Here is a 51,241-nt window from a genome sequence, read left to right as displayed (position 1 = left end):
CTGGTTTGAATGAGGTAAGATTATCAGATGTGGTAACGGTAGTTCTTGATGTCGAGATTAAATTCAAGTTGCTTCTAAACAAAAATCTACTTGCAACCTAGTACGAATTGATATGTGTTTTGGAATTTCATCTGGCTAAATTTTTAAAACGAGTTCTATACTGTATTTTGCTTGAGGACAAGCAAAGGTCTAAGTATGGGGGAGTTTGATAACATGAAATAATATCACATTCTAGGACTCGACTTAATTAAATTATATTATTATTTACTTCAATTTGCTTCATTTTATTCGATATTACTCGGTATTTTCTTTCTATTTATCTCAGGTAGCTTATTTGAAGCACAAGTGAAAAAGTAAGAAAAGGAGGTGCAAAAAGAAATGAAAAGAAGCAAATTCCACCAAGCCAAAGCCCAGCCCAAAAGCACAGGCGATGCGCCTGTGACGAGCGTCACACAAGCTGTGACGAGCGTCACGCCATGTCTACTTGTGTTACGAGCGTAACACATGGTGTGACGGACGTCACATCATTCCCCTATATTTTTGGCTTCAGAAGCGCAACAAAGACGTTGAGGCCTATTGTTACGCTTGACCATTTGCAACGTGAAGACTCTTTACACGGAAGACCTTTGGAAACAGTTACAACGAGTGACCAATATAAATAGTAGTGTTTTGGCAAACCCTACCTCTCTCTTCTTCGCCGTTTTTCTTTTTCGCGCTTTTTCTCTTCCAGCAGTGCAAGCATATTTTACAGCATTATTTTTACAGTCTTTATATTTTTTCCTTGGCAATTTCTATTTTCTTTTCCAGCAATTAATTAATTTTTCGCACAATAATTTCTACACCGGAAACTATTGTGTACCTTTCACTAGATCTAACCTTACGTTAGACCCTAGATTTTTATTCCTTCATTTTTATTTTTCTGTCTGATTGAAGAATTCAAGAACAAATCCAACCAGTCTGTGGTGGATGTTCAAGACTGCTATTAATTACTCAGGTTCTTTAATTATTATTTGAATTTATATATGCCCTGCTTTATTGTTGATTTATATTATTTGCCTGAGATGAATTTGTTTATGCATGATAATTATTTAGATCTGTTTAGCATGTCTGGCTAATTTATTTAGGTATCGGTATGTAGAGTAAGCGGAATGAAGGAATCAAAACTAAGTTGGTTTAATTAAGTTTAAAATTAAAATCACTCTTTTCACGGTCTCAACTTACAGGTTTAATAACAAGGTTTTGTACGAAAGTAAAAGACATAAAGAAGTTAAAATCAATAGAACGAGAGTTTGAGTTTTTGACTGGACAGTGTAAATTGGACATTAATTCTAGATCAGGGCGAGAGCAATTTTTAGAGTTAATTAAATTCTAATCTTTTTCAAAAAGTATTTTTAAAGGTTGAATGTGAGGACGAGAGTTAAGCATTTGAATTTAATTATATAACCTAAGTCAACAGAGCGAGAGTTTGAGACAAGGGTGTTTAAACGATTAGTGTTTTCTTAAAAAGAGTTTCTATGGATTCTATTGTTTTCAAAAAGTGGTTTTTGACTTAACTAATAAGTGACAGCTACGTTAATATAAAATCATAGTTTATTCAACAAAGCGAGAGTTTGAGATAAGACTTTTAATCAATAGTGTCAACTGAAAAGATTTATTTTAAAACCAAGAAACCAACAAAGAATTGATTCCCTAATTACGACGAACTGCATACCGATATCCGTTTAGTTGATATTTAATTTAGATCCTATTTTTAGTTTTAACTTTTCCCCAAACAATCAAAGTATTACCCGCCTTAGCTTTACGAAGTAACCTTAGAAAACGGTATATCGATTCATAAGTCCCTGTGGGATCGATATCTTTTAAAACTACGCGATAGAACTGTGCACTTGCAGTTTGTACCCCAAATTCGACTCATAAAGTCGCGATCATATGCGCCAATTCATCTGGCGCATACACCTCTTATAAATTTTTTTAAATTTTTTTAAATTTTAATTTTGTTTATTTAATAAATAAAAAATAGTAATGGAAAAAAATAAACTTATTGATGATGTAATAATTGGTTACATTGGACTGACAATAAACTAATGACCGACCCGATTATAACGTCCCCTTGTTCCACATTCAGGTGCGTTAGTTTGTCTCCGAGGTCTTCCACGATTTTCTTGAGGTGTTTGAGGTCTTTGTATGCTGACCTGATCGAGCGATGGCTGGTGGGAAGGTCCGGCGGAAATTCCAGCGGTATTTGACAAATGTGTCATCCTTTGTTCCCAATATTCGAAGGGGCTCTGGCCAACGGCGCTTCCGTAATGGAGTTCGGTGCCCATGTCATCGTAGTTAGATCGTTGGGGTTGGGTGAATTAAGGACGGTATAGTTGCCAAAATTGGGTCATTGAGTCATTTTGGAAACGAAGCAATGGTTCATGGGGCGTACTATAGTTAAATAATGGTTAGGTGTTATCTTGATGGGATGTTTGGATGGTCATTGGTGGGGGGCTACGATGAAGTGACCCATATGAATCATCTGGGCTATAGACGGTTGTGGTTGCGAGGTTTGATTCTTGGTATTGTGTTTGGGTGGGTGGTATGAATGGATTGCGACGCTGGATGGTTGGTTGTTGGGTGGATGACATGAATGGGTTGCAAGGTTGGGTGTTTGGTTGTTGTGTGTATGTGGTAGGTTGATGGTGTGTGGTTGGTTGTTGGGTTTGGGTGGGTTCACATTGGTGTTGGGTGGGGAATTATTGTGGGACGTACGATGACGAAGCAAGTTGGCGTGGATCCATCAAATACCGCGGCTCAGATACAAATTGTTGAGTTGTTACCGACCTAAACCATGCCATATATTGTTGAGTCGGTCTTGCACCATGGATGACTAGTTCGTTTAAGATGTGTTGTCGTCGATTCCTCCATTGACGACACATCTCTTTTGCAAAGTCTCTCCAGTCAGAATAATCCCATTGTGCATCAACCTTTTTTTGATGCCAATTCCTCAAACGCGTGGGAGATTCTGGAATCTGTTGTAGCATGCCGAACTGCAGTTTGACCCGGTCACTCTGGTGCATTTCCACCGTAGTGAATCGGATAATCGGTGTTTTCATTGTCCAAACTGCAACATCGTCATGGTTCACATCATGATCCAGACCCAGATATGGCCTCTAGATAAACTATAAAATAATACGAAACGATTAGATGGAAAATAATTTGATAAGTATTTTTAAATTAAAATATAGTTGTGTAGGATTATTACATCGTCATGTCCAATGTGGTCCAATAGATTGCGATAGACTACAATAGCGTGTTTCGGACACCTATTGTAGTTCATCCCCCTTACTGACCACCTTAGATAAAAAAAAGTGAAAAATATTATTTACTGTTAATTATAATATAAAATATAATTAACTAAATGGTAAAGTGTTAGACTTACTTCGTTGCAAACGGGAACACGAATGGGCACTTGTTTATCGGGGCGAGCGACAACATTCTTGACCAACCCCAAGTTTGAAGCAAATACGCACATGAAAAAAAAGTACAGGTATTCTTTTTTGCAGTTTTACACATTGCACTATATAGATGGGTCAACACAGTTGAACCTCAACTATAAGTGTTTACCTTATTAATGTTGCGTAATAAAGGTAAATACATTATATTTACAGAATTACCTGTACTTTCTAGAAACAAAAAATTACCAAATAAAATCATAATATAACACCGAACTTTTATTATTTTCTCCTACTCGGTTGAATCTTCAGACAATACTATATTGGCATAATATTGTTTAAGGTATTTTAAATTTATATCTTGCCCCCTTGCTTGACCAGATGTCTCTCCCTCAGATTCGTCGTCTAACAAAGGGGCACCCAATAATTCATTGCAGATAGAGTTGTCTTGGTTAACTCTACCATTCACGGCCTTTCCATTTATACGGAGATCCAACAACATATACACGTCCTCAAGTGTGACGGTACACTCACCAATCGGAAGGTGAAATGTGTGGGTCTCGGGTCTCCACCTCTCCAACAAAGCAAGAATGAACTTGTAGTCCACCGAGTACGAAACAATGTTGAGTAGATTTCCAAATCCACATCCTCTAATATATGGTTCTATTAAAGGATCGTGGGGTACATATTCATGTACACGACATCTAAAACGCTTCGGATCCTAATAAAAAAAAAGCAAGAAATGCAATAAGAAGAAGAAATAAATAATCAACAAAGACAACTCTATAAGAAGTAAGAAAAACATAGATAACAAAGGTATAAGACTAAAAATAGAATAAGTAAAAAGAGAGAGATAACATACAAATGTCGAGATATTCTCGAGTGTGCCTCTATGTTCATCGCCCATAGTCAACAAAGACATGATTTGATGTTGCAAAGCTTGAGTGTGGTAGAGAACTAGTGTGACAAAGAAGAATATAGATGAGTATTGATGAAGATGAATTGATATTGTTGATATGAAAGGCTATTTATAGATGAATGAGTGAGTAGGTTTGCAACCTAAGAAGAATGAGATTGGTTGCATGCAATGGCAAAAGAAGACAATGGAATGAATAAATGCAGAATCCACATGTGAAGAATCCTTTGTCTTTGTCCTAGGAGCATGTGAAGAATCCACATGCAAAGGAAGAGGCACCCTTCCTCTTGGCACCTGCATGTGATTCTTCACATGAAAGGAAGAGGCGCCCTTCCTCTTGGTGCCTTAGTGTAGGGCATGGGAAGGGGTGCCCTTCCTAGTGGCGCCTTAGCTTATTTGATGTGAAGGGGCGCCCTTCCTCTTGGCGCCCAAGTTGCTTTATGGCGTCTAGGGAATGGGCTCCTGTTAGGAATATTAGGGCTCAGAGATTCCTTCCTTTAGAGATTCCTGGATTCCCTAGGCGCATGTGTGTTCTTGTCACTCTTGTCACTGCATGTGGATTCTTTTTACTGCATGCATGGTCAAGTCTGTACAGACAAACCAAGTGATCAATGCAACACTGTTTATGTTGTGCAGATGAACAACTTAGCAATGCATTCAATTCCAGTAAAGAAACTTACATTTTTAATATTTGAACAAAATGTCTTCCACACAACATTACATGATCAGTGCCCATGTCGAAGGTGAAATATTTGATCATCAGTTGTTCGATTTTTGTTTTCGAAACACAGAGGTAACTCGGTTTACAATAAATCGAAGATCAAATTTTTCACATCTGAAACAAAGAATAGAAAAGAAATTGCAGTGCATTAATGTGGGTCAAATCATCTATAAAAATCCGATTTGGTTTGGAGAAAACCAGGTAAAATTTTATCAGAAGAAGATTTGAGATGATGACGATGTTCAACATATGTTTGTCAGTCACGAACAATCCGGTTACAACGATATAAAGTTATATATATTACCACATCAACAACAGGTGTCTCAGTTCATTGATCAGTCACAAGTGTTTTGTGAGACTAATGACGAACAAGCTGAGGTGAATGTTCCAGATGACGAAGAAGAAGAAGTTGAGATCATGGTTGATTCAATGGTGAACGCTGATGAGGAAGAGGAGCCAATACCAGCAAGTCATGTATACTGCCCACCCCAACACATGACAAGGTTGAATTTGGGTTCATATGAACCTTCATCAGATGTATGGTACAATCCTTACGTCCAGATGCAAGGATCTTTGAAACAAGGAGACACATTTCGCACAAAAGAGGAATGTGTAAAAGCCATTAAGAAATTCCACATGCAACTATCAACTGATTTCAGAGTTGACAGAATTGACGCATCGAGGTATAAAGTTTATTGTCCGAATGAGCACTGCCTTTTTAGGTTATCAGCTTCGTACCGGAAGAGGAGCGAGTCTTGGGAGATTGGATCAATGGGTCCAGATTAGGGGTGTTCGTGGTTTATGAACTGCACTGAACCAAACCACATTTATAGTTAGTTCAGTTTATAATAACCATTTTAAAAAAAAAATGCACTTAATTGCTAAAATGGTTTCAATTCAGTTTAAAACTAGTTTATAACCGGTTTGTATTTATAAACTAGTTTATAATCAGTTTGCAATTATAAACCAATTTTATAATTTAAACTCTTTTAAAATCAATTTTTTTAATTTCATAAAAAATAATTAATTTAAAAAAAAAATATTTGAAAATATTTATTTTTTTAAAAAAACTAGTTAAAATTTTTATTTTTTTGAAAAAAGAATCTGAATGGATAATTTTAAAATTTCATGCAAAAAAAAATGTTTTTAAAAATATTTTAATTTTAATTTTTCGGGGAAAAAAATCCAGAATAAATTTTTTTTGAATTTTATTTTCAGAAAAATAAAAAAATATATATTTTATTTTTATATTTCAAAAATTTTACTACAAAAATTATTTTATTATGAAATTTTTATTTTTCAAAAAAAAAATTCAGAATTTTTTTATTTCAAAAAACAATAATTTTTTATTTTTCTTAAAAAACATTTTTTTTATTTTAAATTAAATTATATTTTTTTAATGAATAAAAAAATTCAGAAAAAAATTATATTTTATTTTATGGAATACAAAATATTTTATTTTCAGATCTTTTTCTAAAAAAAACTATATTCTTTTTATAATTTTATTTTTAATTTTCAATAAAATATTTTTTACTTTTCATAATTATAAATATTTTTAATTTCTATTTTTTTTCACTCTCAATAATTCTTCTTTTTTTTTATTAAAAAAAATTATAACTAAAACAGTTTATAAAAGAAAACTGGTTATGAACCGGTTTTAAACTGAATTATAATTGATTAATTTAAATGGTTCAGTTCATTAACCATTCAAGTGATTTAGTTATTTTATGGTGCAATGCAATTCAGTTTAGTCATATAGTTTGGTTAACCATATTTTTGCACACCCCTAGTCCAGATCACACATGCATGCTGACAAACCAATGCAGGATCATCGGAAATTAAGCTCTCAGCTAATATGCGATGAAATATTGTGTGTCATTGGCGATAATCCGTCGTTAAAGGTGAGTACAATAATCTCGCATATTAGGGCAGAGTACGAGTACACTCCATCATATATGAAGGCATGGATAGCTAGGACAAAGACTATTGAAAAAGTGTTTGACAATTGGGAGGAGTCTTACAAACAACTTCCAAAATACATGTTGGCTCTAAAACAATATGCTCTCGGGACAATTGTCAAGTTGGAAACATTGCGTGTATACACCAGATGGTACGTGTGCTGTTGGAAATGGAATATTTCGCCGTCTCTTCTGGGCGTATCAACCATGCATCATAGGTTTTTCTTTCTGTAAACCAATTATACAAATTGATGGTACATGGTTGTACGGACAATACAAAGGAACGTTACTGATGGCAGTGGCACAAGATGGGAACAACAACATTTTTCCAATCGCCTTTGCCCTAGTTGAAGGGGAGACTGCTGAGGGATGGAGTTTTTCCTAAGAAATCTCCGATTGCACGTTGCACCTCATCCTAACTTATGTTTGATCTCCGACAGACACCCTTCAATCATCAGTGCACATGATAACATTGATAACGGCTGGCAAAATCCTCCTTCGACGCATGTGTTCTGTATTAGACATATTGCTCAGAATTTCATGCGGGAATTCAAAGATAAGACGTTGCGGAAGAAGATTGTCAATGCAGGTTATGCATTATCAGAACCTTCTTTCAAACACTACCGCAAGGAAATAAAATTGTCAAACGAAGATGCAGTATGGTGGATAGATAGTATTCCATTGAAGAAGGGGACTAGGGCATACGACAACGGTTAACGTTGGGGCCACATGACAACAAATCTTATGGAATCAATGAACTTTGTCTTCAAAGGCATCCGTAACCTACCTATAACCGCTTTGGTGCAGGCAACATATTTCAGACTAGGGGCACTGTTTGAAACCAGACGCTCAAAATGGAGTTCAGTGTTGCAATCTGGACAGTTGTTCAGTGATGCTTCAATGAAATTCATCAGACATGAAGTTGCCAAAGCAAACACACATATGATTACGTTCTTTGATCGAACTAAAGGTTGGTATAGTGTTACCGAGTCCATGGATCACAATGAGGGCATGCCAATGGGACAATACAGAGTCGAACTAGATAGAGGTTGGTGCAACTGCGGAAAGTTCCAAGCCTTTCGTACCCCCTGCTCCCATGTAATTGCGGCATGCTAAAAGGTTCGAAGAGATCCATCCTACTTGCTATTTGAAGTTTACAAAGTCGTCAGCCTTTCAAATGTTTATAAAATTAGTTTTTCCGTAATGGCAAAAGAGGATTATTGGCCAGAATATCAAGGGGACATCATCTGGCACAATGAAGTTATGCGAAGGAAGAAAAAAGGTCGCCCAAACAGCACCCGGATTCGAACCGAAATGGATACGGCGAACAAAATGGTTAGACTATGTAGTTCATGCCGTCATCCAGGTCACAATCGTAATAATTGTCCTAGTGTTGGAACGAACACAACCAGATAAATTCACATGTACCTCTATTGCAATATATGAAAAACTAAATTTATTTCATATTATACGTCTGTGACGAAAGTACCATTACATAAACAGTAACACAAATAATTATAACAAATACAATACAAGAACTATGCGATTACAACCATCAAAATAATTTTGAACATGTAATGCATCATCCTACTAGTGTCTTGGTCGGTCTTAATATCCACTCATTCGCGCACTTCTTCGTTTTGGTTGAACGTGGACACAAGTCATTGTATTCCTAATCCTTTCACCCTCTCCAATTTCTCCCTCTAACCAACTGTACAACGTCCGATTAAGATGTTCAAACATATATGTGTTCCAAAGTCGAATATGTATCGGATCCGCAACGGTGGAAAATATTACATCAGCATTTCGTTTCTGAATGTATGCAGACATTGTTAAAATAGAGAAACTTGAATGTGGCGGTGGTTGAACTAGAGAAATTATGGTATTATGAGATGATTTTGAGTGAAAAATATTGCATCCAAGGCGTGGTATTTATAGAGACTGAACATCAATCATACATGACATGCAGGCGCCTGGGGGAGTGGCGCCCACATGAAAGAACATGCAGGCGCCAGATAAATTAGCGCCCACACTTCAAAAAACACTTAGGCGTCAGGAGCATTGGCGCCTCCTCATGAGGGCCAATAGCATTGACGTCTCCTCATAAGGAGCCAATGCATGTGTCAATGTTATTGGCGCTTCCTCTTAATGCATTGGAGGTACGCCAATTCATCTGGCGCATCCTCTTCAAAACCTGATTATTCTGGTTTTTTTTTTTTGAATTATTGGTTATTTTTGATTTTTTTTTTTAAATGGTTATTTTAAAATTTCTCTTCCACTCTTAACTTTATCCTTTCTCTTTCTTAGAAACCGTATCATTTTCTTGTAATTTTTTTCTTCCTTTTTTTTCAAATTTCTTTCTTCAAACTCTTCTTCTACATTTTGTTTCTCTCATTCCTATTTTTTCACATCTTTCTTCTCTTAATCACTAAATTATTTCCTATTTATTTTCTCTGTTCCAAATTATAACTCACTTTACCAAAAATATTAATTCCAAATTTTATACATTTTATAATTCAATACAATATTAATGATTTTTTTCTCAACATACATTCTATCAATTATTACTATATTTTATTATAATTCTTAAATTTCTCTTTCATCTATAATAAAGTAAGGATACTATTATAAAGTCATACATAATTTATTTTTCTCATATAATAATCATTATATTTCTTAGTATTTCTTAATTTGCATAAAATGCGCAAAACATCTAATTTATTTCACTTCTATCTCATTTTCTTTCTCTCATTCTCGATTTCTCATTCAATGAAAGATAATGAGAAAGAAAAGGCAGCATTAAACAAATTAAATTGAGAGAAGCATTAAGAATAATGGATAAAAGGGTTTACTAGTTTAGTTTTATGGGTGTGGGTGTGATTTTCCTATCTTAAGTTTAATCTTTGCGGAAACAATGGCGAGACAAGAAATTTTACACCTATTTTTGTGATTTGGTGAGTTTTTCTCATCATTTTATTTTCTTATTAAAACATATTTTGATATTTGAACTTGGTTATTTTGCAATACAATTTATGTCTCTTTTCCTTATATCTATTTTGCTTTTAAATGTGTAAACAAGAGAAATAAATATGTGATATTTTGATTTGAACCTTCTTTTGTGTTCTAAGAAATTTCGATAAGGTTTGTTTTCTTCCCATTCTAATTTTATAGTTCTTAAGTTGAAAATGGATACATAGAGAAAGTAGGTGAGTTATGTACAATTATATATCTTTCTTGCAATATCACTAGATGGTTCATTTGTTGATTGAATTTTGACATAAATTTTTATTTGTGTATAAGCAACTAATGAATATGAGTTTGGATGGAACTTTGGCGACTGAGTTTGAGAACTTATCCCCATTTGAAAATGTTGTAAGTTGCGACTGCATTGAGTTTCATCAATAATATTGACATTATAAGCATATTTCTGTTATCTTTTTACTCTAATATGTAATTTCAAAGGGAATTTACATGGAACAACATAAGCAGGAATAATCCAAAGGAAATTGGTAATACCATAACTTTAAGGAATTACTAGTAAGCACATTCATTTTTTATATAAAAAATCATGATTTTCACGAATCGTCTGGAATGTGTTAAAATATTACATGAATCGATAATAAAATAGTTGAAGTTTATTCATTGTAATAGTACACGTGGTTCTTTCTTGATAGTTAAAATTATTCATTTTTTAAAATAATTTTTTATATTGTATTCAACAATAAATAATAAATTATTTACATAAAATAATTTTGTCTATAATATTCAATTTTAATTAATAGTTTACTATCTTAATTTAATTGATACTTACAAATTTTAATTATTTTTAAAATAGGGTAATTTTAACTTTTACCATTGACATTCTAGATGATTGGATCACTAAGTTTATTTTTTCAAATACTTTGTTCAAATATCATATGATGAAATATAAGATAATATATACATGTTTCAAAGACAAATATCATTCTAGATGATTGTGTGTATTAATATTTTCACTCATCGCCTTCATGTGAAAATTATATCTTAATACATTTATATTAGTTATTAAATCATTTAGGGTAATGTCTCGTGTGTAACAAACATAATTATTTTAATATATCTTATGAAGGACACAAAACATAATTAGTTAGATAAAAAAAAAATTTATATATATATTATTTTCATCAATGATAAAAGGTAAATGATTGAAAAACTGAATCATTCTCATTATCATGATAATTTATTGTTATTTAGTAGATGTTAAGTTATCATTTATTTTATTTGTCTGTAATATTTAAAATATGATCAAAATATTTCATGAAGGAGTACGAAACACAACAAATTAGATTTAGGGGTGACAAAATAGATGAATTTGATGAATATATATTAAATTGTTAATGGATGAATCAAAATAATTCATTAATTTATTAAAAATCTACTAAAATTTTCATTAAAATATTCAATCCAATATTGTTCATCCATTAAGAAAAAGAGATTAATTACTATACACTGTCAGTGTAAAAAGTTTTACACAATCGATTCATCACCATCATCCGCTTGCATTACTTTATAAATTTTTAAAATAAAAGTCAAACTTATATCAACATCCAACGACTATGATTAACTGACGGTGTAAAATCATTTTACACTGTCAGTGTATTTCAATTAAATCCTAAGAAGAATATACATTCAATTCATCCATTAACATATCTTTAATGGATGAAATCCATCCAAAAAATTGTTTTTTTATTTTCGAAAAAAAAATGATTTTTTAATTGAAAAAATTGATTTTTTTTTATATTTTAAAAAAATGATTTTTGTATTTTCTAAAGAAAAAAAATCAATTTTTATATTTTATGAAAAACAAACAATATTTTTTATTTTTCAAAAAAATGGTTTTTTAATTTAAAAAATTGGGATTTTTTTCGAAAAAAATATATTTTTTTGTATTTTTGGAAAAAAAAATATTTTTTATTTTCCAAAAAAACAAATTTTAATTTTTCGGAAAATATCGATCTTTTTGTATTTTCGAAATAATTGTATTTTTATTAATAAGTCAACTTTTTTTTGAAAAATAAAACAACTTTTTGTTTATACTAAAAAAATGGTTTTTTAATTTTTATAAAAATCGTAACTTTTTCAAAAAAATTATTTTATTATTATTTTTTAAAATAAAAGTAATCTATTATGATGATCAATACATATAAATGGATGAATTTACTTAAATCTACTATTTTAATTTTTATATGATATGGGTTTCATAGATTTTTTAATAAATGAATTTTGTTTTAATGAATTTATTTATTTTAATGTATAAACAGTTTTACATTAATTCTAAATATAAATATACATGTAATTTAATGTCATGTATTTTTGGCTTTAATTTCACCGTAACTTATTGTATTCGTACATAAGCATTTTATACTTAATAAATTTGTGAATATAGTGGACTATGATATATTAGTTGCACATATGTCATATCATTAAATATATATCTCGAAGCTTGCGTACAAATATTGTGAGGAAGATTAAAATTGAATGAATTTGAAATAGAAGATTAGTTTCAAGAGTTAAATACATACTAATTAATTTAAATTTTAGTGTTACGTTTGTGCCCATGTTTAGTAAAAAAATTGTAAATGCTAGTCGGGAATTCTTTACTCAAATAATTTAGTTTTTCAAAAAAAAAAATTAAAATAATCAATTTTTTAGATTAACTCCCTAACTACCCAACTTTAAAGAGGTCGTGTCAGATGAATTTGTGTTTGCTCTCTAAATTAAAGAGGTGACGTCAATTTGATTGACTTATGCATCTAGTGTTGTCAATCTGATTGGCGCATGTATATTAGGTTTAAAACGAGACGCCAATTGGTCTGACACCTATGTGTGTTGTGTAATTTTTTTTGAAAAACAATATATATTTTAGATCAAAGTAGAAATCGGACCAATTGTTATCAATATTAATATGCATTTACATACATATAAAAAAAGACTAATGTCGTTGACCGGGATGACCTAACTGACCTCCGGTACCACATCTCCTAGCTACTCGAACGCGTGACCATAATCTATGTTGATGATTCATCCCAAGTGTTTGAGGATTTGAGGGCACAGGAACATCACAACCACCTGCAGAAGATTGCCTAAGATATTCAGACAAATCTGCGTAGTCTTGTGTATGCAATGAAGCGCTACCACCATAGCTGAGTTCATGACCCATTCCAGAGTAGTTGGGTTGTGTTTGAGTTATTGGAGGGTGACCAGGACGATTGAAGGGCGACATTGGTATGAATGATGCATCAAAGGTTTTGCATTCTGCAAACCTATTATTCAAATTGATGGAACATGGTTATTCGGAAAATATAAGGGCACTTTGCTTATGGGTGTTGCACAAGATGACAACAATAATGTCTTTCCCATTGTCTTTTCTCTGGTTGAAGATGAAATAGATGGTGGTTAGGGTTTCTTCTTTAGTCATTTCAGAACATATGTCGCTCCACAAGTCAATCTCTGTTTGATTTCAGATAGACATGTTGCTATTGAGAGTGCTTACAATAACCATGATAATAGATGACATAATCCTTCTTCTACCAATGTTTATTGTATTAGACATATCGTACAAAACTTCATGCGTGCAATCAAAGACAAGAACCTTCACAAAAAAGTGGTGAATGCAGCGTATGCTCTAACTCAGTCGTCATTTCAACATTACCGTGACGAAATTAGATTGTCAAATGCAGATGCGGGAAGGTGGTGGAAAACATACCATTAGAGAAATGGACAATGGCATTTGGCAGAGGATGTCGATGGGGCCACATAACAACAAACCTTGTGGAATGCATGAACGACGTCTTCAAAGGCATTAGAAATCTACCAATAACCACATTGGTCAGAACAACCTGTTTTAGGTTGGCATCGACCTTCGCAACCAGAGGCGAAAGATGGAGTGTAGTGTTAATGTCGGGTCAATTATTCAGTAAATGTTGTATGAAAGTGATGAAAGAGGAAACTATCAAAGCTACCAAACACGTGGTTACAATCTTTGATCGTCATAGACAAAATTTTAGAGTACAGAAAACAATGGACTACAATGAGGGGAGCCCAAATTTATTATATGCTGTCAGACTAAGCAGAAGTTGGTGTGACTGTGGCAAGTTTCAGGCCTTCTGTATTCCTTGCTCCCATATCATTGCGGCATGCACACATATTCGCCAGGACGTTTACAGTCATCTATTTGATGTTCACAAGACCATTACCGTCATGAATGTCTTTAACGAAAGCTTATCAGTGCTAGCAATGGAGGAATATAGGCCTCCACATCAAGGGGACGTAGTTTGGCACAACAATGAGATACGAAGAAAAAAATAAAGGACGGTCAAACAGCACGCGTATTAGAACATAAATGGATACGGTTGATAAAATGATAAAATTATGTAGTATATGTCGTCAACCCGGACACGATAAGAAAAAATGTCTCAATCTCGGAGCAACATTTGTATCATAATTTAGTACCTCCTTTCAATTTTTATAACCTTTGATTTTGATATTAATAACTTTTTGTTACAACAAGGTTAACAACAAACATCACTCCAACTTAAACACACCTAAAACTGAACAGGTCTGAATAAAACACAAACAATAGATATCAAAACAGATAAAATAATTAACCACAATATTTCTAACTGATTACAACAATCAACTTGATATCATTTATTCCAAACATCACTTCCATAGCATTCTTATCATTTTTTACTCGCAATCATCCACGTACGACATCAAGTCTCTCAATACTTCTAATTTTTTCGTCTTTAGGTATGCTTTCGTCTAAACAACAAACCAACTCCTTCTATAGTAGCTCGAAACGACAGATGTTCCAGAAGAGCATCTCCATCGGAGACTTGTCTCTCGAATAAATCACTTTTCCATAGCGGCGACGAAGACAAACCATGTTTGTAATATAATGAAAAGAGATGTGGAAAAATGAATCACACAACACATCTATTTATACAAAAAAAATTACACAATACACGGAGTCAGACCAATTGACGCCTCCTTTCATTTTTTACACATAGGCGCAATTGGATTAGCAGCACCATGTGTCGTAGCCAATTCAATTGAGATATCCTCTTTAAAATTAAGGGTAGGCGTCAATTCATCTGACACCTACGTGTTAACGTTTTTTTTTAAAGTGAAGTAGTTTGACAATTCATCTGAAAAGTGGATTATTTTGATATTTTTTTTAAAAATCGAGTTATTTTAACAAAATTTCGCTAGTCAAAAAACTACTCGCTATTAATTTAATAAGATTGTTAACTATGAGATTAAATAGCAAAATGAAAGAATAATTATAAATCTATTAGTCAATTTTAATGTTTAGAAACTAAATTAGTGAGAAAATAATACCACCTCACTTTCTCTCTCTCTCTCTAAATATAATTAGAGTAAATCGTCTAAATTAAAAAATTGATTGAAGTATTAGTTTTGTTGATTATTTTTATAATTTATCAATTTTATATTAATAAAATAAAAAATTTACTTAACTTTTTGCAAATTGTAGAAAAATAAGTAACATAACTAAAGGTATATAAATAAAAAAATTAATAAACATTAAAATTTAAAGAGAATATTATATAAATATATAAAAGGACAGAAAAATATAAGAGCTCTATACTGTTTAAAAATAGAGTGGCATCACGCACTTAACAAGTCAACTCTAATATAGAGTCAAATTATAATTCTACATTCTCACACGCAACACTATTAAATTAAGTGTGAATATAAATGGTAGATAAATAATTCGTGATTCAATCAATAACTCTAATATTATATTAAAATTTGAGTTAGAACTTAAAGAATCTAGCTCTTAAAGTGAAGGGTGTGACTATTTTCATATTTTGTTTTAGAAGGAAAAGACACGGCTAATTAGAAAACTTTCATTTTTAATGGAAACAGATTCTCTGCAGTGACATTTTGCTAGCAGTGGAATCTCAACCATTCATTTTTTTCCCACAAACAGGCAAAGTCAATTGTGAGAAATTTGAAAGATCCAGATGTTAACTGGACTCTCTCCAGTTATAAGATACTTTATATAATTTATGCCAGCTAAGTATTCGATATAATATTTTATTAAAAATAGTTAACAAATCTATGTTTCTACCATTACCTTCTTCGTATTCAAGACAATGACCGCGCATTCCCAACTCTATTATACCAACAAAACAAAACAAAACAAAATCTTCTTAACCTTACTGAAGTATTTACCAAAACGAGTCACCGGAATTGTAGTCATGATTATCGCGCTAATTACATGGTCGGAAAAGATTCTAAGGAAACAAAATTTTCTGTTACAATGAAGAGCCTTGGGGCCTGCCCTGCTCATAAAACACTCAACAAGGACTTTCTCCTCTATACATAATATATGTATATAACCTATGTAATTGAAAATCAATTGATTGATGATGTATATTTGTACAACAAAAATGGCAGACCAACCTTAAAGTTGATTCCGCAATTGCAGTAACAAACCTTGCATAGTCTCGATTTTTTGACTCAGTTTGACGATGGTAAGGTGTTGAAAGGAAGAAGACTCAGAAGTACCAATGTCACTGATTAAGTCATTGATTTTAGTCTGTGAATCCATAACCGCTTCCTCAAGCAAAGCTAATGTCTGTTCCGGAGTTTTGTTTGGTTCTTCATATATCAGGCTTGGTAATGGAGAACGTCCTCTACTACCAATGCTACCGTCTCTACTTACCTTTTCACCAGAGAAAAATTTGTCAATGCCTTCGCTTCCTGCAAGTGATCATGCTATTAATTAGATGATGATATGATGATGATGATAGTTGACAAAAGAAATATACAAGAGAGTATCAGCATACAAAATCCAACTTCCGCGCAATGATCCAAAGACAAAATAGTCCCATTAATTCCTAACTTTTAGGTAAGGAAAAATGTTCTACCGATTTTATGAGTAAAAAATAATTTAATGAATAAGAAACTTTGAAAACATACCTAGGTTCCCTAGTTGATCAATTACAGACTGACCAACAGAGCCTTCTAACTTAAGCAACCTTATAATTCCAGCAGTTATTCGGCCAATTGAATCAATTTCAGATTTGCACAAAAAAGTAAGGTGCTGAAGCTCATCCTTTGTTACAACTGCCTCAACCTGCATGGCAAAACAAACGTTACACAACCATCTAATAAAAGAGAGACAATGACCCATACTTAAATCTATAATTCTCATTACCGGCTGTCTAACAGAGAATTTTAGATTTTCCACTTCCCAGTTAGTGGTTTCATCGTCAACATTCTCCTCACATAATACTAAGCGAACTTCAAGACCAACCCCTCCAACTATGTCAGTAAGTTCCTTAACCCCGTTTCCAATTACCACTGATGAAGGAATGTTTTGTTGGATATGAGGCTTCAGGATTTGCAGCCCTTGAACTCCAACCTGCATGTTCAGGCTCAGTATTTAAGATTGTATGATAAACAACAGAAAGACTGGGTTGATTCCGGAGGTATTTTTTTGATAACATAGTGGTTGATTAAAAAAAAGATAGACAACAGAAATGAGAAGCCAAAAAAAACATCTTAATAAGGATATTTAGTTTTAACATGTTCAAACCAAAAGCAAAAGCAAATAAATCATATATAATCCAAAAAGATTACATGTAACATTTCCCGAGTATATACCAAATGCATTTTGATCATTATGCACAGTAATATATCAAAAATCACTTTTATTTTAATCTATAACAAACACGTCCTAAATCTTTGATTCAGTGGTACTTTGGAACATAAATTTACAAACCCAAACATTAAATCTTGAAAAATCAGAAAGAAGCATTAAATTACCGTAACCATTTCTACTGGATGATGCCGTAATTTTTGTATTTGACCTTTCCCACCAGAAACATTATTCGGGCTACCTTTTGCATTTACTTGTAAGCTATGGAAAGATGTGTGCCAACACCTATCTTCTCTTCCTTCGTCTTCGTGACTGGAGAACCACCACTTTTCAGCCATATCCTCTGCCCCTTCAAGAGCAAATAACCAGTCTCTCAATTCTATAGTTACATCCACATCATCTGGCTTCTTCAAGTGGGGAAAACCTGTTTCTTTCCCCTCCCCTATGCTCTCAACTGGTAAAAAAGTTATTAACTTAGACAACTGAATTTAAATTAAACATGTGGATATATGAACATAAGGAATATGAACTCAGAATAAATATATCATGTACTCCCTCTGTCCCTTTTCATAAGCACGCATTGACATTTTTCACATATATTAAGAAAAGTTGGTCTTGTAATTTATATGTGCATAGTGTATAACTATTACTAAATTACCTTTTGCGTATAGATGCATTTAACATTGTTTTTTTATATTCTAAAACAAAGCAGAAGTATTAATTAGAGTTATATTTTGAAAAAAATATTAAGTGTATCTAGTAACTTGAAAGAGGGCTTATATTTAGAGACATTTTTTTCTCTCAATAGGTGCTAATAATTAGAGACAGAGGGAGTATTAATCAAAATGACCAAGTAGAGAAAATCAGATGGCATTGTTTGTTTCATACCATCTTCTGTATCATCAATCAGAGGAGTTGACTTAAAAAGTTTTGATAAAGGTCCCTTTTGTAAGTTTTCCAACCCTTTACAAAGACCCTTTCCAGGAGCTCCGTCAGGCTCAAGTATTCCAAATCTATGCAGGAGGGCTTCAGTATAGTTCATCCCCCCACCAAGACGAACACCAGATACAAAAGCTGAGACATTCAAACTATGAGACTCCAAGTCTTGTTCATGTAATGGTATGACATGAACTGTGCTTATGTCCAAAAAAGGGAAAGATTGAGCATTTGCATTCAATAGATGTCCTTCATTCTTATGCACCCAGAATACAGGTCTTAGTTGAGGATATCTATTATCACTCAGTGAAGGAGCATTTATGCTAGAACTCAACGAAGAGACACTTTCACATGCCAATTTCCCATCAGCATCCACACAACTTATCTCAATACTCTCCCAGCGTAGAGAAGATGAAACAACAATAGCCCCACCAAGGGTTCTATGAGTAGCACTGGTAAACAGATCATCTCCAACAAACTGCACTAATGGCAGTCCCTCAACATTCATTGATGAAGACTCCAGGAATCGAAGTTGGAGGTTTTTCACTGCTAAACTCACAGCAGTGTCGCTAGGAACCTTGTCCATAAGCTTTCCACTAAAAGATTTGTTCCCAATGTCCTCCAGTTGTTTCCCTTTTCCAGCCATTGCCATCATTTCACTAACTTTTCCGAAATAACCATAGAGATCTAGGACGAAAAATAATTGCTCAACAGAAGTGTTGGACAAATATTGTTCGCAAGCCACTCCAACCCTAACAATACCCCCTGGGGGAGGAATTTTCAACAACGGGCTTCCATCAACTGTTGCCATGGCTACTTCAATGCAAGCTTCTGTCAGATCAACACATCTCCACAATCCTGAGGTCTGGTGTCCAGTTGTACCTATGCATGCTTCCAGAGACAAAGTAAGCTGGGATGCTCTGGCAGTCCACTTCTTCTGGGTAGTATCTATTGGTTGACCTTCCCAAAGACAGAAGCAAGCAGGATCCTTCTCAAGGTTCAGCATTCTTAGTTTCAGTGAAGGTGAATCTAAAAATAAGAGGCTTTCAATATGAAGCCTTGCTCCCGTAAAGGAGTTATGGATTGTATCGTCCATGTCACTTCGAGAAATATCCAATTTGGTCTTGTCAAAAGGAACGGTAAGATCCAGTCCCTTGAGAGTAAAAATAAAAGATTTCACTGAGAAGTCTGGTAAAATGTCACCAGAACTGAGAACAATACCATCAGCTAGAAAAGAGGAAATCCTCAGGCATGATTCTTCTTGGAGATGAATCTGGAAGAAGAAAAAAAATACTTAAAATAATATGATTGGCAAAAATATATAAATACGGTGCACTAAGTCCAAAACAGAGCATTTATTGTGAAAACCTGCACATACCATTAGTGGCTGACAGTCAATAACAGTTTGAGAAGCAAAGGATGGTGGAAGTGGAGAAGGTATGATCTGGAGAGCATGGAGGCATATTAGAGGGCTACCCTCGGTCAACTGCCATTGTTGTTCTCCTAGAGGATATATCGGAGGGCAAAAGCTTTTGGCTGTCAAAAGAAAGGATAGAAACAAATAATTAACAAATGATACATCTGGTTAAAGAAAATACATAATAGTTGCTTAAGTGCGTTAATAACTTAATACCAAATTCTGGCACATGAAAAGCATCTCCGGTGACAGCTTGCATTGATGGTTGCACTAATGTACATGGAGGGGAAGAAAAGGTGTCCCTGCATTCCAATAAACACAAACTATAATTTTGTTTCGTTGAAGTGATGGAATATGAAGATTGTGTCATTTCAATTGTCAAGAGCTGCCGAAACTATTAATCACGCGAGGATATTGCCACTTCTTAAGAATATAAGCAATTCATGTTCTTTTATTTTCCCCCTTTTCGGTTGTATTAGTTTCTCCCATTCCTGTCCAGAATATCTAACCAAAAAAGCAGTGGTTCATAACCTTTTACCAATATGTTCAGATAAGTTGGCTCCTGGTTTCCATTTAAATCTATGAGCACAAAATACATTGACACAAACTTGGATCCTTGTTTCCATATACACTGACACAAATACCCACAACCATGCATACACACACAGATCACTTAAACTTTTTTAATAGTTATAGTTCAAACAGAGCTGAAAGACACAAACCTCAAAAATAATCCACCAATCGTGATCTTGGTCAAGTTCTTGTCGCTCTCTACTTCAGAAAGACTGGCCTACAGGGATAGTCAATCAAACAGTATGAGTCTACTGCCACTAAAAACCTAATTATTGAAAGAAAAAGACTATATATATTCATATTCAAGTTGGTATCCAGAGTATGGTTTTAAAACCCTAATTTTTTATAACCCTAGTTTAAAAAATATCTAAAAAAAACCCTAATTCTTTTTTCCCCACGCGCGCCGTCAGTTTGTTTCTGGCGGCAATTGTTGCTACAGACTCTGTTTTTTACTCTGCCATTGGGACCACTTTCAGTGTGTGGGTCTCACGTTTAAAGTGTGTTTCGGCTGGTTCTTTGTTTCCGACGTATTTATTGTTTTTGCGATCTAGACTTCTTTAAATAGTGATATCTTACTCCTTGCTAAAGCATCATGACTGAAACTCCAAGGCCAAAGGATGATGGTGTTAAGGAGAATCCATCCAAAGAGCCTTATTTCGTTTGCGTCACCCGTTATTACCACCGAAAAATTGAATGATAATAAGAACTGTTTGAATTGGTATGCTTCGGTTGAATTATGGTTGGATCAACTCTGTCAGACCATCTTACTAAGAAGGTTTCAGAAATTAATGCAGCGATTAAAGATGATTGGGAATCCACAGATTATCAACGTGTATCATGGTTATAGAATTGTATTGAACCAAAGTTGATGGCACACTTTCGTCCGTATAGGACGTGTTATGAGGTTTGACATCAGGCTAAAAACCTCTATGCTAACAATATTCAAAGATTGTATGAATCAGTCCGCAACTTGACTGCTCTTCAGATGAATGATCAAGACTTATCAGAATATTTGGCTGGTGCTCAGTCTATTATTGATGGCCTCAAACTTATGTTGGTTAGTGATGATATTACGAAGGTATTGGGCAAGTTTGGCAATATGTTCATGGTGTTTGTTCTTCATGGTCTCTCTAAAGAATATAGTTCGGTTAAAGACCAGGCGTTAACATATACTACCATCCCTACGGTAGGAGAGCTAATAGATCGCTCTGTTCGAGTTTCCTTACCAAGTGATGACACTCATACTGCTGCTTTTGTTTCTAACTTTAGTTGTCGAGGACGTAGTGGACGGGGCCGTGGTCGAGGATGTGGTAGAGGATGTGGTGGAGGGGGTAGACTACGATGCATAGGTACAGGTATGGTACCCGGTGTTGGTACTAGTATCGGTACGGGATATGGCAATTATTTTAAAAAAATCAAGGTACGGGTACGTTATTAAAAAATAAGAGTTTTCTATAAAATGTTTGAGTAGATAAATAAATTGTTAGGCTCACAAAAAAATATCATTATAAAAATTTTAAAAAATTAAAAAATAATGTTAAGATATAATAATAAAAAGTTAAAATACATAAATATGATGTTTGAGAAAATCACAAATTTCAATTAAAATTGAATAATGAAAAAAAATAAAGTACCATAAGTACCGTACGTGTACCAGGTACAGGTGCGTACCTAATACCGATACTTCACCATTTTAGAAGTACCCATGTTTCGGACGGGGTAGAGGTAACTTTTATTGTACTCATTGTAAGAAAGATGGGCTCCCTCAAGATCGGTGTTTTAACTTACATGGCTTCCCCAACAAAACTATTAATGTTGCTCAAACCTCTACAAACCTTGAGTCAAAGGGTGAACTCGAAACCACTTTTTCTACCGGTGAGTATAAGGTGTATTTGAAGTTGAAGGCAGCACATCACGCCACCTTATATCATTGCTCAGACTGGTAATTCTACGGTTTGTCTCTCTCACTCTACACCTACGGGATGAGTTATGGATTCTAGTGCTTCAGACCATGTGATCGATAATGCCGCACTTTTCTCTAAATTATCACCACCAAAACATCTACATTATGATTACTGTTGCGGATGGATCTAGAATTGAGGCAACTGGTGTTGGACAAGTGTTACCTATTCCCTCTCTCTTTGAGCTCTGTTTTATCGATTCCTAATTGTCCTTTCAATTTGATTTCTATAAGCAAATTAACTAGCTCTTTAAATTGTGCCATAACCTTTACTTCTAATTCCTTTCTGATAAAGGACTAGAGTACGGGACAAAAGATTGGAGTCAAAACCGAACCTAGTGGTCTTTACTTTTCAACCTCCCACTTCCATTATATGTGCAACTACCGGATCCCCTGATCTTCTGCATCGTCGCTTAGGTCATCTGAGTTGATCAAAATTGAAGAAAATTGTGTCCGGTCTTCCTCATTTAAAGTCCTTATAGTGTGAGTCTTGTCAGTTTGGAAAACATGTTAGAGTTTCTTTTTCCAGTCGTATTAATAACAAAGTCATGCTTTTATTTGATGTTCATTCCGATGTTTGGGGCCTTAGTCAGATTCCTTTTATCTTAAGGAATAGATATTATGTTACCCTTATTGATGATTTCTCAAGATGTATTTGGGTGTTTTTAATGAAAGACAGTTTTGGGTTGTTTAACATTTTTAAGAATTTATGTTCTGAAATCACGACACAGATTCGCATTTTACACGGTGACAATGCAAAAGAATGTTTCTCTGATTACTGTAACTCTTTTATGCACTCCAAAGACATCGTCCATCAATCCAGTTGTCCTCATACACCTCAACAAAATGATGTTGTTGAAAGAAAACATAGACACATTATTGACACTACTCATACCCTGTTGCTAAATGCCAATGTGCCTCTGAAGTTTTGGGGTGATGTTGTTCTTACTGCCGGATATTTAATTTATCGAATGCCATCCTCTGTGTTGAATGATCAGGGTCCTCATTCCCTGTTGCATCCTACAGATCCCTTATATGTTTTTTCCCCTCATATCTTTGGGTGTATTTATTTTGTTCATGATTTGTCCCCAGGTCGTGATAAGATGATTGTTCTTGCTATCAAATGTGTTTTCCTAGGCTACTTCCGCGCTCAAAAGGGATATCGGTGTTACTCTCCTTCTACACGTCACTTTTACACGTCAACAAATGTTACACTCTTTGAGCACATACCATAGTTTCCCAACTCAGATGTTCTTGAAATTGATTTAGATCAAGTCTTGCTTATTCCGTATTTTGAGTTTGTTGAATCCACTCCTTTATCCTCTAGTCCACCCGTTGTGATAGATGAGTCTCTACCACCGTTAAATCGGTATGGCATTACCTATGAGAGAAGGTTTGGACCACGTGATTCAACTCTTATTCCCTATGAGACCCATCCTTCGGCTCCGTCTCTTGATTTGCCCATTGTCATCTGAAAGGTAATCGTTCAACCCATAGCCCTTAGCATACTTATAATTATGTGTCTTACTATCGGTTATCACCAACCCATTGTGTTTTTGTTACTGCACTTGCATCTCTTCTACTCCTAAAACTATTCAGGAAGGACTATCACATCCAACAGACAATACTTAATGAAATGTCATCTCTAGAATCTAATCATATTCGGGAGTTTGTTCCTCTCCCTTCTGGGAAATCTATTGTTGGTTATAGGTGGATATTTCATGTTAAGGTGGGCTTTGATGGACAGGTAGATCGATTGAAAGCTCGCATAGTGGCAAATGGACATACTCAAGTTCCTGGTCAAGATTATAATGATACTTTTTCTGCAATTGCAAAGATAGCATTTGTCCGTCTCTTTCTGTCCATGGCTGCCATGAAACAACGGCCTATATTTCAATTAAATATCAAGAATGCATTCTTGCATGGTGACTTGGAAAAGGAGATTTACATGGAGCAATTGTTCCTCAGGGGAGTGTAATTAGGTATGTAAATTGCACAAGTCTTTGTATGGGTTGAAACAACCACCTCGGGCATGGTTTGAAAGATTTAGTAGAGTGTTGCAACAATTTGGAATGAACCGTTGTGAATTAGATCACTTGGTTTTACCAAATGCTCCTCAAATGAATATATTTATCTCAATCAAAGTCAAGTATTGTTTTATCTCAAAGGAAGTATGCACTTGATATTCTGAAAGAAACAGGTTTACAGATTGAGTTAAAATCCTACAAAACCGACTTATAGGGTGAGGATTGCCCCCACATCAGACAATATATGGTGTGAACATGTCCTTATAAATGGGGGCATTCCTCACCCTATAAATCAATTTTATAGGATTAAGTTAGGTCTAACCACATTTCTTAACATGGTATCAGAGCTTTTACTTCATCCTCCATGTTTGGAAAGTTATCCACATTCTTTTCTTCAATCTATAACTTTAGTGGCCTCTAACCTAATTCTTCTAAACTTCTTTTCCATGGCAATTGATAAAGTCAAATGTAACGTAGAGTATGTTGTGTTAATTAAAGTCCTTTCACCGAGTCCAGCAGTATACTTGTAGATCTCAATAAGCTTTTCATCATCGAACATGTTTTTACATCCTAGCAGTGTCACAAACACCATCTAGTACCAACATAATAACTGATGCACCAGACAATCCATGACGTTTTTTATTCCAAAACTACCGGATGGTGTTTGCGACACTGCTGGGATGCACAAAAGCATGTCCTTGATGATGAGAAGTTTATTGTGATCTACAAGTATTGTCGGACTCGGTGAAAGAACTTTAATAAACGCAAAGTCTGCATTAGATTTGACTTTATCAATTGGCAAGGAAAAGAATTTCAGAAGAATTAGATTAGAGGCCACTACTGAAGTTATCGAGCAGATTGAAGAAAAGAACTGTGGATAACTTTCCAGACATGAAGGAAGAAATAAAAGCTCGGATACCATGTTAAGAAATATGGTTGGACCTAACTCAACTCTACAAAGTCGTCTTACAGCAGTTACTCCTCCGTTGAGACCTACATTGTGCGTTTTGCAGCGTCTCTCTGTGATGATATTGGATTGGCGGGTGCATCAGTTACTATATTGGCACAAAAGTATGATGTTTTCATTCCAAAACTACCAGATGATGTTTATGACCCTCCTAGGATGCAAAAGCATGTCCCTAGTGATGAAAATTTTATTGAAATATACAAGTATATTGTAGGAATTTATGAAATGGCTTTAATTAACGCAAAATACTTTGCGTTAGATTTGACTTTATCAATTGTCATGGAAAAGAAGTCCATAAGACTTAAGTTAGAGGTCACTACTGAAGTTATCGAGCAGATTGAAGAAAAGAACAGGAATAACTTTCCAGACATGAAGGAAGAAATAAAAGCTCTGATACCATGTGAAGAAATGTGGTTGGACCTAACTCAATACTAAAAAATCGACTTATAGGGTGAGGATTGCCCCCACATATAAAGACATATTCATGCCATATATTATCCGATGTAGAACTCTTAACAGATCCTAATGTAAAGTTTCTTCCTAATCAAGGGAGTCATATACTGATCCAGGTAGATATTATCTAACCTTGACTAGACCCGATATATCTTTTTCAGTCAATGTAGCAAGTCAGTTCCTGAACTCTCCTTATGACAACTATTGGGATGCAGTTATTCGAATCCTTAAGTATATCAAAGGATCACCTGAAAAAGGACTTGTTATTTGTGATATAGACAATACTTATATCATTGAATATTCAGATGTTGATTGAGCAGGAGATACAAGTGATAGACGTTTTACATAAGATTATTATGTTTTTATAGGTGGAAATTTGATCTCATGGAAGAGCAAAAAGCAAACAATATGTTACCTTCTTCGAGTCTGTTCCATATTTTGCGTCTAACTACGTAACTCCGGAACCCCTTCAAGAAAGTACTCTCACACTCCTTCTGGAAGTTATTAATGTCTGACTACCATTGTTCCCCATCAGCCTAAAGATCCTTATCCACTTGATAGGCTTGGTGATCCTGTGAAGGCAAAAACTCGGACTTAGGTAGGAACGGTGCGATCGCATTGCAAAAACGGTTGGAGCGGTAGGATCGAAGTTCTTTCTGTTTCAGTTCTGAAACTTTTGAAATAGGCTTTCTTTTTGGCTCTAACCTTTGTAGCATTTATTTCTCACATTTAATTCCAATTAACTTCTTAACTTTTCCAATACTTTTTTTTTAATCTTCACAATATAGCAACTAAACCTATTAATTATTTGAACCACCTAGTCTATTCAATACGATCAGATATTTTGTATTCCCTATTCCTTCTCACGTAAGAGTACTTTAATATTTTTAAAGTTTAAATATACCCTTTTTCACTCTTTTTAAACTTTTTCCCTTTAATTTGGGTGTGATTTGAATATTTTTTACTAAATTATGTTTTTTATATGAATATATATGCAATATATATCAGTTTGTGAAATTGGTAGGATCTTATGATCCGTGTTACAATACTCCGATTCACGATCTTGTGACCCCTCTCCGATCCCGCACATGATCTCGATTTTGACTACCTTGCTTGAAAGGGAGTGTTGAGATATGATATTGTTTTTATTATTAGTATTTATTGTTTTATTGTTTTTTAATTCTTAGTATTATCTTTACCCTAATTAATGGGATTGGTTAGGAAGCTTAAATATAGTATATATTTTCCCTAATAATAGGATTAGTTAGGAGACTTAGATATATATGTCTCCTCTCTACATAATAGAATAAGAAATTCAGATTCAAGTTCAAGTCACATAAATGATCATTCATATGGATTATATGCTAGCAACACGCACCAAGTACACACAGGTAAGAGAGGGTTTATATATGAACAATGATCCAAGAAAAGAATGAGTTGAAGAATTTATGGCGTCAGCTGAGAAAATATCTACAAACTTACCCTAGAGAAAAAGAGGGACTGCATCAAAAATTCAAGCTGGAATTCTGCAAGTTGGTACCAATTGTTTGATCATTTTGTAACAGACATGATACATAGCACTAGTAACCCTAGGATATTCAATAACAATTGAAGGAGATATAGATAAACATAAAAAGAATTATGCGCAGGCCAAAGACAAACCAGCATCTTTAATGCAAAGAAATATATGATCTACGACAATTGATACAAGAGAACACCCGGCTGCTTCAGTGGACCGCTGTCAGAATTCAATCACAGATAGACTCAGAGAAAGCCATAATGAAACATGATGTTGTACAAAAATGAAAGAAACTATTGAGACTTGGTGTGCTCAAAAGAAATAGAAAGGTAAGGCAATAAGAAACCTGCTGAGCCTTTAAATCAACATCACCCCTGTTTAGACAGACATATACTCCAGTCATGAAGCGAAGAAGTGCACGAAGTCCTGCTCACATACGTTGTATCAACCTCATGCTATATACATGCATTGTATTCTATTGAATATAAATACAATAGAAACAAAGAGAGCCCTTTTACTTACCTGGTTCACTTAACGCAGGGCAAACAGCTTCATTGATGTGCAGTTGAACCTCAAGTCCAAGAGGACTGTTCAATTCAGTTCTCTGAATTGTGATCTGGTAATCATACATCCAACCTATATTTCATGACTCATAACATTCTATAATAAAACAGAATATTTATAAAATAGCTTGGAGGAACTGTATGTATTACATATGCTTCTCCTGATATTCCTTCTATAAAACGCTCTCCTCCAAAGAATACTCTTTTTGCACCATCATCATCCCTCAGGTTTGACCCCTCTTCAACATCTGTGAACATATCTGGATGCGGCAAAAGATCAATAGACAAAGATTGCCATTCCAATTTCTGGATAGGAAAAAAAAGTGAGAACTAACAGATAGTAATGCACAAAAAGCAACATTATCCTCATCATTAAGAACAGAAAATAATTTTTATTAAAGAAACTTATAAGTTATAAGAGCAATTTACACACATGAAAATTAGTAAAGTAGGATATATTACTTTGAAGACATATATGTGCTTTTTGTTACTGGAGAACTCCCGCGCTTCCTTAAGATTTACAACCTGGTAAAAAAAACTCAATAATATACTACACTGGACAAGATTAAGAAATTGCAGAACCCAGAGTTTCAAAGTAAATTACCTGCCAGTTTTCATTTGTAGTATACAGCATAAGGTTGCGTATGGTCATAGATGCCATAGGTGGTGCCCTGCAACCAGAGACAATGAATGGGGATGCTTATATATAAGGTTTGAGATAAAACTTATAGCATATCTTTTAGACAAAACCAGAGTAAAACTCATCAGTCCTCGTATTTATGCTTAAAGTTACCCCACATAATCACCTACTGTATCTTAACTCCATTACAAGTTGTAGTTAGATACTGCAATTCCAGCAGAGAACCATATACTAAAATCAATTTCAATTTGAAGAGATTCATAATACTTGGCAGTGTTGGATAGACCATTAAAAAAATTGAAAAAAACAAATTTAGAGAGCTGGTGATATATGTAGAGAATTTGAGAGAATTGCATAAAATCAGAAATTATGTAATTCATTATATGCTTATACATTTTTTAGTCCCTCATAATGTTTTAATTGTTTTTTTGGTGCCTTTAAAAATATGGTTTCTCTTTTCTGAAAATGATCACAATTTATCCCTCTCAGCCAAAAAAACAGGGACCATAAGAGTTCAGAGAGGAACCAATTGTAATCATTTTCAGAAAAGAGGTACTAAAAGCTGACGAATTTTGTTTTAGGGACCAAAAGCAACAGTTATCTTATTTTGGGGGACTAAAAGTATATTTAAGTATTCATTATACATGATAGAATAGTACAGAACTCTGTATGTATTTATAGAATACAGAGAAGAGGAACAGTTATGAACTACTTACAAACAGCTCTAACAGAATGCATACAGCTAGCACAATTAAGTGGAAATCTAATCATGTGCTATTGCATATGCATGATACATGACCATACAAAGTGCTCTATCAACTGGTAACTGGAGCTTACCATGTTGCTCCCCCTTGACGACGAGAACTACCGCGAGTTTCAAGTAATAGATTAACTGTATGAATGTTTATAGTCATGCCATCTGCAATCTAATGAATGCCTACAATCAGTATGATCAAATAACATCCAAATAAGATATTTGTGTCTGTGGACAAGTGATTGGCATTTGCTAGGAACTATCAACAACACTAAATGAAATGAATGAGTTAGGCTGAAACTTGAAAGGCATTGCAACAACCATCTTTCCACGGGGAATGAGATAACCTTTACCCTGTTTTCCCTTTCCCCTATTAAATATCAGCATTCTCTATGTTAGTCATTAATTTGAGTGAGGTTTTATCTTTTAACTGGAAGGATGTGAAAAGGGGCAGGCAAAGGAGACATGTGATTTATTTCCACATAGAGATTTGTAAAAAAAACTGGTTAACAGAATGATTTGATTTACAAAAGTCTATTTTACATCCTATATACAAGGTATCAAAGGAATAGGGATACAAACTTAACTACACATGACAATGTTTGTAACTCGTGACTGACTAACTGGTCACTTAACCAACTAACAAAAGTTAGGAATTATCCTACGATTCCCGTTGGCATTCACTAAATCCTTATCATCCTGTTCCGCTAAATATCTGTCACAGATCCAATTATCTCACCCAATAGTCAACAAATTTGTCTTTGCCTACATCTTTATCTATGTCACTTGGAACGTAACCGCTCAAATTCAAATCCCTAAGTCATGTCCACAACTAACTACAAAAACAACCATGGTACGGTGTTATTAGAATATCACACTGCATCATGCACATCAACTCTGATAGAGAGTGATTTATATTAAAATTGCTAATTAAAATACCTAATCAATTAAATATAAATCACTCTCTATCAAACTCTGCCTTAGAAAACATCAGATCCAAACTCAAACCTTGTCAGCAAAACCATAACCGCTACCCTTGGCAGGCGCAGATGAAGAGGTGGAACTGCACGTAAACAAAAGAAAACAACAAAGAAAAATCAATAAACCAATAGCAAAAGGATTTACTTGTTTGGATTGATTTACTTGAGATTATCTACTAGCATAACATAAGAGCGTACGAGACTGTTTAGGAGAACTTGTAAAAACAGCCGATGACATTTCATAAACTGTCCACAGCTTACTTTTATAAGCTAAGTGCTAAAACTTATATGAAAACAGTTTGAAATTGTTTTATTGAAATATTAAATATGTATAAGCACTTATATGATAAACAATAATGCTATAATCACTTAATTAAATTGTTTATCCAAACCGTGTCATAAGTTACAGTCCCCCTTGTTTTTTATTACTTAGGTCACTTTGAAAAAAGTTTGCACCAAATTCTAAGTCGTTTTACAATACCAATAAATCATTAATGCTACTCTTGTGATTACACCCGTTAGTATTTATTATTCTCTCTTCTTTCTATTCTTTTAATTTGTCTTACTCTTACTTTAATGAAAGCTAATTTCGTAAACCTTTCATAATTTATCTTATTCATACAAAATTAACTACATTTCGTGGAAGTGTCAATACATATGTGTTATAAATGCAAAATTAAGTTGTTTGTCCAAAATGTATCATAGCTTATTCATAAACACTTAAATAAGTTTTTTTTATCCAAACACGCCTTGAATATCATTTCAAGCAAAGTTCCGTCCGTTTCATTTCTACCTGTTTGGATTCGAAGATGCATCAAAATCAGAATTCTCCTCAAGAACAAGATCGAGTCTATCAATCTGCACAATGATCGGTTCTGTTTGCACATAACTCACCGAAGGAAGCTACACAAAAACAACAGATTAATCAATCAACAGTAGAGCAAAAAGAAGTTGAAAAAAGTAAGTTAACTTAGTCAAGGTAATTCAACCGTTATCTCAAGTTTGCCAACTTTAGCGGATGCAACATTCAACGCCGCCGGTAATCCAACACTGGAATGCAAGGCATCACCGTCGATATCTGAAATCAAGATTCATCATCATAGTGAGTTAAATCAATACGAAACGAAACTAAATTCGAATTTGGATTCGGAGATTTACCTAAATTTGAGAGGTGAACGGTGTGGCCTTGCAATTTGAACTGATCTCTGGTGAAGGATTTGAGCCAATATTTGAGAGTGTATTCGAGAGCCCGACCCAGTATCGACTCCATTACCTGATGGATAGATCAGGTTTGGATCGATGGATTCGGGTCGGGTAAGCGGTGAAGTGATGTGTAGACTGTGTAAGGAATGAACGGAAGCTTTTTCTTCTTTCTGTCTTAGTTGTGACAATCATGACTGAGTGAGAGAGGAGGAAAGGATATAAAGGGAAAATGGAATCTCGATTGCGGCGACAGTGCTTCTGGCACGTGCCAGACAACTTTAAATGGATCTATGTGCTTCTATGCTTCATTTTCTTTTATTTTTTTAATTTTAAAAAATATCTCATTTAAATTATAAAATAAAAAAGGTTTAGACACAAGGAATAAACCCATAACTTTTGCAATTACAAATAAACATATTTCCACTTGTCCAATCATTTCATTTATTAAAAGAGATTAATTGTTATAAACGGTCCGCGTAAAAAGTTTTACGTGGTCAATCCATCACAATCAATGGTTTGTATTATTTTTTAAATATTTAAAAAAAAAGTCAAATATGTTAAATAAATCAATAGTTGTGATTAACTAACCGTGTAAAAAAAATTTACCCTGTCAGTATATATCAATTAAATTCTTATTAATAACATCGCAACAAGAATATATATTTCATAAATGATTATGTATTTAATAAGTTACTTAATATTTTAATTATTAATGATTTATTTATTTATTCTACTAAGTACATTAATATTAAATTAAATAATTTACTTATAACTGAAATATTAAATAATATTAATATTTAATATTATTTAATAAATTAATTTTTATTTCTTATTAATATTTATGATTGAGATAACTACTTATTCCCTCCGTCCCACTATCCCAGGTTAAATTACTCATTTCAATTTTCAATACATCTTTTTCGATTTTATCCTCTAACTAATATTATTTTTATAATTTTCAATGGGTACTTTAGTAAAAATATGATTTTTTCTCTTTCAAATATTTCTTTTTTTAATATGTGTGAAATGATCAACTAGGTCATTCATTACGGGACGGAGGAAGTAACTAACTACTTTTTATTTCATATACTATTTAATAATTATTTAATATTTTTATTTTATTTTATTTTATTGACATTATCAAATAATATTAATACTATTAAATAGTTTATTAAATATTTCAACTATTATATATTAAATAATTATGTCATATTATTTCAACTATTTAGTATTTTAACTATTAATATTTCAGTTACTAATATTTTAACTATTTCATTTACTAAATATTTATTTTATTAAATATTTATTTTATTAAATATTTATTTTATTAAATATTAAATATTTAGTCTATAAAATATTTAGTTTATTACTAATTATTTTATTAAATATTAAATAGTTAGTCAATTGAATATTTAGTCTATTAATAATTATTTTATTAAATATTAAATATTTATTATATTAAATATTTAGTATATTAATAATTATTTTATTAAATATTAAATATTTAATCTATTTCATCTATTTAGTTTATTAAATATTTTAACTATTTAATATTTTAACTACTTAATATTTCAATCATAAATATAGTATTAAAGATTTAATTATAATTGAAATATTTTAGGTATTTTAACTATTTAATATTTCAACCATCAATACATTATTTAAATTTTCAAATATATTTAATATTTATTTAATATTTATTTGATATTTAGTAATTACTTAATATTTACTATTGAATATTATTTCTTAATACTAATAAAAAATATTTCAAAAATGGATATAATTCTTTACAATAATGTTTTTAATTATATATATATATATATATATATATATATATAATATATATATATATATATATTATATTATATATTATATATATATTATATATATATATATATATATATATATATATATATATATATATATTTGTTTATTTATTTACTGCAAACTAAGTATAAATGGATTGGTTAATCGGGTGGTTAAGGATCACTTTAGAAATATTAAGGTTATGAACCAAAATTTTAAAACTTTTTCTTTTAATATTAACACCAAAAAAAATATTTAAAAAAGATGGCATGGAAATATTGATTAATTAAAAAATTGAAGAAAAAAAAGGTTTGTTACGTGTGCGTCGTTAGCCAAGTCAGTCTCATCTAACGTCAACACAAAAGTGAGATATAAAGACTCAAAGCAAAAAAAATAATACAGAGACCAAAATTAAAAACTCATTAACTTTGTGAATAAAAAATTATGATAAGGTCTCTCTTACTAATTATAGCAACGTGGCGGAGTGGATTTAAGTTTTACCAACTTCGCCTCTACTTTTGCCTCCGATCAGGATTAACAAATGATCATTTGTCTCTGCTGTTAATAGGGAGCGGATTTTTCCGCACTCACCCGCTAAAATTATAATTTTTTAAATAATATTTTTTGCATAATAATAAAAATAAAAAAAACTAAATTAAATATTTGATAATTTTAATAACAATAATAATACTTAGTCATTTTGAATTAACTTATATTTTAAAAAAAATGAATAATAATTTTAATAAATCTTCTATTTTAATATTAAGAAAAATAAATATATAATAAAATTACTAAAAATAAAAATAAAAAATAAATTTAATAAGTTGAGACGGGTGCAGGGTGGGTGTGGGGCAAGTATCAGCATCCCTCGCCCTCGCCCCTAGTTAAAATCGGATTTTCCTCTTTAGATTTGAGGCAGGGCGCATGAATTCGATCGGAGACGGAATTTTTTGCCATACTTATCGGTTAATAAAGAGTTGGCTCACATACTAAAAGATCGTGGGTTCAACTTCCGAAGTGGTGCCTTTGAATCCTAACTCACCTAAATTTTTTGTAAACAAAAATATAAAATAAAATAAAATAAACATTAATCAAAATGGTATATCCAAATTTTTAGAAAGTAAAATATATTTTATATGACTTTTTCATAAGTCAAATATATATAAAATGATAATAAAAAATACTTGACATAAATTAAACCTACTCAAACTACTAAACCAGCCAAAAGGGTATCCAACAGTTCAAATACAGCAAAAGTGGTTTAAAATAAACTAAAGCAAACACACACGATATACATTATCCAGCGAACACACGTACGGCGCGCGAAATCAAATAGAAAAAAAAAGTCTTGTGTAAACCTTCATTTTTCAAGACGGCGAATGAACCAACCGCCAACACAGACTGACTCACGAACCAATAACTTCTGAAAAAACAACCAGCAAGCAAGACGACTCTTTCGAGCAAAACAATTCAACATTAAACATATAGAATGATACAAATATTAAATCAATACGACAACAATTACGAAGAATGATACAAATGTTAAGTCAGCGTAAAGGAGACCAACCTTAAATCTTGAAATATGTAAGTTTCAACATATTTGAAGACACTAAATTAAATAAACTAATATAAATACAATTAAAATTAGATAACTAAACTTAGGGTGTTACAACTCTCCCCCATTTAAAACAATTTTCGCTCTCGAAAATCTCTTACTAAAACATCTTTAGCTAAGACTCGCACAACTGACTTTCTAACTCCCATATTACGCTACCCTTAACGGTGATTGCAACAAAAGAGATATCAATATGAAACACATACATTTAGGATCCTTTGTTTTGACTTTTTTTTAAATGATATTTATAGTGTTACATATTTTAGTTTTAAAAAATTTACATAGAAACTTTTCATAAAAGCTTCAAATGAAAATTTGGTTTGAATAGTTATTCTTAAAATGTTACTTTAGGTATTTCATGATTTTATCGAAACATTTTTTTTATATCAAAATTTCAAAAAATCACTTCATTTTGAAGTTATTTCAAATAGCTTTTCATAAATATCAGTTTTTAGAAACATTTTTTTTAAATTGTGATTTTGAATATGTTTTGATCTTCAATAATGTATGTGTATGTTATAGAATGACAAATTTAGTCTTTTAATTTATAATAAATAAATTTAGAAAAACTTATAATATTTTGAAAAATGTTTTTGTAGAATCCATTTTTAAAAATACAAATAAAAAATTCATTTTTTTAAAGCTAAAACAAACTGACCCTTAATCACATCATCATATCAAAGCAAAAAACTTTTTCATTTGATTAAGTTTGCTTCGATTTTCGGCACTGAGTACATATATGATATTGCTTTCAACGGTTAAAACATGTCACAGTTGCACTCTTGCATTCATTAACAGGATGTCCTTATCTCCCAATATTTGAAACACTTAATAGGAGTAGGAGCACCTCCGCCACATGTTCCATTCTTGTCTATGGTCTTGTGCTAAGACTTCTGGTTCTCCTTAGAAACTAGAGTTGCATAAGGTTTTCCACGATATTGATTTCCATTTTTCTTTTCATTAGAAATCTTATAGTAAGTATATGTGGCCATATTATCTTCATTGTAGATCCTACACTTATTAACCAACACAGAGAAAAGACAAATCTCTTGGTAGCTAATTAATTTCTTGATTTCTGGATGTACCCCGCTCTTAAGCTTGAAGACTAGGTGGAGATATTGAGGGCAAGGTGGGGATTAGAGAGAAAAGTAAGGGTAAAATATGAATAGTTTAATGATAAGACTAGGTTTTTGGTGTGAAAAGAGAATTAGAAGTATATAGTTGAGTGGTATGTAGAATTTTTTGGAGAAAAGAGGACAAGGAGGTTAGGAAAAGAGAAAGAGCAAGAGAAGGCATGTAGAGAGCATCCATTGATAGAGATTGGAAGAATTTTGCTGGAAATATGTAAGATAAGGTGGGAGAATAGCTTTCAATTGGGCTTATGCATGAGGGGTAGAGTAGAGGAGTTCTTAACCTTCAATAGGGAATTGTGGTTGGTGGTTAGACATTGGCTCCTCTCATCATGTCTGTTATGATTGTGCAATATTTAAAACATACACGTCTAAAATTGTTGTTTCACGGTTTTGAAAATTAGCCACAGAAGAAATTATCGGGTCGAGTCGTGTATTAGGTCTCTCTCTTTAAGATATTTCACGGCACAGTCCAAAGCTATGCAAAGCAGTCGAACTACCACGTTGCCTCTAGGATAAAACAACTCAGTTCTATATTGTACGATTACTACTTGCACGGTAGATAATCAATCTAGAAATACACCCTCTAATGGTACAAAGGTCATTCGAATATGGTATAAATATCACTCGTAGTATCTAGTATGACAACCAGTCATAATAATTTCTCAAACCAAGAGAAATTCAAATAATTCTTCAAAGAGAATTCAAAAATTAATACTTGTAATTTCTCAACTCAAACGAGGAGAAATTAACATAATTCTCTAAAGAGAATAAAAGAAAATACTCGGAAAATTCAACAAGTAGAAAAAAATGGGGAAAAGTTGACACTTTGACAATTCGAAAGACACAAAGTTATGAGAGTGATGAAGAAAAAACTCAAAATAAGTTTTTGATGTGTTTTGAAATGAAACAAGGAATTTTCTTATATATTGAAGTGGGGAATAAAATATATTTCACCTAAGCAATGTGGGACTAAGGAAAATTTTCAACTAACACACAATGTGGGACTTTACATAAGGAACTTTTTCAAATTCATCTCCCTAAATTTGAATATCTGTTAGATGCCCAAAAATGCTTATTTGAGCTATCAAATGTGGGCATTTTTCACTCCTTTTTGTTGCTAAAGCGTTCGAAACCGCCTTTGTTTTAGATGAATCACAATACAATGTTAAACGATCTTGGTACCTTTGATTTGTGCGTTATTGTGCAGGAATTAGGCATGAAATAATAGAAAATGAAGGCACAAGAAAATGGCAAGGGACCAAGAAAAAGAATGCATTCATCAGCTCGCTCGCTAGGCGAGTGCTGTGGCGAAGTGCTCGCTAGGCGAGCACCCAGCGAGCATCCAGCGAACATCTCCAGTATTTTACAATAGCAAACATCAACAAACTCGCTAGGCGAGCAGCCAGCGAAGGTGGTAGCGAACACGCCCAGACTTGGTCAAAAGAGCAGCCAGCACTCACTCGCTAGGCGAGCCATTAGCGAGCTCCCAGCGAGCAATTCCAGTAGCAAAACCTCCTAAACTCGCTGGAGCGAAGGTTGAAGTGTGGGCTTCGCCTAGCGAAGGTTTTGTTCACCTAGCGAACATGCAAATCTGGTAAAGGATATTTCTCTGGGCGCAGGTTCCTCTGGTGCCTATTTTAGGGGCTCACTAGGCGAGCCATTCTGCTCGCCTAGCGAGCATGATAGCTCAGACCATAGTATTATAAGTAGCAAGGGCTAATTTTTGGACAACAACTTAGATTTTCTTAGATATTTTCCTGCATTGCTTTTTGGATCATTTTGTGACCTAGAAACCCATTTTATCATTTCTCTTCATCTCTTAACAATCTTTCACAAAAAGAAGGTGGATTCCCATCCAATCTCGATTATTCGACTCGGATGTTGATCAACCTTCTTCCGAAACTTGTTGACCAAGCTACCATGAAAATGAGTAGCTAAGTTCTTCATTTTGTCGAGGTTAGATGTAGATAATCATTAGCTTTGTATGTAAATAGGATGATCTTCATTTATAAACTCTTTAATGATGAATATATGGTGAAAACTTTGTTTTATCGATAACTCTTTGTGTTGGTTTATGATCGAGAGATGTTTACCAACTCTTTACCTAGGTTTTCATCCAATCTTGTTTGTTAGCTAGAGATAGTAATGAATGATTTTGTTCACCACAAAGTTGAACCAAAAAGTTATCATTTTGATAGATTGTGTTAGAGATAAACAATGGATCAAAATGGGAAAACCCACAATGTGTTTTAGAGATAAACACATTGGGAGGACTTTGTGAAATAGTTTATCATCTAAAGGAGTTTATAAGTCTTGTTGATCGAACATATGCATGCAAAGTGATTGTTGAACCCTAACTTTGGCAATATTTCTCAAATATTAAAACCAAATCTTTTACCGCATTTTCTTACACTTTTATGCAAGATACCGTGACTAAAACCAAAAACCATTGTTACCTTAAGCTAAGAATTAAAACAACTGTCGAAAGGCGGTGATATCTCACAATCCCTGTGGAGACGATAACAAAAACCCGACACTTAAAATTACAATCAACAAAATGGCGTCGTTGCCGGGGATTGTGAATTGATATTGCGAGCATCGCAATAGTTGCTTAATTTTTAACTTTTGAATTTTTGACTTGTGCTTGTAATTTGTTTGGTTTAGTGTGCAGCTTTCGTTTTATGTGAGGGCAGGTTCCTGAGGACGAACTTCTTTTTGATCCTGAGATCGAAAGAACCGCCAGGAGACTGAATAGCAGAACGAGACGAAGGAGGCAACAAGCTAGACAACGACAAGAACAAGGAGAAAGTTCTTCTACAACACATCCACCACCTTTCACACCTATCATGGATCAACCACCACAACCACCGCCCATTTCCACACCATGTGTCAACAGTCCAAGGAATACTGCTCAGTTTGCCAACCACACGGGAAGGCAAGCCGAGATGAAAACGGGAACTCTTAACCTACTATATGGAAGTCCATTCACTGGAATGGACCATGAAGACCCCTTTGCTTTTCTTACCAAATTTTATGAGATAGCATTGGCAGCCGGAGTTGATCAAGCTCAAGAGCTACCGTTGTTCAAAAGATTATTTCCCCACGCTTTGCTCGGCAAAGCAAAAGATTGGTACTTGGATCAAACACATGCAGTCATGACGGATTGGAACGTGTTGAAAGAGAAGTTCATTGAAAGATTTTTCTCCCACAACCGTTTCATGGAATCCAAAACGGCAATCTCCGTGTTTTCACAAGGGACCAACGAATCATTGAATGAGGCGTGGGAAAGATTCAAATCCATGCTTCGGAAGTGCAAAGGGCATGGATTTGACGAATTGACTCAAATCCACATTTTCAAGAATGGCCTCCAACCGAATTGCATGACTTTATTGGATGCTACCTCGGGTGGTTCTTTGTTGTCTAAAAGTGCCGATGAAGCTACTGATATCATTAATCGAATGGCTCTAAATGACCTCCAAAGTCAAAGTAGAGGTAACTCTTTGAAGAAACCGGGAGCGTTTGAACTTGGGACGAACAATGCTATTCTTGGCCAAAACAAACTCATTTCACAACAAGTCGAACTCTTAACTCAACAAATAAAAGAGTTGAAAGAGCTTTCTAGAGCTAAACAAATAGCTTGTGGTGAGCTTTGCAAGGGTGAGCATGACACCGGATTTTGTCCACCTCCCGGGTTCGAAGAAGTGAATTACATGGCGAACCAACGAGACTACCAACCGAGGCAACAACAACAACAATCGTATCAACAACCGTATCAACAACATCCTCAAAACCAACAACATACTCAAAATCCACAACAACACTTTCAAGGGAATCAAGGGTTCCAACCAAGGAGTAATTATTACCATAACCAAGGTTATGGGGGTGGTGCTTCTAACCGTCAAAACCCTCCCCAAAATCCTTACCAACCTTAACCGCCGGTCGTTGCTTCAAAGTTAGAAGAGACATTGACTCAATTTATGCAAATGTCAATGGCTAATCAAAAGAGTAACGATGCGGCAATCAAAAATCTCGAGACTCAAGTCGGTCAACTTGCTAAGCAACTAGCAGAACAACAACCCGGACCTTCTTTTTCGGCGAACACGCAAACAAATCCTAAGGAACATTGTAAGGCGATAACGACGAGAAGTGGAAGGGAGTTGATTAGTGAGAGTAAGAAAAGAGATGAGAGTGAAAAAAGAGAGGTTGAGAAAAATGATGAGGAGAAAATAATAGAGCATAGAATTGATGGTGAAGTTGGGGAGTGGAGTGATGAAAAAGTTGAAAAGGATGAAAAGAACGGTGAAGTCGAAAATAAAGAAAGTGTGGAAATTGAGAAAAACGATAGTGATGAAGTGAAGGTGGAGCCAGTGAAAAAGCCTAGATGGAGGAGTTCTAGAGTTGCTAAAGGAAAGGAGGTAGTGAGCGCTACTCCAATCCAAAACCTTCTGTACCCACATGCTCTATCTAAGAGGGAGAATGAACGGCATTACGCCCGGTTCATGGATATTTTCAAACAATTGAAAGTGAACATTCTGTTTGCCGAAGCATTGGAGCAAATGCCTAAGTATGCAAAATTCATGAAAGACATACTTACTAAAAAGCGGAGGTACACGAAATCAGAGACAATCTTGCTTGATGCACGATGTAGTGCCATCATTCAAAAAACTCTCCCAAGGAAGGAATCCGATCCGGGACGAGTTGCTTTACCGGTAACCATCGGAGACACCTACACGGGTAATGGCTTGATTGACTTGGGATCTAGCATCAATTTAATTCCCCTATCCATTGTCAAAAGATTGGGAAATGTTGATATCAAACCTGCTAAGATGACTTTACAACTAGCTGATAAGTCTACCACTGCACCATATGGAGTGGCTCAAGACATGTTAGTCAAAGTTGATAAATTCTTCTTCTCGGTTGATTTCATTGTTATTGATATGGAAGAGGACGATGATGCTCCACTTATTCTCGGTCGACCATTCATGAAAACCGCACGCATGATGATTGACGTTGACAACGGTTTGATGAAAGTAAGGGTCCAAAATGAAGAGGTAGCCTTCCATCTTTTTGAAGCCAAAAAGCATCTTAATGAGAAGCATGATTCTTTCCGAATCGCTGCCACCAAGGAGAAGCTAGTGGAGGTCGCAAACCAGGTTCATGTTTCTAATCCTTTCGAAATATCTCTTATCGGAGTCTACAAAGTTTCGACCAAAAATAAAGGAAAAGAGATGGAAGCATTGTTGCATGAATTAGAGGCTTGTGGAGAACTTGTCTATCATGAAGAAACAAGGGAAGGCTTAGATATGACAAAGAAAGTGGAGGAGCCAAAACTAGAGCCAAATTTGAAGTATGTGTTCCTGGGTGATAACTGTACCAAACCGGTAATCATTAGCAGCACTTTATCCACAAAGGAGGAGAATCAATTGATGCGGGTGCTGAGAAAGAAGGATGTTGTCAAACTAGTAGAGGCCAGGATGAATTGTTTTATCGCCGATGGTGAATGGGTGAGCGTTGTGCAAATAGTTCCGAAAAAGGGTGGTATCAGATTTTATCGAAGGTTCATCAAGAACCTCTTGAAGACAACAAAGCCCTTGAGGAAGTTGCTCAACAAAATGGATCGCGGAAGCTCAAACAACAAAGTGGATCGCGGAAGCTGCACAATTCCCTTGGATGCTCCTCAGTGAGCATCGAACCGTCGAGCTTATCCGACGTTAAACAAGCGCTTGTTGGGAGGCACCCCAACATTGTAAGTATTTACAGTTTTTTTGTTGGTTGGTATTGGTGTTCAACTTGAAGAAACTTGCTGAATTGTGCATTGCATTCTGTTTTGAAAAGCAAAATACTGTCATGCTCGCTAGCTGCTCGCTAGGCGAAGGCAGTAGCGACGATTCGCTAGCTGCTCGCTAGGCGACGCAGTAGCGAGCGCTGCATGACAGAACCAATTTAAGTTTCAGCAGGCCACTATTTTGGGCCCAAATACCATTTTTCTTTTTAGTGGTGTAGTCTGAATTAGCACTCACAAACACTTTCTCGCTTTTCATCTCACTCAAACCCTAAACGGTTACATTGCATTGCAAACCTCATTGTGCACTTCAAATTCAATCAATCTCTTTCACTAAGATTTGCCCTAATTCCATTTCTTTATGGTTTAACTTTGTAAATTTCTGATGTATATGTCATTTAGGGTGAATTTGGGGGAATGGGTACATTAGGTTTTGCATGTGGGTGTAGATTTGCATGTACCTTAGAACGATGCCTTTCATGATAAATCATTTTGTTCTGAAATAGATACCATGAGACCTTGGTTTTTTCTGAAATTTCAGTGTTAACAAGGCAGAACCCAAAACCCGCAAGATTCGCTAGCACCTCGCTAGGCAAATTAGTGGCGAACATGACAGTAATTGGATATTCTGTTTTGCTTTCTAATCTGTTTTGTGTTTGTGTTGTTTCCTCTCTATGTCATTGCAGATGGCATCCAGATCAAGCACGCCTAAAAAGAGAAAGGTCGGGAGCACTTCCCGTACCGTGCCCATACAATTCGACATCGACAAATTCGTCGGGCCTAAGCAAGCAGCTAGATATGTGGCTTTGGAAAAGAGAAAGATTTTGCCGGAGAAAAGGTTCATAATCAACCCAGAAGGCACCTACTGTACATTTGCCGGGTTGATTCATAGTAAGAAGTGGGACTGGTTGATATCTCCGCTTGAACACTATGACATCAAAACAGTGCGTGAGTTCTACGCGAACGCACTGCCTAACGACGACGAGCCCTTCACATGGACAACACGAGTGTCTGGCCGTCAGGTTGCATTCGATCGGGATACAATCAACCGTGTTCTAGGTGAACCGCTCCACCTGGGGGAAAACGAGAGAGACGCATACCATCAGGATTTGAGGCTTCACCGAGACACCGACTCCATTTCTGCTGCCCTACTATTTGAAGGGAAATTAGTTGAGTTGAACCCATCTGGGGTTCCGATGAGATACCATAGGGAGGACATGATTCCCATGGCTCAACTGATACTCATGTTGGTTCTCACAAATATAAAACCCAAGTCTCACACCTCTACCGTGTCGATCCCATTGGCACATCTGGTTCACTGCATCTTCACAAATATTCAAATTGATGTGGCGAGGGTAATTGCTTTGGAGATGAAGTACGTGGTCGAGAGCGGGCTAAAGTCGGGGGCACGAGTTAACTGCCCCCTTGCTTTCCCGTGTCTAATCATGGCTTTGTGCCAACATGCGAAGGTGAAGCTACCCTCCCAGAGTCAAGTAAGGATCCCGCCGGCCATCAATGATAGATATGTGGCCAAGTTTTGCAAGCCTAAGAACTTAAGAAGTGGTGCAGCTGCTGGTAATACCAGGACTTTTGATGGTCCTAGTACTTTTGCTCATGGATCCGATCCTTTCCAGCAGGCTGTCTGCTACTACAATTGGGATTGGATGGCGGCAACTCAGCGTGCCATGGTTGACATGCACGATTCTATGCAGCTGTTGTAGTTGCAGGCACGTGACCCCTCCGGTGATCACTCGATGATGACACGTGAGCAGTTTCTGCAGAACGCTAGTTGGCCTGTGGACAGGCCTATGTTTGGAGAGGGGGCGGGTGCCAGTGCATCTGGTACTGGTGTTTCAGGTGGTGCTGAGGATGATGGTGATGATGACGATGATGATGATGATGATGCTACCGGTTCTAAAGCCGGTAGTGATGAGGGTTTTGAGTCCTTTGAGGGCTAAGTTTGTTTTATTTTATTGTATTTTTCAGATTTGTTGTATTTTGATTTTGGTTATGTACTTTTGAGGTGTTTTGTCCCCCATGCACATTTTAAATTTTTTAAGTAATAGTTATTGTTTATGTTTTTAATTTGTGTGTTTGGTTCAAATTTCTTTTGTTTAATAAAATTTTGGTTGTGAGTGTCAAACCTTCTAGATTGGTTGCTCCTCAAAGAAATATCCAATGAAGGTGCATCCGAACTTGGATGGCAATGATAAAAATAACAGGCGAATAATGCTAAGGTACATGGTTACCTTCGGTTAGAATTTTAGAATGCATTAAGAACTTTACTCTTTTTTGTAATTGAATATTGTTCTTTTTGCAACATAATTGAAAGAATGATTCACTTAGGACTTAGAACCACAAATTGTGAGGAAACCTCCATTGTACACTTAAATGTTGGATTCTAATAAACTTTGTTAATTCATTTGATTCATGCTTGGTCTTTTATTATTGTGAATATGTGGAAGCAATTAGAAATGATCAAGGCGCTTGTTTTCTATCGAGCACAACCAGTTCCAAATACAACTTACCCGTGAGCAGAGAGAGTATTCGTTAACCCCTTCGAGCTTAAATAGTTGAATCTCGGCTTGAAATAAAGCGAGATGTCAAAAATCTTTTTTCTTGAAACCCGGAAAATTTTGATAATTGTTCTTTTGCCGTAAAAGTCAAGAGCATTCACTTAGGCTGAGTAAAAGAAATAAGTTAGGGAGAACAAAAATGAGAATCGGTAAGTGCCACAACTCTTGAAAAACCGAGCAAGCATTGAAAAAAAATATATAAAATATAGAAAAGAGAAACATCTGTTTTGTAAATATGATGTGAAAGAAAAGAAAAAATAGAGAAAATGAAAATGAATGCTTGCTTGGAAGAAAAATAGTGAAAAACAAAAATTGAGTTGTGAAATAAGAGTTGTGAAGGTTTCAAATGAGAAACAAATGGAACGAAGTTGAGATGTGTGAATAATGTACAGTGAATGTCTCTTTTGCATCGGCATTTCGTTTTCAATGGCCTTAGAAATGACCCTTGTTTGTTAACCTAACCAAGCTACAACCGAAAAGTCCTTAGTGATCTTCGTGCTTCAACATTACCATTTATAATTGTTAGACATTGTATGAATTGAATTGATTTCTTCATTGTTTGTTGGAGAGTGAGATTATTCCCGCGGTTGCAAACGCGTAATTTCTTCAATCCTTATTCGAAGAGGAGAGATAGGGTGATTCATTCAAGATAATATTGTTATGGGTAGATACATATTTCGCATTGCTATTAAGTTTTAGTTCTTGTGCATTATGTTATTCTAACCATTGGGAACTTATGCCTAGTTGATTTTCTTGTGTTTGAGCCGTTTTATCCGACTTCGGAGAAACCTTTTTCTTAAAGCAAATCCTCTTGTCCTTCAAGAGGCATACTTTGCTTGAGGACAAGCAAGAATCTAGTTGGGGAGAGTTGTTAGATGCCCAAAAATGCTTATTTGAGCTATCAAATGTGGGCATTTTTCACTCCTTTTTGTTGCTAAAGCGTTCGAAACCGCCTTTGTTTTAGATGAATCACAATACAATGTTAAACGATCTTGGTACCTTTGATTTGTGCGTTATTGTGCAGGAATTAGGCATGAAATAATAGAAAATGAAGGCACAAGAAAATGGCAAGGGACCAAGAAAAAGAATGCATTCATCAGCTCGCTCGCGAGGCGAGTGCTGTGGCGAAGTGCTCGCTAGGCGAGCACCCAGCGAGCATCCAGCGAACATCTCCAGTATTTTACAATAGCAAACATCAACAAACTCGCTAGGCGAGCAGCCAGCGAAGGTGGTAGCGAACACGCCCAAACTTGGTCAAAAGAGCAGCCAGCACTCACTCGCTAGGCGAGCCATTAGCGAGCTCCCAGCGAGCAATTCCAGTAGCAAAACCTCCTAAACTCGCTGGAGCGAAGGTTGAAGCGTGGGTTTCGCCTAGCGAAGGTTCTGTTCGCCTAGCGAACATGCAAATCTGGTAAAGGATATTTCTCTGGGCGCAGGTGCCTCTGGTGCCTATTTTAGGGGCTCGCTAGGCGAGCCATTCTGCTCGCCTAGCGAGCATGACAGCTCAGACCATAGTACTATAAGTAGCAAGGGCTAATTTTTGGACAACAACTTAGATTTTCTTAGATATTTTCCTACATTGCTTTTTGGATCATTTTGTGACCTAGAAACCCATTTTATCATTTCTCTTCATCTCTTAACAATCTTTCACAAAAAGAAGGTGGATTCCCATCCAATCTCGATTATTCGACTCGGATGTTGATCAACCTTCTTCCGAAACTTGTTGACCAAGCTACCATGAAAATGAGTAGCTAAGTTCTTCATTTTGTCAAGGTTAGATGTAGATAATCATTAGCTTTGTATGTAAATGGGATGATCTTCATTTGTAAACTCTTTAATGATGAATATATGGTGAAAACTTTGTTTTATCGATAACTCTTTGTGTTGGTTTATGATCGAGAGATGTTTACCAACTCTTTACCTAGGTTTTCATCCAATCTTGTTTGTTAGCTAGAGATAGTAATGAATGATTTTGTTCACCATAAAGTTGAACCAAAAAGTTGTCATTTTGATAGATTGTGTTAGAGATAAACAATGGATCAAAATGGGAAAACCCACAATGTGAGTTAGAGATAAACACATTGGGAGGACTTTGTGAAATAGTTTATCATCTAAAGGAGTTTATAAGTCTTGTTGATCGAACATATGCATGCAAAGTGATTGTTGAACCCTAACTTTGGCAATATTTCTCAAATATTAAAACCAAATCTTTTACCGCATCTTCTTACACTTTTATGCAAGATACCGTGACTAAAACCAAAAACCATTGTTACCTTAAGCTAAGAATTAAAACAATTGTCGAAAGGCGGCGATATCTCACAAATCCTGTGGAGACGATAACAAAAACCCGACACTTAAAATTACAATCAACAATATCGACATAATGTGCCAACAGTTTTGATTTAATTTTGTAAATTAGTATTGATTTGATGATATGTGTTGTGATTGTTGGTGAAATTCGTGTACTTTAATTAATGATAAATGTATATTTTGATGTGTTAATATATTTTCACCATTGTTGGGGTTTTGGAGTTTTAGGAGTAAACATGAAAGTATGAAAATACTTGATTATGTTAATATCAAGTTGTGATAAATTGTGAATTTGTGGTATTAATCATTGGACAATTGTTGTATGTAAAATTATGATATCGGAGTTTTTTTGAAATCGAAATCGGAGGTTCGAAATGGCTTCTATGGTGGAAAATGGAGAAAAAAATTATGGATATTTACCGACGGATTATGGGACTTAGCGACGAACTGGCAGTGGGAAAAAACTTAGTTCTTATGACATTCATCGACCGTTATGCCTAACGAAAAACATCATAACTTGAGTTCCGTAACTCGGAATAAGATGCGGTTTAAAGTGTCGGAAAGCTAACACAAATTACTATCAACTAGATAATAAGTTCATAGGATAACTATGATAAATATGTGATGCTTTGAATATTTTAAAGAAATTGTGAACTTGAAACTTGTTTTATTTTCCAACGATTTTTGCCGTAACTTTTGATCCGTAAGTTTAAATGACGAGTTGTTTAAAGCGTTAGAAAGCTAACGCTGAGAGATACATAAAAGTAATGGTTGGTGAAATACTTAAATAATAATTATGTGCCTACTATAATGATGTTTTATTGATTTGTATGATTTATTAATGAATCTTTGTGTTAATTTGATGATGTATTGATGTTATAACGAATTAATGAGATTGAATACTTGTGAATATGCATTTGTTGGATTGTTGATGTTTATGTAGTTGTTATGATGTTGATGTTTGATGATGTTCTTATGATATTGCATGTTCAAATATATGCATGTCATCTTGATGATGATGTTTTATAATTATGTTGTAGTGTGAATTAAGAGTGTGACAATGTCAATATGTTTAAAGTGATATTTATGACTATTGTGTTGTTGCATGTATGAATAATAATCTAATTGAGGAGATTCATTGAATACTTGAGTTGCACTGAATTATATGATATTGTGCATTTTGCGATTGTGATTGTGACGTGATCTAGATAAAGGATTACTTGAGTTGTCAATGCATTTATGTTAGGATCAAAGAGGGTCTTAACGCATTGATATTTATGATATGACCATGCATCATAAGAATTGTGTCAAGAAGCATGTCTACTAGTTCATAGAGGGGGCTTGAAACTCATAGAGGGGGCTCATGGCTTTAGATAGGGGACCCGGTTCCAGAGATAACCAAATATTGAGTTGGTACCACATGCATATGCATTTAGTTGTATAGAGTTATATTTTGAGTATGAGATGCATAATGTGATAAATGCATATGATATTGATGTTGCTTGTAATTGGCGTGTGATTGGTATGTGAATGAGTTGTGTTTGATGAGTTGGTGTGATAATATACTTGATATACTATGATTTGAGATTGTGTAGATTATGTTATGTGTGGATATCTTACCTTGCAGTATATGTCTGTTATTATTGAATGTGATTTTTTACCCCTTTTGTTTAAATATTGCCTTTACATGGGCTTCGTGCAAATATTCGAGAGTAGAGTCATTATTATAAGTGGAAGCTTGTTCCTAGAGCTTTTTCTTTTAATTCATTTATTTTAGATTTGATTATGCTCTGATATGTAACACTGGGTGACGATTTTTTTTGTTTTATATTGAGATTTCTGAGAGACCATGTATGCTCTGGTATTTTATGTTTTGGTGTGATAAGCATTTGAAAAAGACTTATGATTCAATGTTTTTTAATTATAACATGAGATTTATGATGAGATTTAAATTGGTGTGTTCTAATTTAGTATTTCCGTTGCGATGATATCCTAAGTGAAGGTGAGCATGCGATAACAGGTGTTGCATGTTCATTTAAATTAAGTGTTACATGATTAGCAAGTGTATGTTTCGAGGTGTGTAATATCCTACGTGTGAATGTTGTGAAAAATATATGATTTAGTTATAATTATGCATTGGGTAAATATGGTGTTACAAGCACCATCTGGATCATACCTCCCATTGAAAGTTATCATATTATTTCTCTAAAACCTACTCAGTTCACAAAATTCACCACCCTTAGCCTGTTGATTATGGTTCGCCTGCAAAGTTATGTTTGCATCTGCCATCACGTAAGCCATTGCTTCTAAAGCATTGGCAATCATACAATCATTCCTGTCAGCCATTTCTTTCTGCAGAATCAACCAAAACAAATTAACTAATTGTCAACAATAAAGCAAATAACAAAGTAATGAAGTAAGCATCAACAGTGTATACACTCATGTCGCAACAAAAGGGTACAATTTAGTCACAACCTAGGTCGAATGGATCGACCTGCTCTATGTAACACCTTGAAACCCCACGACTCTTATTTAATTAAAATCATGAAAATAAAACATATGTAAGCACTAAGGGTATCACACATCTCTTTAACACAATATGTTTCTCAAAACTTTAAAAAAAAATACGTAGCGGATAATCTCAAACAAGTTTAACTGAATAAATCCAAACAAATGGTTCAATACTCAAACATGAAGGGAAATAGTCCCATCATAATATCAGAAAAACAAAACACAATTCAAAAATAAATCTCGTCCCAGTGTTAGATATCAGAGCGACACCACAAAACTAAAAGAAACTCGAAAATATAAATAAAGAAAAAGGCAATATGTATCATTTTCCAACTCACAACTATTGTCGGCTACCTGTACATAGGAATAACGAGTCGCACAACAACAAAAAAGGGGTGAGAATAACTTTAAAGAAGTGATTGGTGTATTATTCAACAAAGATAACATACATAAACATTACACAATCATACACAAACAACATCAACATATCACAATGCATGTATTAAGGCAATGTACCACTCCTCCAAAAATGCATGTGGTACCAAAAGTTTGGATGTCCGAGTTATTTTACGTAATTATCCACATATTCAATTCCTCTATGGAAAATGTTCTTTGTGAACAATGAAACTGTTACTAGCTCTCTCGGAGTACTGGACCTCGTTAATGGCTCACTTTGAGCACTGGACCACGTCGGACCAAAGTCCTACCTATCTCCAATATACATAAATGCACGAATATATGATGTAAATCACAACTCAAAATAATCAACAAATAACATCTCATATCTCGCAAAAATGTTCTATCTAAACAAAGTCCTCTTTAGACAAGGTTCTCTTTTAACCACAATTTGCCAATGCAAGGCCAACACACTAGCTTTCTGTAAACTACACGGCTAAAAAAGAATACTATATAATTAAATCTCAATAATTAGATTAAAAATAATAGAGTAAAATTATGTTACTACTCGACAACTAAAAATAAACATCAACTCAATTCTCTCATCAACTCATAAAGTTACTCAAAACATATTGACAGAGTAATAGTTATTATTTTATACTCACAACTCATCAAAAAAGGGTAACAATTCTCATCTATTACTCAACAGAGTTTTCAAAGAAACTTTAAACAACTCTACAACAATCTCTAAAACTTCATAACGACTCTAAAGTACTCTAAAGTACTCAAAGGACAACTCTTACATATAAATATAACTTTTATGAACTCTATTGGTTGACGTCCTTACTAAAGTAATAATGATATGACTCAAAACAACTCTAAAACTCAAATACCTTCGATTTTAACTCTAAAGTTAGTCAGATTTAACTCTAAACAATTCGAAAATAACTCTGACAACTCTAAACATGTTAGAATTATTCAAAATAAATAAAAGTATAACTCTAAACAACTCAAAACACAACTCTGACAACTCGATAATAACTTTAATAACTCTAATCATATCAACATCAAATTTTTTGTCATGAATTTATCTATATTTGGGATACACCAATTTCAAACATTAACAACTAATTACCTAGTTTATTATAACAAGTACCAATACTACTTTACTTTTTAGGATTCTAATCCATTTATTTTATCGATATGAGTATCTCTTTAATATTTTATAAGAAGGAACAATGAGAAGCATATTTGAATGGGTTTTCTAGATATGTACAATTCAATAATTATTGTATATTAATGTTCTTCGGTTTCATTGATGACAGGTTATGGTTCAATGTTTTATTTTGTAATATTTATTCAAACGACAATCAATACTAACGTTTGGTCCATGTTAGCATGAGAAGGATTTCTCAT

At 34.3% G+C, this 51,241-nt stretch overlaps 1 protein-coding gene across 2 annotated transcripts; it reads right to left on the bottom strand.

Moving 5' to 3' along the window:
- Positions 1 to 16,232: 16,232 nt before the first annotated feature.
- On the bottom strand, positions 16,233 to 31,958 carry LOC127086495 (uncharacterized). 2 transcript variants are annotated; one of them, XM_051027268.1, is made up of 20 exons: positions 31,652 to 31,958; positions 31,483 to 31,571; positions 31,287 to 31,396; positions 30,522 to 30,576; positions 29,597 to 29,685; positions 28,724 to 28,790; positions 28,582 to 28,644; positions 28,270 to 28,425; positions 28,079 to 28,172; positions 27,903 to 27,982; positions 27,700 to 27,775; positions 27,520 to 27,563; positions 20,780 to 20,847; positions 20,274 to 20,359; positions 20,019 to 20,176; positions 18,593 to 19,913; positions 17,872 to 18,158; positions 17,261 to 17,467; positions 17,023 to 17,179; positions 16,233 to 16,803 (listed from the first exon to the last, which is right to left on the bottom strand). In XM_051027268.1, exons 1-20 carry the CDS (start codon positions 31,761 to 31,763, stop codon positions 16,505 to 16,507), a joined length of 3,618 nt encoding a protein of 1,205 aa, XP_050883225.1. In that variant the 5' UTR covers positions 31,764 to 31,958; the 3' UTR covers positions 16,233 to 16,504. The 2 variants fall into 2 exon arrangements, with proteins under 2 accessions (XP_050883225.1, XP_050883226.1); XM_051027269.1 differs by lacking the exons at positions 31,483 to 31,571; positions 31,652 to 31,958 and having other exon boundaries at positions 29,597 to 29,678; positions 31,287 to 31,402.
- Positions 31,959 to 51,241: the final 19,283 nt, after the last annotated feature.

The sequence above is a fragment of the Lathyrus oleraceus genome, chromosome 5 (assembly GCF_024323335.1).
Source record: "Lathyrus oleraceus cultivar Zhongwan6 chromosome 5, CAAS_Psat_ZW6_1.0, whole genome shotgun sequence".
NCBI lineage: Eukaryota > Viridiplantae > Streptophyta > Magnoliopsida > Fabales > Fabaceae > Lathyrus > Lathyrus oleraceus.
This window is presented reverse-complemented; position numbering and strand designations above follow the sequence as displayed.

Coding starts and splice junctions, on each gene's coding strand:
- LOC127086495 (XM_051027268.1), bottom strand. CDS start 31,763: ATGGAGTCGATACTGGGTCGGGCTCTCGAATACACTCTCAAATATTGG. Junction 31,572..31,651: donor CGTTCACCTCTCAAATTTAG/GTAAATCTCCGA, acceptor TCTTGATTTCAG/ATATCGACGGTGATGCCTTG. Junction 29,686..30,521: donor GTTATGGTTTTGCTGACAAG/GTTTGAGTTTGG, acceptor GGCATTCATTAG/ATTGCAGATGGCATGACTAT.